This window comes from Arachis hypogaea, chromosome 14 (assembly GCF_003086295.3).
Source record: "Arachis hypogaea cultivar Tifrunner chromosome 14, arahy.Tifrunner.gnm2.J5K5, whole genome shotgun sequence".
Taxonomy (NCBI): domain Eukaryota; kingdom Viridiplantae; phylum Streptophyta; class Magnoliopsida; order Fabales; family Fabaceae; genus Arachis; species Arachis hypogaea.
Genome location: NC_092049.1, coordinates 109,504,609 through 109,576,697, shown reverse-complemented (window position 1 = coordinate 109,576,697; position 72,089 = coordinate 109,504,609). Strand labels below are relative to the sequence as shown.

Below are 72,089 nucleotides of genomic sequence, written 5' to 3'. Positions count from 1 at the left end.
GAAGATTGACTCCAAAGGCAAGCCGGTTCAACTAAGAAGACTGGACCTCAAGCCTGTGGCTAGAGGATGGTTAGAATTCATCCAACGCTCCATCATCCCCACTAGCAACCGATCTGAAGTTACTGTGGATCGGGCCATCATGATTCATAGCATCATGATTGGAGAGGAAGTAGAAGTTCATGAAGTCATCTCCCTTGAACTCTACAAAATAGCCGAAAAGTCCTCCCCCATAGCAAGGCTAACTTTCCCTCATCTTATTTGCCATCTATGTTACTCAGCTGGAGCTTTCATAGAAGGAGACATTCCCATTGAGGAAGAGAAGCCCATCACTAAGAAAAGGATGGAGCAAGCAAGAGAGCCCATTCATGGATCTCAAGAGACGCATGAAGCTCATCACCATGAAATCCCGGAGATGCCTCAAATGCATCTTCCTCCACAAAACTATTGGGAGCAAATCAACACCTCCCTAGGAGAATTAAGTTCCAACATGGGACAATTAAGGGTGGAACATCAAGAGCACTCCATCATCCTTCATGAAATTAGAGAAGATCAAAAAGCAATGAGGGAGGAGCAACAAAGACAAGGAAGAGACATAGAAGAGCTCAAGGACATCATTGGTTCCTCAAGAAGGAAACGCCACCATCACTAAGGTGGACTCATTCCTTGTTCTTAAATTCTCTGTTTTTCATTTTCTTTATGTTAAGTGCTTATCCATGTTTGTGTCTTATTACATGATCATTAGTATTTAGTAACTTTGTCTTAAAGTTATGAATGTCCTATGAATCCATCACCTCTCTTAAATGAAAAATGTTTTAATTCAAAAGAACAAGAAGTACATGAGTTTCGAATTTATCCTTGAACTTAGTTTAATTATATTGATGTGGTGACAATGCTTCTTGTTTTCTGAATGAATGCTTGAACAGTGCATATGTCTTTTGAAGTTGTTGTTTAAGAATGTTAAATATGTTGGCTCTTGAAAGAATGATGACAAGGAGACATGTTATTTGATAATCTGAAAAATCATTAAAGTGATTCTTGAAGCAAGAAAAAGCAGCAAAGAACAAAGCTTGTAGAAAAAAAAAGAAAAAAAAATAAATAGCGAAAAAATAGAAAAAGAAAAAAAAAGCAAGCAGAAAAAGCCAAAAGCTCTTAAAACCAAAAGGCAAGAGCAAAAAGCCAATAACCCTTAAAACCAAAAGGCAAGGGTAAATAAAAAGGATCCCAAGGCTTTGAGCATCAGTGGATAGGAGGGCCTAAAGGAATAAAATCCTGGCCTAAGCGGCTAAACCAAGCTGTCCCTAACCATGTGCTTGTGGCGTGAAGGTGTCAAGTGAAAACTTGAGACTGAGCGGTTAAAGTCAAGGTCCAAAGCAAAAAAAAAAGAGTGTGCTTAAGAACCCTGGACACCTCTAATTGGGGACTTTAGCAAAGCTGAGTCACAATCTGAAAAGGTTCACCCAGTTATGTGTCTGTGGCATTTATGTATCCGGTGGTAATACTGGAAAACAAAGTGCTTAGGGCCACGGCCAAGACTCATAAAGTAGCTGTGTTCAAGAATCAACATACTAAACTAGGAGAATCAATAACACTATCTGAACTCTGAGTTCCTATAGATGCCAATCATTCTGAACCTCAATGGATAAAGTGAGATGCCAAAACTATTCAAGAGGCAAAAAGCTACAAGTCCCGCTCATCTGATTGGAGCTATGTTTCATTGATAGTTTGAAATTTATAGTATATTCTCTTCTTTTTATCCTATTTGATTTTCAGTTGCTTGGGGACAAGCAACAATTTAAGTTTGGTGTTGTGATGAGCGGATAATTTATACGCTTTTTGGCATTGTTTTTAGTATATTTTTAGTAGGATCTAGTTACTTTTAGGGATGTTTTTATTAGTTTTTATGTTAAATTCACATTTCTGGACTTTACTATGAGTTTGTGTGTTTTTATGTGATTTCAGGTATTTTCTGGCTGAAATTGAGGGACTTGAGCAAAAATCAGATTCAGAGGTTGAAGAAGGACTGCTGATGTTGTTGGATTCTGACCTCCCTGCACTCAAAGTGGATTTTCTGGAGCTACAGAACTCAAAATGGCGTGCTTCCAATTGCGTTGGAAAGTAGATATCCAAGGCTTTCCAGAAATATATAACAGTCCATACTTTGGCCGAGTTTAGACGACGCAAAAGGGCGTTGAACGCCAGTTCTACGCTGCAGTCTGGAGTTAAACGCCAGAAACACGTCACGAACCAGAGTTGAACGCCAAAAACACGTTACAACTTGACGTTCAACTCCAGAAGACGCCTCTACACGTGCAACATTCAAGCTCAGCCCAAGCACACACCAAGTGGGCCCCGGAAGTGGATTTATGCATCAATTACTTACTTCTGTAAACCCTAGTAGCTAGTTTAGTATAAATAGGACTTTTTACTATTGTATTAGACATCTTGGGACGTCTGGTTCTTAGATCATGGGGGCTGGCCATTCGGCCATGCCTGAACCTTTCACTTATGTATTCTTCAACGGTAGAGTTTCTACACTCCATAGATTAAGGTGTGGAGCTCTGTTGTTCCTCATGAATTAATGCAAAGTACTACTGTTTTTCTATTCAATTCAATTTATTCCGCTTCTAAGATATTCATTCGCACTTCAACATGAATGTGATGAACGTGACAATCATCATCATTCCCCCACGAACGCGTGCCTGACAACCACTTCCGTTCCACCTTAGATTGGATGATTATCTCTTGGATCTCTTAATCAGAATCTTCGTGGTATAAGCTAGATTGATGGCGGCATTCATGAGAATCCGGAAAGTCTAAACCTTGTTTGTGGTATTCCGAGTAGGATTCTGGGATTGAATGACTGTGACGAACTTCAAACTTGCGAGTGCTGGGCGTAGTGACAGACGCAAAAGGAGGGTGAATCCTATTCCAGTATGATCGAGAACCTCAGATGATTAGCTGTGCTGTGACAGAGCATTTGGACCATTTTCACAAGAGGATGGGATGCAGCCATTGACCACGGTGATGCCTCCAGATGATTAGCCATGCAGTGACAGCGCATCGGACCATTTTCACAGAGAGGATGAAAAGTAGCCATTGACAATGGTGATGTCCTTACATAAAGTCAGCCATGGAAAGGAGTAGGACTGATTGGATGAAGACAGCGGAAAAGCAGAGAGTCAGAGGAACGAAAGCATCTCTATACGCTTATCTGAAATTCTCACCAATGAATTACATAAGTGTTTCTATCTTTATTTTCTATTTATTTATTATTTATTTTCGAAAACTCCATAACTATTATATATCCGCCTGACTGAGATTTACAAGGTGACCATAGCTTGCTTCATACCAACAATCTCCGTGGGATCGACCCTTACTCACGTAAGGTTTTATTACTTGGACGACCCAGTTGTGAATGAAAAACAATTTACTAAGACGTGCGTACAGAGTTTTTGGCGCCGTTGCCTGAGATCACAATTTCGTGCACCAAGGACCAACCCATTAAGTCTATCTCTATGCTTGAAGTAAGTATAATGTCAACCTCAAAGCATTAAGTACGTCAAATAGGCTTGATCAACATCAACCATAAGTCCCAACCTAGCTATTAATTAGCTTAATAGTAGGTTAGTGTCAATGGACATCAAATTGACTACATAGGATTCTCAAATCACCAATTCAATGAGACCTAATGACTCAAGGTCACTCAATTCCCTTAGCCTAGGCCAAGAGTCAAGAAAACTACTCAAAAACTAGAGAAAACATTTCAACAAACACCTAGAGTACAACAAAAGTAAACATCACAAAATGCAAGAATTAATAAAAGTTATAACTAACATGAGCAAGAAATTAACAATAACAATGAAGATAAACATAAAGAGACATAGAAACATAAAATTGTATTAAAAGGAAATTAAAACCAACAAGAGTGCATGAACATAAAAATGACAAAATAGGGAAATTAACAACAAGAACTAGAAGAACAAAGATGTAACAACAAGAAATTAAAAAGGAAAACTAAATCAAAACAATAATTAAAAGTGAATCTAAGAGAATTTAACCAAACTACCCTAAATTCTAGAGAGAAGGGAGAGCTTCTCTCTCTAGAATTCTACCTACAACATGATGGAAACTACACTATGGTTCCCCCTCCCCCCCCCCCAATCCCTTGCCATCCTTGGGTTCAAAAGCATCAGAAATGAGTTGGATTTGGGCCTCCTTGAGCTCAGAAATCGCCCCCAGCGTTTTGCCTTTAGTGAAGTCACGTGACCATCACGCGTGCGCGTGGATGACGCGTGCGCATTGCTTGATGATTCTCTGGTCACGCGTGTGTGTCGCTGGCGAATCCCCATCTCACGCGTACACATGGGTGTCGCGTGCGCGTGGCCTTCAGTTCAACAAATCCTCAATTCTTCATGAATTCTCCATTTTTGCATGCCTTTTCTTCATTCCTTCAACCCAATCTTTGCCTTCTAATCCTGAAATCACTTAGCAAACATATCAAGGCATCGAATGGAATTAAAGTGAATTAAAATTATCCATTTTAAGGACTAAAAAGTATATTTTTACTCTTAAGCACAAATTAGGAGAAATTCACAAAATCATGCTATTTCATTGAATAAATGTGAGAAAAGATGATAAAATCCCCTAAAATCAACACAAGATAAACCACAAAATTGGGGTTTATCAGATATACTAACCTCGACCAGTGGCAGTGGTGATTGATAGACTCACCGAACCTTCTTCTACAATAACTTTGTCTCATACAAAGCCTAGCGTTGACAATGTCAGCGGAGGTGGTCGGAGGACTAGCGGTTGACGTGGTGGTGGATTTCTTCGTAAAACCTAGGAGAAGAGAGGAAGTTCCGAGTAATTTTGTTTTGGTGGAGGGAAGTCGAAGAGATGCTCCGTATTAGAAACACTTTTCCTATCACGAAACGATGTCGTTCCCTACTCCTAAACGCAGCGTTTATATCTGATAAACTCTAATTTTGTGGTTTATTTTGTGTTGAATTTAGGGAATTTTATCAACTTATCTCACATTTATTCAATGAAATAGCATGCTTCTGTAATTCTTCCTAAGTTGTGCTTAAGAGTGAAAACATATTTTTTAGGCCTTTAAACTGCTAATTTTAATTCACTTTAATTCCATTCAGTGCCTTGATATGTTTGTTGAGTGATTTCAGGCTTATAAGGCAAGGATTGGATGGAAGAAGTGAAGAGAAAAGCATGCAAAGTGGAGAATTCAAGAAGAAACGAGCATTTGGAGAATTCAAGGCCACACGCACGCGTCATCCACGCGTACGCATAAGGAGGAAATCTGCCAGCGACGCGCACGCGTCATCCACGCATACGTGTGAGAAGGGAATTTGACAAGTGATGCGCACGCGTCATCCACGCGCACGCGTGATTCTGGTTGTGTGACCTCATTAAAGTGAATACGTTGGGGGCGATTTCTGAGCTTTCCAAGCCCAAATCTAACTCAATTCTGAAGCTATTTGATGCAGAATTCAAGAGAGAACAAGGGGGAGCAATTAGATTAGCTTAGGACCATGTTTTAGGTAGTTTTCTAGAGAGAGAAGTTCCCTCTTCTCTCTAGAATTACGGTAGATTTAGGTCAAACTCTCTTAGATTTAGGTTTTAATTCTTGTTTTCATCTAGTTTTCTTTTCAATTTCTTGTTCCTACATCTTTATTCTCTTAGTTTACATTGTTAATTTCTCTTTTGAGCTACTCTTTTATGTTGATGAACTCTTGTTAATTTCCATTTCATTTAATGCAATTTGATGTTTCTTTGTTTATTGTTGCTTGATTGAGTTGTTAGTTTTATTTTCTTGCATTGGGTAGTTGTACAATTTACTATTTCTTGCAATTCACTATGCTTTCCTTTTATGCCTTTCAAGTTTTTGACAAAATGCTTGGCTTAGGTTTAAAGTAGATTTTGTGCGTTCTTGGCTTGGAAAGAGAAATTAGGCAATCTTGAGTCATTAACACCCAATTTAGATTGGTGATCTACAGTTTTTAGTTAATATTATTTTCATTGACTCTAATCTCTTTCTAATTCAATTAGTAAATTGATTAGGACTTATGGATTGAGATTAACTAGTCTTATTTGACTTTCTCTCAATGTGAAGATAACATTGTACCTTCTTCCAATGTTGGGGATGACGAAATAGGATTAGCTCTTATTAATTATTGTATTATGATTAATGACTAGAATAGAAAGCCTGAATTCTCAATCCTTGCCATAAATGCCTCTTTTTAGTATTTGTTATCTTTAATTGTTTGTTTTATCTTCTTGTCATTTATTTTCTTGCCTTCTTATCTGCAAACCCCCTTGAACCTCATAACCAATAATTGAGCATTTGATTATAATTCCTAGGGAGAACAACCCGGGAGTAATACTCTTGGTTATTTTTATTGGTTTTGCATTCGTGACAACCAAAATTAAACTTTGATTGAGTATTATCCGTCAGTTTGAAACTATACTTGCAACAAGGTTATTTCTCTTTTACTGAGAAGAAATTCTTAACCGACGGTAATGCCACTTTCAGTATCCATCCGGCAAGGGGCCAATTTGTCTTAATGAAACACGTGAAACTTAACGGCTGACTCATCACCGTCACATGACACATCACCTCATTCTGTTAGTGGTTAATGTATTTGAGTTCAAAAAGACCAATTTGTCTGACGTCAGAAAACGTTGAGGACTAATTGAGTAATTAATTTTAGTTAAGGATTACAACGTCCATTTTAGAATTTTTTGGGACCAATCTGAATAAATACTCTATTATTATTTAATGAGTATTTTGTGAATAAAAAATTTATTTTACCAACCTAAAGTATCTTTTATTTCTTTTAAAAATAAAATCTTAAAATTATATTTTAAAAAAAAAAACTGAATAAACCGATCCAATTCAAAAAATACAATAGTTTGTTTTGCGTTGAAGTCGATTTAAAAATGAAATCAAACTTATCAAAACCCAAAAACACCTTTACAATTTGTCCCCTGCTAAATAAAATGGATATATAAGAAAGAAATCATTTGATTAAAAGTAAAATCCATTTCATTGATTTTGACTAAAAGAATCATCGACAAAAAGTAAAATCCATTTCGTTGATTTTTTTATTATTTTAAAAAAATAAATTTGACACCATTGTTATGCATTAATATGTTATACCTAGTCATCCTAAATTTTGATCCAATGTGAATGGTCTTCGTCATCTACACACAAAGCTTAAACATATGGCAATAGCATCACATAACTCTTGTTTACATTTGTTTTTGGTGTTGTTATGGGTTTCAATGCCACCTGTGATTCCTGAATTCTTGCTCTGATTTTCTGAAACCTCATTTATAAAGTATTTCAACTTCCATAAGGTCGGCTCACTCTGCTTCAGGAATGCAAAAACATTCGTTAAAATACTCATAGTATTTCTTCATTCCACCAGTCCCCGCTATGTTCATAATATTTCTTCATCTCGCAACCTAACATCCAATGCCATCTCTTCGCCACACTGCTATAGTTCCTCCCTCTCCTTGGACTCCCTTCTCTTCATTGTTCTTTGCGACGGTGGGACTGTTGCCGATTTTCCATGCAAAGTGTGAAGGGAGAAGGAAAAAGCCGATTCAAGAGGGTGAAGCACGGATCGGTTACAATACTTAAAGGTTGTTCAAGTGTGATGCTTTTTTTGTCTTACAGTATTTCTTGACCCGATAATTGAAGGACTAATGTGCCAGGGTCTCCAAATGTAAAATTAGGCCTCTCAAATTCCAAGCAAAATTGTCACCAAACTATAACTTACCTTGCTATAAATGACGCATAAATAGGTTCAACTAATCAACCACGTTTTATTGATGCAGATCATCAATAATCAAATCCAAAGTGACCGTTTCAAAATTGTCTTGCATCCAATGTAAGCACGTAAAACTTTTTTTTTTCACATAAGTCAAAGATGATTAATTATCCCACCATTTAGACATTCAAATTCCAATCAAGGGGTAAATAATTGCCCTTGCCCATGAGGCCATGACGAAGGGTTTCACATTCAAATCCGTTCACAAGAATAAAAGATCCACTAGACCACTCTCTCAAGGGTTCGTCAAATTCATTTTCGATGTCTATTTGCATTTGTTATGCATTTGGATCAAAACACTTTTGCTAACATAATAATTGAGCACATGAATCAAAATCCAAAGTATAAACCATGGCTTTATTAAAACTGACCCCAAGATTTCACATATTCCGTGATTTCATTTTTGGAGTTTAATATCAATCATTAAAACAATGACACTAATTGAATTGCTGCTCTTAAAACATACCAAATCTCTAGAAGTATATTCAGATTTGGTAGTGTAATCTTCTATGTCCTATCTTAAAGCCAAAAGCTCTAACAATTTATCCCCAAAGGATGTATTAATAGAATGAGATGAATTACTTCTTATACTGCTTTATCTCTTTGATTATTCCATCAGTAAGAGAGTCAATATCATTGTTCTTGCCAAAAAACTTCACAAATTCCATGTTAGGCCCCATCAAGTACCTACAAAATTACCAAGTTATCAGATATTCATTATTTAACAGGAATTATCTATCATAATAGCCATATAATCTTGCAGATGGAACTGCACATAAAATATAATTATGCACAAATAACAAGTAAACAAGAAGCAAAATCAGAAAGAGAACCAATGGTATACGTAGCATGAAAATGAAATTTCCAGATATGCATCCTAAACAAATGGCTAAAATGCTCTCTAAATTATGTCAAAACGCCATGCTATTAAATTTAAATAGAAACTCATTAATATTCAAAGTTTTATTTATTTCAATTTGGTGCACGCTATTGGCATTTGTCAGGTAGCATGCGTTTTCAAGTTCCAAAATATGATGTATAAAACGGTGTCTGTGTGTGCACAAGTGAGTGCATTTGTGCATAGTACTCATCATGCTGCGTATTAGAGACCTTAATTCCATAATCATCACTGTCCACCATTTAACAGAATTATGTCAAAGATTAGGCCATTCCCGAATTTCATTTCCATGGTAAAGATTCTGAATTCACAAACAAACAGGTAGCATATAAACACAGCATGAGTAATCCGAGACATGTAGGAGATGTGATATATAGGCAATAAGATATGTTTTCTGGTGATAAAAAGAAGTAAAAGAAATTACATACATAACTATGGAGTGGTCAACAAGATAATCTGAATCTTCCTCTGCTGTCTTCATATAATAAACACGATACGCACGGGCTACGCTTTTTATTTCTTCTGGGGTACCAGTTAACCCGATCAATGATGGATGGAATTCTGAAAAACAAATTCCCACAATGATATTACAACTAGAACTCAGCAATATTTATCTATGAAAAAAATAGAAAGTAAAAAAGAAGCAACAAAACTCGAGGTTAACTTGAGTTTGATGCAGGTACCTTTAACATATTCCCGCACTTGTTCAACAGTATCCCTCTCAGGATCAACAGAGATAAAAACTGGTACAATTTCAATTCCGGCTTTCGCCTCTGCAAGGCACCAAACAGATGTATATATATATCTATAAACTCATTGTTGACAAGATCAAAAATGAAGATTAAAAAATAATAACAAGCTTTCAGAAGCGGCCTTCTAATCTTGACAACTCATGCCACATAACTAGTCTTCAATCTCATAAGAAACAAGACACACTGTATCAAGTATCAACATAGTTGCTGTGGTGGTGGAAAAAAGTGGCTGTTGGTATGTCCCGACAAAGTCAAACTTTCATGTAAGCACTTCTAACTTGATTTGTTTGGCTATTTCCATTAAACTGTTGCAACTCCGGTAAACTTGAGATACTAATTGAATTCATATCTCATGAATCCGTTAAAACAAATTTAGGATTAAAGCATATTTTTCAAATTTTCTATTTCAGAATAACATGAAACACCAGTATTGCCATTAACCAGCCTGACCAACAAGAAACACTTACTTATTTTATCAACTGCAGCTGCTAACTTCACTAGTTCATCAGGGCAGATATCTGGGCAATGTGTGAAGCCAAAGTATAACAGCGTCCATTTGCCCACGAAATCCTTTTCAGTTACATATTTCCCATCATGGTTGATAAGGTGAAATGGCCCCCCAATTGCAGCTTTTCCTGCCGAAGGTCCCTGCTTAACTGCCTCAGAAGCAGTACGTATTTCTGCAGCAACAAAAGTTAAATCAATAAATGGAAAGAAAATTATTCACCGCACTCCAGAATCAGATTAAATGCAAACAGAAATGAAGCTAGTTGATCTGATCTTTTTTTACACTGCCTATAGTTAAAAAAAGAAAAGAAAAGGTCTGGGACAATATGTAATGCACCCAACTTCACCCTGCAGCTTGTTTTGAAAATACTATGGTGTAAGGCTTCATAAAAAGAATTTACAAAGAAACATGCCAAGCTTTCTTTCTTCTGAAGGAGCCCTTGAACAATCATATGATAACAAACAACAAACAAATGCCTTACCCCACTAGGTGGTGTTAGACTACATGGATCAAACGACGCTATTGAATCCTATCACGTATCATGTCTATAGTGAAATTGTTTATGCGTAAATCTCCTTTAACCACCTCACGTATGATAACATGCTCAAATAATGGCTCAACCCTGAATGCAAAGGAATATGCAATTAACAGAGACACAACTCGCAAATGGCATCCACATCAACATGCACAATCATAAAAATGCTCAACTCACCATAGTAATCTACCTTCAATATGTCGTTTCTTTTCCCGGTCGTAGTATACTACCAATCCAGCTCCAGTGACAACCAGCAAAAGAAAACTCAACCAAGAAACAGGCTGCAAGATCCAAATGTAATGTCAGCTCACAAGTTAAGATAGCAACATGAATCAAACAATGCAATAACCTTACATTACATCAACTGAATATACGTAAGAGGAAAAAACCAAAACGAGATCTGAATCACTGAAATCAACTTCAGATACACACCGATCCACGAACTGATTTCCCAGCATCACTTTTCTGATCTCGTTCGCTCCCAGACTCTCTTTCTTCACCAGAATTACCTTTTTCAGAGGCACCTTGTGCTGGCGTTTCTTCATTAGCATTACTAGCATTAGTTCCCGATAGAAGCCTCTGATACAACATCAAGTACCCATTACCATAACCTTGGTTCCCAACCTACAAACTCAAAAGAACAGCAACACAAATAAAAAATTGGGAACTGACCCATTTCAAATGGAATAAGAACAACAATACTTGGAAGCCAAATAAAACAAACTTTAGGAAAAAAATTGGAGCACAGAAGAATAAAAATCAATTTTTATTTTCTATAATCATAAACAAAAACAACGGAAAGGGAATTGAAGTGAACCAGGTGAGGGTGAGTTGAACGGTGATAAACATGATGGGAGAACGGTGGAGAGAGCGACGTGGGTCTGCCATGGTTTCGAAGAATGCGAGCAGCGTAACGAAAGTGGTTGGTCTTGGCAGAAAGCATGGACGCCATTGGATGAAAGAAATCTGTGTGCGTAGCACAAACCAAACCTTAAACCTCTTTAAAGAGTTGAACACATTACGGGACAAGAGTTTTAAGCAAGGATATGAATAATATGATAATCGAACCAAATATCAAACCAATGGTTTAGAAACGGTTCAAGAATTCAGAAATTAATCAAACCAATAAAACACAACAAACTTAAAATACAATTGAAGAAATAACTCAACAATGTAGCAAAGGATCACAGAACACAACACCTATCAGAATGAAGGTAATAGAACGGAAGTAAGTCAAACTAACCCGTAAGCTCGCTTGATTTAATTCGTTACCAATTCTATAAACTAAACTCATGAGCTTGTAAATTAATTTCGAGCCTGAATTTGAATTTATATTTAAATAAATCAAGTTTGAGTTTAAATAAATTAGCTCATGAGTTTATAAAATGGCTCAATAATATATATGCATATAAAATTATAATTATATATTATATATTTTATAATTTTAATTTATAATAATAATATATAATTTTATACACACAATTATAACATTGTTATTTATTAAATATATGAGTGCATTAATTTTTGTCATATTTAAATTGTAATATATTTGTTTATTTTATTGTAGACTAAATAGATAATAAGTCTAATTAAATTATTTATGGTAAGAGAGAACGCTACTTTTAATAAATAAAGAAAAAAACCTTGATTACAAGAAGGAAGAATTAAAAAAATGTTACAAAAATGTGATATTCGTAGTTTGTACCAAATAATGCCACAAAAGATATGCAGTGTTCTAGACTTTTAGTTATATAGATCACCCACCCTTAAGGTTTTGAAAATCGAATTATTTTAGTTACTGATTTATTAATTCAATAGGTTCAACTATAATGTAATTGGAATAACTATTTTATAACAAAATAATAAAAAAATATACAAATAAACACAATAAAATATAATTACAATTTAATATAAATCTTAAAATATAATCTAAATTGAAAGTACTATATTAACCAAAATGTAATCAATTCATCCAAGTACAAATTCAAGAAGTCAAATAACAAAATTATAACAAGTGCTTCATGATTGATACTATCATTTATAACTAAAAAATATATAAAAATATCAATCAGACACAAATTATACAAGATCGTCATGAATTGAACAAGGGCAAGAACAATTATAAGTTTATAAACAGCAACCCAACAAGTTAACAAATTATAAGCCAGAAACAATTAACAAGTTATAACAAATTATAATAAAACAAGAACATGAGCATGAACATGAACTAAAAATCACAATAACAGGAACGATTAAAACACAGCATCAACACACAACACCAATAGGAACAATTAAAACACATCAACAAAGTGAAAAATATGAGAATGGCCATTGCTGAAAACAATAACTTCATACGTGTATGCTCAAAGAATCAAAGGCTAAGCTTCCATACACATAGTGGTAACTACCATCACTGGGAAAGTGAAGACCCCAAACAAAGAAACCTTCAATCACAGCTTAAAACAAAATTCACAATCCCCTCAAGTTGAAGCAGCAAGCAACTTGAAAACGGAAGCACCAAAAACCAACTTCCAAGAAAAAGATTCAGATCACCAATCCCAACCAGAAATAAAACCAAAGCTCAAAAACAAAGAGATCTAACACAGTGATGATTGAAGGAAAAAAACCTAAAAATCACCTTCCACTAGGGCTGGAACTCGAACACAGAAGAGGGAGAGGGAGAATAGATGAGGCCCGGAACTCAAACAACGAGAGAGAGGGAGCACAGATGAGGAACTCAAACTAGAAGACACAGGCGCGGAACTGGAACAGAGAATAGTTGGAGCGCGGCGGAACAGAGGCGGCGCGGCGGAAGTGGAATAGAGGCGACGCGTCTGAGATGATTCGACGAGTTGCGACGGCGCTGGAGCAGTGGGGACGGCGGCGACAACACAGCTTGAAGAAGAGAGAAAAGATGGAGGATTAGGGCTTTCCGGGTCTGGGAGTCGGTGTCGCGCGAGGAGGGAGCGAGGGGATTTTTTTTTTTTGAGTAAATTATTAGGTTAAATGGTTAACAGTTAAATTAATTTTTAAAAAATAAGATATTTTTAAATTTATTTTAATTTTTTTATCTTTATTAATAGTTTTTTTTTTTAAGATTAATCTTATAAAATATTAATTAATAACATATATAATATTTGATATATTTAATTAGATATTGATTACATATGTTTATCAAATTTTATTTCGTTATTTTTTTTAATTACAATAATTTTATTCCCAATATAACTTAGTAACTAAACTGATATATTTTTTTAAACATATTTAGTTAACGTCCAATTGAATATGTTATGTGTCATATATACTATCAGTTAATATTTTATATCATCAATTTTTAACAAAAATTATGCGTGGAGTAACTGAATGACAGATATGATTAATTCGTAATTTTTAAAGGAGCAATTTGATTGAAAAAATCTTTAGTGACAAATTTAAAGAATGCCTTATCTTTTTCAGACTAATTTGACTATTAACCCTTATCAAAATAGCACCAAAAGTTTATAACTTTATATTGCTCATAAAAGTAAATCTTAAAAGATGTTAACTATGCATAAATCTTTGAAAAATTTAAAACATGACAAAAAATATTTTAAATATTAAATATATATTTAAAAAAATAATTTTAGAGATAAAATTTTTGATAAGGGAATAGAACAAGAAAACCAAGAAACCAAAGTACTTGCTTTTTTTGACAGTAAGATAAATTAACTTGTATCAATTATAACAGCTACTATATATATAAATATAACAGTCATATGTCCATTGTGGTTTCCATAAAACAATTACAATAAGCATTTACAATTCAATTTTAATTTCTCAATTCATCTCTATATTGATTCTTTCTGATATGAAGAGCTGAGGTTCGGATCTCATAGGATCTATTGTTCCAATTAATACTACTACACATTTTTCTATTCCTACCATGCCTTTTCTTGATAAATTAGATGAAAAATCATTCAAGATTTAGCAACATCTTGCTCTTCACATCATTAGTGACAACTAGTATTTTTATCCGTAATAACATTACAAGAATATAAACTTTTGAAAATTACGGATCACTTTGTTCTGATAATATAGATTATGCATGTCGCAAAAAATTTATAAAATCAAACTACTTTTACCAAAAAAAAAGTCATAGGTTGACAAAAGTCTCTGGCTAAGAAGACCAAAATCTCTATAGATAAAAAATCAAATAACAAAATTTTTAGTTATTATTTTAATATTAAAAAGTCTAATTTTTTATTTAAATTATATTATTTTGTTTAATTTTATTTTCTGTAAAACAAAGAGGTAGAAAAATTAGAGAATAAGAGAAAAGAGAGAGAAAGATAAAGATGAAGAATGAGAGTGAAAGTGAGAATGAGAGAGTTATGTTAATTTTGAAAGAAAATATTTTATTTTAATTGTAATAAAAATATATCAGATGACATATTTTGATTTGTCAAATTACTAATATAAAATATAAATTATATATAGAATGAAAATGGTAGAGAGAAATAGAAAATAGAGAGAGGTAGATGAGAGAATTTAAGAAGGGAGTTTATTAATTTTAGAGAAAAATATGTTCTCTCAATTTTAATAAGAGAGTGTCATGTGATACATTTGATTATTAAATTAGATAGTAATATATGATACATAATAATAATATAGGTATATTTCAATTTTAATTTTAATGCAATTAAAGAATGTCATGTTGTACATTCTGATTTTAAAATGAATAATTAGTAATTGATATTGATGATAATATATTAAATAGATAGAGTGGTTGAAGGAATAAGAGAGATAGAAAAATGAAGAAGGAGGTGGGGAGAACTCTCTAATTTTGAAGGGAAATATTTGATTTCAATTGCAATGAGGGAGCAAGGTTCTGAGAACCGAACCGGTTATCGACCGCTCTAATTACTGGTTCACTAGTTTATTGGTCCAACCAGTCTAACCGTGATTCAACCAAAAAAACCGTTTTAAAATAAAATAATAAATAAATTATAAATAAACATCCTAAAATATAACTCATCCCATTTTTGTCTCATGACAACACTATCATTCAGACAACATAATCATTGAATACAATGCAAAGCTACTTATTCATTGAGATCTCACATTATACAAACAACTTTCATGACTTAAGTTCACATTTTCAGCAAACAATTGTAACCAATGTTATTTTTTCTTTTACGATGATATGTACAAATCACGTATAGTACAAAACTACAAACTAACTGGAAATAGATATGAGCTTAGATGCATGATTATGTAGTCTAGTGAGGTGAATTTTTGTCTCTGTTGTTAACATGAGATTATACAGTGCTCCCCCTTGAATTTGTCTCCAAGAAACATTATAATATTCATGAATTCACAAAATGTTTACTCTAGGGAACCAGAGAGCATACATACTGGACTAGGCAAATAATGCTTAACTACATTGAATAAATTTGCATGGCCTTGACATGACTTTGACTAATAACACAGATACAAATATGCATTGAAATAACCCCAATCATAAACACCATTACCAAATTAAATAAAAAATCAACCAAAAATCACCTTGCAAATCAAAAACTCAATCTCTTGAACTCAATAATTACATCCGATATCCAACTAAATAATTGCATCACAGTTATCATAAACTGATTTCAAAGCCTAGAAGCAGAGTGAAATTAAAAACATGAAGCATATAATAAATCAAAAGATCACCAATAGCAAGTTTTTTAATAAGAACAGAAGTTAAGAACAATGAAAAATGAAAAAAGATTCAACAGTTTTCAACCCAATTTTAATAAAGCTCATCACAATGATTAACAACAACAAAAAGTACTGAAGGAACAGTGAATCAGTAACAGGCGGTGCAAATTTAAAATTTAAAAGTTATCAATTTAAAATTTTTCATCAAATACAATCAGTGAGCAAAGCCAATCAACCAAGCACTAACTAAGTATTCTGTTCTCATTCTGTGACTAGGAAGCAACAAATTCAGCCACAAATTCAAGTTACAGCAACAAATTTAACAAATCCAAGTAAAGTCCCAATTTACAGTAACATTTAGATTAGCAACAAGGCAAATTTAATTAGCAATTCAGCAACAATCAGTGAGCAAAGCCAATCAACAAAGCACTAACTAAGTATTCTGTTCTGATTCTGTGACTAGGAAGCAACAAATTCAGCCACAAATTCAAGTTACAGCAACAAATTTAACAAATCCAAGTAAAGTCCCAATTTACAGTAACATTTAGATTAGCAACAAGGCAAATTTGATTAGCAATTCAGCAACAATCAGTGAGCAAAGCCAATCAACAAAGCACTAACTAAGTATTCTGTTCTGATTCTGTGACTAGGAAGCAACAAATTCAGCCACAAATTCAAGTTACAGCAACAAATTTAACAAATCCAAGTAAAGTCCCAATTTACAGTAACATTTAGATTAGCAACAAGGCAAATTTAATTAGCAATTCAGCAACATGCAAAAATACAGGGAGAAGGGAAATCTGAAAAAGAGAAAACAGGGAAGGATGGTGCAGGGACTCACCAACGGTCGACGGCGAGTCGGCAACCACCCCACGGAAGGCGACGAAGCAAGAGACAACCCCACGAGTTGCTTCTGCCGCCGGCAACGAGACAGACGAACCACGAGATGCCAGTGACTGAGACAAGACTCGAGTGAGACTGGGAGGCAGAATCGAGCAGAGACAACCACGGACGACGAGCAGCAACCAACACGCACAGCTCGAGCACTCACTGGCGGAGGGAGGCGCGAGCAGCCGAGCACAGAGGAGAACGGCGAGATGCGAGCACCCAACGTGGAGGATCCGGCGAGAGGCCCGAGAGCACGAAGACAGAAGTTCTTGAATGCGATGGACGGCGGCAGCAGTCTCTCACTCCGACAGACGGCGACAACTATTGGTGGAGGCTAGGGTTTGCTTTCTTTGGTGGAGGCTAGGGCAATTTGCTCTTTGCTGAAGGAAGGAGTTGGAGAAGGGGGAATGGGGGATAACGCGTGCTTTGTGCCTTTCAAGGAAGGAAACGACGTCGTTTTCTGTAAATCGGCCGGATTCCAATCCGGTCCGACCCGCCGATAACCGGCGGGTTCATCGGTTCTTGAGCAGTTTTTTATTTTGTGGTTTTACACATTGGATCGGACTGTTTTTTTGTCGGTTTCCGGTTGAACTGATTCGACCGGTCAATTCAGTCTGGTTTTTAAAACATTGTGAGAGAGTGACATGTGGCACATCTTGGTTGTAAAATTAGTATGGAAGAAAGAAGAATTCTCCTTAATTTTGAAGGAAAAGATTTAATTTCAATTATAACGAGAGAATGACACATTTTGGTTGTAAAATTAGAAATATATAATAGATGAACTCGGTGATCACTTTTTCAAGGACCATGTTCCAGCAAGATTCAATTCTGATGCTGCAAGATTAGCAGGAACAGAATCAGCAACATACAAATTTTGGACTACAAAATACCACTTTCTTATATCATGGCTCCTTCAATCAATGGATATCTCATTCAGAAATAAGATGTTGGACTGCAAACTTGCATATCAATTATGGGATCGAATTCAAGATTATTTCCCTAAATCAACAAAAGCCACAATTAAACAACTTAAAGCAGAACTCAAAACTATCAAAAAGTAAGGAATGACTGTCTCTGACTATCTCAAACGCATTTGATCAATTGTTGATTCTTTGGCTGCATTGGATCATCCACTCTCTCTTGAAGATCATGTCGAAGCCATTACTGAAGGTCTTGATGTGGATTATGCAATGTACATTTCCTCAATCGCACCTACGCTTGAGTCTGTGTCTCTGATTGAGGTAGAAACCCTGCTTCTTAGGCATGAAACCATGCTTGCACGATTCTGAAAAACTCAATTATCCCTTCCCCAAGCCAATTTTACACAAGCCACTTCTCAATTTTCACGAGGCACTGCTAGAGGTTTTAATTGTGGCAGAGGAAGGGGCGGACGATTCTCTCGCGGGGCCGAGGTTCTTTTCAACAAAATCGTCCTCAATGCCAAGTGTGTGGCAAATTTAGCCACATTGCCATTTCTTGCTTCCACAGATATGATCCAAGTTATCAACAGTCACCTCTGGTTTCTAATGCCCCCAATTCTGCATCATCATCTATGCCAGCTCCACCACCTCCATCTTATCATAACCCTCGGGATTATCTTGCCACACCATCTACTCTCTCTGAGGCTTCATAGTTTTCAGATACTAGTGCCTCTCATCACGTCATACATGATCCATCCAGCTTTCTTGAAGCAGAAGCATACACTGGCCAAGAACAAATTATGTTAGGTAATGGGTCAGATACCTGTATTACTCATATTGGCAATGCAAATCTTTATTCTCTTGATAATCATAAACAATTTGTTTTGAATAATTTACTTCTTGCACCAGATATAGCTCATAATCTTGTAAGTGTGCAGAAATTCACTACTGACAATGCATGCTTTTTTGAGTTTTCATGTTGATTTTTGCTGTGTCAAATATCAGGCAACCAAACAGATTCTTCTTCCAGGTGCTCCTAAAGCTGGAATTTATGAATTTGAAAATGTAGCTCTTCATAATTCAAGATCAACCACTAGTACTGCACCAAAAGCTTTTCATACTAATATTGATAATTACTCGCTCTGGCACTCTAGACTAGGACACACAGCACCTAAAACTGTTGTTACTGTACTAAGAACTTGCAATATTCTATTTACTGTTCCATCTTCTAACTCTCTTTGTAAAGATTGTTGCTTAGCAAAAATGCATCATTTGTCTTTTACTCTTGATTCCTATCAGTTTCATGCTCCTTTGGACATGATTTATAGTGATGTTTGGGGACCAGCCCCTATTCTTTCATGGTTTTAGCTATTATGTTGTGTTTATTGATGCCTACACTCGCTATACATGTATCTATATGCTGCCTTCTAAGTTTTAGGTTTTTGCTGCATTTGTGCAATTTAAATGTCTAATGGAGAATTTTACAGGTTTAAAAATTAAAGCATTTCATAGTGATAATGGAAGGAAATATCTTTCTTCTGCATTCACTGATTACCTATCATCTAATGGCATTGCTCATAGATTTTCTTGCCCATATGCACCACAACAAAATGGTCGGGTTGAGCGCAAATATCGCCATATCACAGAAACTAGTTTGCAATGCTTGCTTCAGCATCACTACCTTTAAAGTTTTGGGATGATGCTTTTCTATCTGTCACTTATATCATTAATCGATTACCATCTTCCAATATCTCTAATAAGTTCCCTTCTGAACTGTTGCATCACAAATTGCTTGATTATTCTTTCTTAAAAGTTTTCGGTTGTGCTTGCTATTCTTCTTTTAAACCTTATACACATAATAAATTAGAATTAAAATCTCAACAATGTGTGTTCTTAGGTTATGCTACAAATCATAAGGGCTATAAGTGTATGGAGGTTATTGGTAAGATCTTTATTAGTAGACAAGTTTTGTTTGATGAGTTTATATTTCCTTATTCTTCTATATTTGGCCACAATACTGTCTCACCTACCAAAATTCAATATCCTCATACTATTTTGCCAATTCCCCCTCTTTTGTTACTGATACTCCTCACCATGCCACTTCCACTGATTCTTCTAATTCTTCCCTTTCAAGTTCTGCTTCACCAACCCCATCTCTTCCATTGCCATCCACTTCTTCCTTACATATACATGGGACCCCTTCTTTAGAGCCTTCTTCTCTTAATGCACAACCTATATCTCAACATTCTACACCTATACCAATTTCTGGTACTCCGGTTCAGCTTCCTCATCCCCCAAAACCAAATTCTCATCCTATGCAAACTCGGTCAAAGAGTGGTATCTCTAAGCCTAAATTAAATTCTACTATTGTTAATACTTCATCATTTATTGATTATTATGAAAATGTTCTTAAAATTGTTACTACTGCCTTAAAATTTGAACACTGGACGAATGCCATGAAAGAAGAATTGCATGCTCTTTCCAAAAATCAAACGTGGACTTTAGTTGTTCCACCCCCAACCAGTAAAATCATTGGTTGTAGATGGGTGTATGCCATTAAACGACATCCAGATGGTCGGAACTTGAAATATAAAGCAAGGCTTATTGCTAAAGGCAACCATCAAATCAAAGGAATCGATTTTAATCAGGGTTTACACCTGTCATTAAGCCTACGACTATAAGAGTAATTCTGACTTTGGCACTAACTCAGAAATGGATAATTCGACAGTTTGATTCTAACAATGCATTCTTAATGGCGATTTATCAGAGTTGGTTTATATGCAACAACCTCCGGGTTTTGAATCTTCCAACTCTGGTCAAGTCTGCAAATTAAATCAAGCTCTATATGGCTTGAGACAGGCCCCAAGGGCCTGGTTTTTGTAATTAGCAGCTACCCTATCCACATTTGGCTTCACCAACACCAGGTCTGACCCTTCTCTCTTCATTCACTACTTTGGCAAGCTTGTCATTTATCTCTTAGTTTATGTTGATTATATCTTGATTACGGGTAATGGTCCCACTGCTATTTCCCATTTGATTTCCCAACTTCATACTATTTTTTCGTTAAAAGACCTTGGTGAATTCTTTTACTTTCTTGGTATTGAAGCCCATAAATTGTCATCTGGTTCTTATCATCTCTCTCAATGTAAGTATATTAATGATCTTCTTGACAAAGCTAATATGAAGGGATGTAAATCAGTCCCTACTCCAATAATCACAACTCTAAAATTTACTGCATCTGCTGGTAAACCATTTGATAACCCATCTCTTTATAGATCAATTGTTGGTTCTCTTCAATATGCTACATTTACTAGACCAGACATTGCATTTTCTGTAAATAAGGTTAGTCAATACATGCATAATTCATCTATTATACATTGGCAGTGTGTCAAACGAATTCTCAGGTATCTTGTTAGAACAACTCATCATGGTTTGATATTTCATCCTAGCACTAATCTTCGACTCTATGCTTTCTCAAATTCGGATTGGGGCTTTGATCTTGATGATAGACGCAGCACTTGTGGCTAATGTGTATATTTTGGAGACAACCTTGTATCTTGGTCTAGTAGGAAGCAAGGAATTGTTAGTCGATCCAGTGCTGAGGCAGAATATCGAGGCTTAGCAGCAGTTGATTCAGAACTCATTTGGCTCGAAAACTTACTCATTGAGTTGCACATTCCAATTACCACTCTTCCAACACTTTTTTGTGATAACATCAGTGCTGTTTTACTTGCTTCCAATCCTATACTACATCACAAAACTAAACATTTTGAGTTAAACCTCCACTATGTCAGAGACCGGGTCAATAGCAACAGACTTCACATAGTGCACATTTCTGCTTTGGATCAGATTGCGGATCTGTTCACCAAACCGTTGTCCCTGGCTGGTTTTGATTGGTTTCGACTCAAACTCAAGGTTATTCCTCGAACATCCATGAGTTTGCAGGGGCTGATAAGGGAATAGAGCAAGAAAACCAAAAAACCAAGCTACTTGCTTTTTGACAGCAAGATAAATTAACTTGTATCAGTTATAACAGCTTTTATATATATAGCAGTTATATGTCCATTGTGGTTTACACAAAACAACTACAATAAGCATTTACAATTCAATTTCAATTTTTCAATTCATCTCTATCTTCAGTGGCGGAGCTTGAAACAAAATTTTGGGGGGACAAAAAATTTAATATAAAAATTTAAGGTCAAACTCATCTAATGCAACTCTTTGAATTTTTGAAGGTTGTATCTCACTTTCTTCGTGATTCATTAAAGTAGAAGAACTATTTATAGGTGTTGATATTGTAGAAATTATATGTTCTCCTTCTTTAATATTAGTCTTCCTCTTAAAAAATGCATCAATTCTTTGATTTTTCATCATTATTTTGTATAAAAATTTGAATATATATCCTGTAAAATAGGTAAAAAAAATTAGAAGGATAAATATTAAAATTTATAATATTTATTGATTTTTTTATCAATTTATACAAATACAATAATCAATACTTATTGAATATTCTAATATTTTTTTATCATATGAAAAATTAAATTAAATAAACAGTAATATATAAAATAATATTAAATTAAATAAATAAAAAATACCTAATTTTGAACCTGGGTACCCTAAATTATAATAAAGCATTTTAGCCAATCGAACTACTCTTTATTTTTTGAAGAATTACTACTAACTTTTTTATAAAAAAATTTGGGAGGTCATGGCCCCATTACCTTAGTTAAACTCTGTCACTGTCTATCTTGATTCTTTCAATTTTAATGTAAATGTTGGCAATCATTATTAAAAAATAAAAAAAATTATTGTGAATTATCACATTTATTTAAAAAATAAAAAGAAAAATCTAGAAATGAAATTTTGTTCTAAATTTTTGTGGCACATTCTAAATATTTATTCAAATGTTAGTACAAAAATCTAGATCTAATGGATAAGTCGTTTGCTAAGTATAAAAGTTTTTTTATTACTTACAAAAAAATAATATTTATTAATTTTTTTTATCGTATTTTCAAATCATTCAAAGATTATTTCGGCTGAATCTTTCAAGTATTGAATCGGTAATTAACCCCATTTTGTAATAGTGTATTACAGTGGAGAACAAATTATTAAAAAAAAATACAAATTATAATGTTATCTTTTTTTTTGCTATAAATACCTCTCCTTCATTTGAGACAGATACAAGCATTTCTTCAACTTACTTTCACCTTATTTTCACTTTTATTATTTCATGTGTAATTTTTTTTTTTACTTCAGATTTATGTTTTATCTTTTGTGTTTGTTTCGTAATTTTTTTTATATTTACATTTTAAGAAAAAAATTTAAACATAAATGTTGTAAGTATTATTGGCTTAATATATTTAATGAGACTGTTATAAATTATGATGATGAAAATATAATTTTTAAATGTAAAAGTTCAATCTTTTAAAATATTCTTAAAACCATTTCATTTGAAGGATTGAAAGTAATTCTTGTTCATCATATGGTTTCATGGTAGCGATAATGGTTGTGGTGTTGCTTTTCCACGGTGTTGCTATTGCTGTGATCAGGGACGTTGCCAAGAAGAAAAGTGTTAGGGCCTAGGGGAAATCAATGTGTTCTTTTAGTTGATTAACCAATTGTTTTCTTATCTCCTGTTTTATTTGGACTAATTGTAACCTCATTTATTTGGCCCCCTCTTCAGTCAAGTAACGAGAAAATTTCCTTATTGGGGCAACTAGACAGTGTAATGTTCCTTATAATGATAGTGGTGATTTATAACAGTGTAATGTTCAAGCATTCTATTCCCCATTGGGGCAAGTGTAAAGAAGGAACAACTATACACAAGTTCCAATATTATTTGTAATCAATCTTCTACAATTTGAAAGAAATAGCTGCCCAGTATGCTGCTCCAAAATATCATAAACTACGTAATATCCTAATCCTGCTGTTTTTCTGGTTCGCCATGTAAACTAGAAGCAGGCAATTACACAAGGCTTCAGATCATGAGGAAAAAAAGGGAAAAAAACCAACCAGGCAAAGGTCAATTACAAAAGAAATTTACATACACTCTATCTTAGTCTTCATAAAAAATCCTTGGCAAAGAGAAATCACCACCTTTATTTTCTTCAGCAATTTAGGAAGAATAACAAAATCAGCGGCTCTTGAATGACTGCAAACGAAAAAGAGAAAGTTAGATCATTAGCAAAGTGGTGCTAGTGCATAATTTAATATGTGATGGATTGCATACATCTTCCATATTTTTCGAGATGTCCTTGATCTGCTCCGCTAACTCTTGCCTTTTCTGAACAGCTGCAGAAAACATATAGTGTAAAATGAAGCTAATTTGTTCATGAGGGCGAATAATTATTATTTTATAATTACTTTGCTGTTACCTTGTTTCGAAATATTTTCAATTTGCTTTGATGTCCTTACCGCAAACCTCTGAAATGCAGGGCTGAAACGAACCACAATCAAAGATTCACATGAGAACATATAGAAAAGAGGCTAACAAGAACTACATACACAACAGAAGATTCCTAAAGCAATAAAACAAACTTCAAAACCACAAATATAAACGCTGGAAACATCACTTCAGCAGAATCATTTCAAGTGTACACAAATCATCTTCGGCATCAATATTGATACATTTACTTTAGCTGTCTACTGATAAGTATCTCCAGAGAATGTTTTTAACTTCACTAATCAGTCTAAAGTCTTAACCATTTTTTTTTGGGACCTGAAAAAACTAAGCAAATCTGAGAGGGTATGCACCAGCGATACATAGCTGGATGATCCCAAGGGTCAAGGGACATTTCCAGTTCAGGCACATAAAATAGTTGGTTGTCTACTAAATTTGGATTCCTTTTTTTTTCTTTTTCCGTATTCTTTTCCAATTCAATTCATCCAAAGCATAAGAGTTTTAAAAGATAAAACAATCCTAGAACAAATATGGCTTTCCTTCTCTGCTCAAATCACATCAATATGATTCATACACAACAATAAGAAGCATAGGTAAAACAACCCGTATCACCTATCACCTATAAACCTATTGTCACTGGTATATAGATGGTTAAATGGCTTTAAATTGCATGCAGTGGTAGCAATTAGCACTGCAATTCTCAGACAGGGTGATAATTATAACACAAGGATAGCTGCCACCATAACCATAAACATAATCTAATATCATATGTATTAAAATATCTCAAACTCTTTAAAATTTTCCAGTGGAATAAACATGCTCCCACAGAGACAACAAAAACTCAGGAATTTGAGGTTCAATCTTGCTTCAATGGAACGAGCCAATTAGGAACCAGATTTGTCCCACCGGCCAGAGAAAGAAGCTTACAACTTACAACCTCATAAATCAAAAACAAATTCCTTCAACAAAAAAAGGAATACTAAAAAATCATTTTTTTAAAAGAAGAAAAAAGTGGCTGTACTTCTTTGTACCTGTTGGCAAGACCATTGACAACAACCTCATTCACAACGTATGAAATAACTCTGTGCATAAAATTCCCACCGGCCATTTTTGTCGGTCAGTTTCAAACTGCAATCGATTGAAACAAAACAATAACCCCCAAAATTAAAGCAAAACCATTTTTAAGCATCATAAATTAAACTACATGTTATCGATTATCCCTAACAAAGTTAGGGTTTGAGAAGGGAAATCGGTATCTGAAAAGAGAAAACTAGGGTTTAGAAGGCACAAACCTTGATGCGAAGATGGATTGGTGCGGGAGACGGAGAAGGGAGAAAAGAAGAGTCTAGAAATAGATTATGCAACTGGCGCCTAATTAAACCGAGTTTTATATGGTAAGGTTTTGAAAACCGAACCAAACATCAAGCCGTTAAACCACCATCTAAGAAATTTAACGGTCAAGCCGATTTAATTGCGGTTTTGAGGAGGCGTGAGCTTCAAAGAGTAAGGTTGCAATAACCGAATCGGTTAATAAACCGATCAAGTGATGGATTTACGATTCAATTATCCAATTGGAATTGCATCATAGTTACAATTTAATTAAATATAAAATAAATTTATTAAAAATATAATATATAATTTTAAATATTTAAATTTAATAATTAAAGAGTGTTAGGAGTCGGTAGATTTTGTGATTTGTAAATATCAATTAGCGATCAATAGAATTTTTAATAGTATAAAATTTTATTTTAAGGTAGAGAATTATTCATTTTTTTTTTCTGGTTAAGTATTGGTCAAATTTTAATAAAAATATTGACTTCTTAAATTTTTTCTTAATAATTTATAAACTAATATAAAATTTAAAATTTCACAATTTTATCCAAAAATTTGTCTAAAATCTACTTCTACTTAATATATTAAAATTGGGTTTTTCCCCAATTGATGAAGATGAGGTGTCGATTTCTCGTGATTCCATTTTCCCTCTAAAATGAATGTATTTTTTCTATTCTAAACTAGCAAGATACCCGCGCATTGCGTAGGCAAGATAAACGAATAGTATAATAACATAAATATAAAATATATTTAGAATATTATTTGGTATAAAAAATAAAAAAGCATTGATATTGTTTGAAAAAGTATATGAAAATTTTTAAGCAAACAAAAAAGATAGCTATTAAAAAAATGCTATAAAATATTATGTTACGTTGTTATTTATAAGTGATTCTATTAAAATATAAATGATGTTTTAAATTTTCTGTTATTTAATCCAAATATTAAAAATTAAAATAGTACATAATTTATATTAAATTGTATTATATTATTTTTTTAAACACTAATAGTGCTCTTTTATTTTTCACACCAATTAACAATTTAAATATGACTTACATTCACTTCATAATTGTATTTTTCTTTTGTTTTACTCAAGGAGACACCCAGAGAAATTGCAAATATAGATAGAAAAAACTAACACATTCAAAAAAAAAGAATCAATAATAATAAAAATAATAAAAATGACCAATTCAAGAGTAATATGTTATGTCGGTTATTAAGAATTTTTACTTTAAAATAAAAAATATACAATACATTCTCTTTTATATTCGTATCATAAAGTATCGAATAATTAGTAACTTATATAAAATTTAAATAATTAAATAAGACTATAATAGACAGAATATTTAAAACAAAAAATAACCTTATTAAATTAAAAAAGAAAAGAAAAAGCCTTAATTACTTCATTGTCAAATTGACAATTATTATTGTTTTTGAAATAGAATTTGGCTAGAGTAAATCAAGTGTTTCTATAACCTCAAACAAATACATCATCTAGAGAATAAATTTAAATTAAATATAAAAAAAAATCATAGCTACTAATAAAAGAATATATCTATCCATTGACTTCTTAAATTTTTTCTTAATAATTTATAAACTAATATAAAATTTAAAATTTCACAATTTTATCCAAAAATTTGTCTAAAATCTACTTCTACTTAATATATTAAAATTGGGTTTTTTCCCAACTGATGAAGATGAGGTGTCGATTCCTCGTGATTCCATTTTCCCTCTAAAATGAATGTATTTTTTCTATTCTAAATTATTTTATAAAAAATATCTTTATTATAATTATATTATAATTAATATTTAATAAATAATACATAATTATACTAATTTAGAAACATATCTTCATCATAATTATATCAAATCAATATTTAATGCATTATTAAACTACTTATCAATTATATATCAATTGAAAATACTTTTAATAATAATAATAATAATAATAATAATAATGACATCGGTCATGGTAATCATGATAAGAATATTTGATTCTAATCATAAAATATCAAATCTTATGATATTAATAACGCATATTGATTTTAAATCTTTTTAGTCATTTTAATTATATTAATTTTAAAAATATTTATATAATTCTAATTATTATTCATTATTCAATAGTAATAATAATAATAACTTAAAAAATCCCCATATAAACTATTTCAATTAGCTGTGTATTATTTTTAATTCAATCAATTATTTCAACTAATTAATTCAATCAATTATTTCTTAATTTATTTTTTTGAATTCAATAAATCAAATAAAATCAATTATACTAATTGATTTGATTAATTCTTAAAAATATTTTTATTTTATTTATTTCAATACATGAGTTATAACTAATTAGTTATTTAATTTTATTAGGATAAATATCAAATTCTATTCCTAATATAAAAATACAAAATTTTATACATTCCATTTTTATTTTACCACTATAAAAGACCAAATATGCTAGAAGAAAATATCATTTGTTTATCCATTACTCTTTCATTGGGTAGCTTTTACAACAATTCTTTTTCTTCCTATGAGGCGTCGTCGTAAGAAGGCAGCTATCGTGGACACAAACCACAACACACTCTCCAACTCCCGTGCTCATCATTCAGAGCAATATATGATATGTTATCTACGAGGCATTTATAAACCATGGTGTTATCATGTATGCATAAATAAAAAAAAATTCGTATTTAAACTTAAGTCATTTATCTGTTTGTGTGGTATATTGTAGTGTAAAATTACTTTCAATTTGTGTTGTGCAATGATATTATGGTTTGATTTAAGATTTTACTTTAGAACTGTGTTATGATTTTATTTCATCATTTTCTCTTAGATATCGATCAAGTTGACGTATTTTTATTTATTATTATTGAAATGGATGTGATATAAAATTTATAAAAAAAAAATCTCACACTGAATTTATTTTATTATAGTCTTCTATCTCTTCTATTTCATTTTATTTTCTTCTTATTCATTTTTTTTTTGAATATCATATAATCTATTATAATTTATACCAATTAATTAATTATAATTCATTATATCAGTTAGTTTGATTTGTTAAATTATAATATGCATGATAAAATAGATCATTTGTTACCTATAACGTTAATTCTTCTAAAATCTAAGTCTGAATAATTATATTTTTACTTTTTGTTATGAAAAAAATATTATTAATAATTAACCACTCATACTTTTAATCAAAGTGTTTGGATGATTTTTATATTTATTAATATTAATCTACTTAATATACTAAAACTGGATTTTCCCCCAACTAATGAAGGTGAGGTGTTGATCTTTCGTGATTCCGTTTTTCCTCCAAAATGAAAGCACTTTTTTCTATTCTAAATTATTTTATAAAAAATATCTTTATTATAATTATATTATAATTAATATTTAATGAATAATACATAATTATACTAATTTAGAAATATATCTTCATTATAATTATATCAAATCAATATTTAATGTATTATTAAACTACTTATCAATTATATATCAACTGAAAATACTTTTAATAATAATAATAATAATAATAATAATATGATAATGGCACCGGTCGTGGTAATCATGATAAGAATATTTGATTCTAATCATAAAATGATCAAATCTTATGATATTAATAATGCACATTGATTTTAAATATTTTTAGTCATTTTAATTATATTAATTTCAAAAATATTGATATAATTCTAATTCTTATTCATTATCCAATAATAATAATAATAATAATAATAATAATAATAATAATAATAATAATAACTTGAAAAATCTGTATGTAAACTATTTCAATTACCCGTGTATTATTATTAATTCAATCAATTATTTCAACTAATTAATTCAATCAATAATTTCTTAATTTATTTTTTTAAATTTAATAAATCAAATAAAATCAATTATACTAATTATTTTTATCAACTAATTGATTTGATTAATTCTTAAAAATATTTTTATTTTATTTATTTAAATACATGAGTTATAACTAATTAGTTATTTAATTTTATTAGGATAAATATCAAATTCTATTCCTAATATAAAAATACAAAATTTTATTCCTTCCATTTTTATTTTACCACTATAAAAGACCATATATGCTAGAAGAAAATATCATTTGTTTACCAATTACTCTTTCATTGGGTAGCTTATACAACGATTCTTTTTCTTCTTATGAGGCATCGTCGCAAGAAGGCAACTATCGTGGATACAAATCACCACACACTCTTCAACTCCCGTGCTCATCATTCAGAGCAATATATGATATGTTATCCATGAGGCATTTATAAACCATGGTGTTATCATGTATGCATAAACCGATCAGATCGGATAAGTTTTTGACTCAAAACTGATCCAAACCGCACCACGAACTCCCCTAGCGTGGGGCGTTGTGATAGTCACGTGTCACATAACATCTGTCGCAGTAAGTGAGGTTGCATGCTGGTTGTCGGTTCGATTTTTCTTTGTTTTTCATAGGATTCTCCAAGGCGATAGATAAAAAATTAATTTATTGTAGATTATGTTATAAAATAACTAAATAAATAAATAAGGAAGAGGTAACAAATAAAATAAAGAAATATAAAGAGAGAGATATTAATAATGTAGAAAGAAAGAAGAGAATGTTTATTGTTGCTGTGTATTTTTATTCAGAGGCTTAAGCCTCTATTTATAGGTGCACATGATGACATTTTTCAAACTACAATAAATAGAGTCATCCTTGATAAACCAAGTTACATTGGAAATGGGCATCCACATAAGATCTTATCACAACACTCCCCCTTGAATAACCATTTAGGATTATTGCCTCGTTAAAATCTTACTAAAGAAAAACCCAGTGGAAAAAAATTTAGTGAAGGAAAAAGAGTACAATATCATTTAGTGATAGGGACTGCCTCATTAAAAACCTTGTCAAGAAAAACCAATGGAAAAAAACCTGACCAAGGAAAAAAGAGTACAATCTCCCCCTCTTGCCGACATTATTTTATATCTCGAAATCGGCGCATCCCAATCTGATGTACCAATCTTTCAAAAGAAGATTTTGGGAGTGACTTTGTGAATAAATCTGCCAGATTATCACTTGAGCGGATCTGTTGGACATCAATTGTCCCTTGATTTTGAAGATCATGAGTGAAGAAGAATTTGGGAGAAATATGTTTTGTTCTATCACCTTTGATATATCCGCCTTTAAGTTGAGCAATACATGCTGTATTATCTTCAAACAGGACAGTTGGAGCTATCTTCTGATCAATCAGTCCACATGATGACAGAATATATTGGATCACACTTCTCAGCCAAAAATACTCGCGACTAACTTCATGTATCGCTAGCATTTCAGCATAATTAGAGGATATTGCTGCAATCGTCTGTTTCGTGGACCTCCATGATATAGCTGTACCACCATATGTGAATATGTATCCTATTTGAGATCTCCCTTTATGTGGATCAGACAAATATCCAATATATGTATAGCCAACTAATTGTGACTTGGATCCATAGGGATAAAAAAATCCCATATCAACCGTTCCATGAAGATATCGAAAGATCTGTTTGATTCCACTCCAATGTCTTATGGTTGGAGAGGAACTATATCTTACTAGTAAATTCACAGCAAATGATATATCAAATCGTGTATTATTTGCAAGATACATTAGTGTGCCAATAGCACTAAGATATGGTACTTCAGGACCAAGGATATCTTCATTCTCTTCCTTAGGACGGAATTGATCATTTTCCACATCCAAAGATCTTACGATCATTGGGGTACTCAAGGGATGTGACTTATCCATATAAAATCTTTTCAAGATCTTATTTGTGTATGTTGTTTGATAAATAAAGATCCCATTTTTTATATGCTCGATCTGCAGGCCGCGACAAAATTTAGTTCTTCCAAGATCTTTCATCTCAAACTCTTCTTTTAGAGTTTTTATAATTGTTGGAATCTTTTCAGGAGTTTCAATGATATTTAAATCATTAATGTATACAATAATTATAATGAACTCAGATGCAGATTTCTTTATGAAAACACATGGACAGATATCATCATTCTTGAATCCGTTTTTGGCTAAATACTTAGTAAGACGATTATACCACATTCGTCCAGATTGCTTTAGACCGTATAAAGATCTTTGCAATTTGACTGAGTATAACCCTTGTGAATATTCATTGGATGGTTTAGATATCTTTAGTCCTTCAGGGACTTTCATATAGATATCCCGATCTAATGAGCCGTATAAGTAGGCTGTTACCACATCCATTAAATGCATATGCAGTTTATGATATGCAGATAAACTGACCAAATAACGCAATGTTATCGCATCCATTACAGGGAAATACGTTTCTTCATAATCTATACCGGGCCTTTGTGAAAAACCTTGTGCCACAAGTCGGGCTTTGTAGCGCACAACTTCATTTTTCTCATTTCGTTTTCTCACAAATACCCATAGGTATCCAACAGGTTTTACATCTTCTGGTGTACGGATTACAGGTCCAAAGACTTCACGTTTTGCAAGTGAGTCTAATTCAGCCTTCATGGCTTCTTTCCATTTTGACCAATCATTCCTTTGTCGACATTCTTCGACTGATCTTGGCTCAAGATCCTTACTTTCATGCATGATATTTAATGCCACATTATATGCAAATATTTCATTGACAATTGTCTTATTTCAGTCCCATTTCTCTCCTGTAAAGACATAATTTATCGAGATCTCGTCATTTTCACAATTTTCAGGTACCTGAATGTCTTCTGACGTTAAAATTATATCAGAATTTTGGACAACTGCAGGTGTCTCTACTATGTCTTTTTCAACAGGAATATTATTTACCTCTTTTCGCTTTCGAAGATTTTTATCTTTGGAACCGACAGGCCTGCCACGCTTCTGGCGTGAATTTGCTTCAGTGGCTACTTGTCCTACTGGGACATCGATTCGAATTGGGACATTTTTCGCTAGTATATAAGATTTGGTTATCCTCTTTGTATCGAAAAATGCATCAGGCAATTCATTTGCTATTCTTTACAAATGTAGAATCTTTTGAACTTCTAGTTCACATTGCCCTGATCGAGGATCTAAATGCATCAACGATGATGCATTCCAATTAAGTTCCTTTTCAGGAAACTTATTCTCTCCCCCTAATGTTGAAAACTTTGATTCATCAAAATGACAATCTGCAAATCGGGCTTTAAATATATCTCCAGTTTGTATCTCAAGATACCTCACTATAGAGGGAGAATCATATCCAATATATATCCCCAATTTTCTCTGGGGTCCCATTTTGGTGCGATTAGGTGGTGCAATGGGAACATATATCGCACATCCAAATATTCTTAAATGTGCTACTGCAAGAGCACATTCGAGGCATGGAAGGTCGAGAAAGTTTTCTCTGACATATTGGGTTTAAGGAGGTATCACCGTTTTTTGATGATTGTACATTTCTTCAAGGTCTTTCCATAGATCTGCAGGATCTTTTAATGTGGGATATTCATTTTTCAATCATACGTCAAGATGACGATGAAGGAAAATCATAACTTTGGCTTTATCCTTCTGGGATGTATTATTTTCAGCCTTAATGGTATCTCCAAGATCTATTGAATCAAGATGAATTTTAGCATCTAACATCCATGATAAATAATTGTTTCCAAATATATCAAAAGCATTATATTCAAGATGAGAGAGTTTCGACATAATGAAAATTTGTTATCTGAAGTCTTCCTAAAATTTCGTTAGAGTTTTGTGCTGATAACGTGTTATAAAATAACTAAATAAATAAATAAGGAAGAGGTAACAAATAAAATAAAGAAATATAAAGAGAGAGATATTAATAGTATAGAAAGAAAGAAGAGAATGTTTATTGTTGCTGTGTGTTTTTATTTTATTTATAAGTGCACATGATGACATTTTTTAAACTACAATAAATGAAGTCATCCTTAATAAATTAAGCTACATTGGAAATGGACATCCAAATAAGATCTTATCACAATATATTAGAATTTTATTGAAGAGTTTGTTGTTATCTAATAGGTTACTATATTCACAAAGTGGATTCTGATTAAAGTTTAATGAAGATAAGAAAGCTATTGGGCTTTTTGGTATTTGCAGAGAAGCACTTTTGGTGAGCTTAAGTGTTAATAGAATTTTTGAATTGGTGTTTGGAGGGCGTGCATTGGTTGTTATAATTTTTGTGGATTGGCAAATTTTGGTCGGATGGCTTTAGAAAAGAAAAATAAATCCAGGAATTAAAAAGAAAAGAAGAAAAAATAAATTAATGCTGTTAAGGTTCTAGACTAAAGAAAAATTAAGTTTATAAAAGATTACACAGAGAAATGGATAATTTAATACGGTTACCTCGTCACGTTCCTTCGCCAACAACAAAGACTAACCAAGGCCCCTTTCTTACCCTAAGCCCTTAGGCCTTAATATTGTATTGTTTCATGCTAATAATAAGAAATTTCTTTTTCTTGTTCTTGTTTGAAATTAAATCTTTTTTATGTTAAAAATAGATTAAATATTATTTTTTTCACATTTAATATTATGTCTTTTAGGGAATAAAAAAATAATGTATGATATTTTTCATGTATTATATTATATTATATTATATTTTATATATTAACAGTAAATTTAATATTATATTCATATATAATATTATAATTTCGTTTTAATAACATATAAGATGAAAGAATCTTTTCAGTCATATTAAAATTTAGTATTATAAATATTTTTTAAATTAATTTAAAAAATACAAACCCTGATATTTATTGATAAAAAATCTAAACTTATTATTATTATTATTATTATTATTATTATTATTATTAATGGATGAGTTAGTCGGAGTCGGGCTTTTTCACACTTTTGGAAAAATAATTGTTTATATTCACACAATGTGGACATATGACATTTATCAATGAACGTTGTTGTTGTTGTTGATCATATTTTGGATCGGCTATTTTTGTCGTTCTTGAGCTCAAATTCATTATTATGATAGTCCACAAAATTTTAAAGGCAAACCAAAAATCCGGTCCAATTATGCTTTACTAAAAAATTATCTCTGAAACACCAAAAACAGTCTAATTGATTAATGATCATATCAATCACTGCGTAAACTACTATTATCATCATACTTTCCACTATACTTTCTGCCACTACTGAGGAAGCTGTCTGAAAATCTTAGAGCATATAGAACATGTGTCCTCTCCCAATTACGCCAACACATTTCAGCAGATGAGAAAAAAATTTTCTTTCCTCAAAGTAGCATAACCCTTAAAAGTTCACAAACAAATTTAAACATAATAACAAACACATTAATTAACTCAGAAAACAGTAAACACACTAAATTAATCCATGAATCATGATGTGTATTGTTCTCAACCTTAAAAATAAGGCAGATCAAAACGAAATATAAAATTAACTTAGAGAAAGTTCGATTACATGAAGTCGAAACTCATAAAAGAAAAACAACACTTATATACGTATAGAAAAGACCGATCTACTTTGCTGACATTTTTTTAATTTAGCAAAAAAGAACATCGAAAGTTGTCAAAATGATAAAAAAAATTTCAATTAAACAATTGTACCAACTAAGATATTTTTCAAATAACACAGATCATTCGTACCAAAAAACCACCACTAAAATAGTGGAGAAAGGTTTTTAAATAAAATAAAAAAGTTGTTCAAATTATAACTACGACAAAATAAAAATGGTTCAAAATTAACTACTTCAAAAATTCAAGACCCACACATCGGGCCATTTAAAACTACAAAAGTTGAAAGAAGTTACAAAAAATTGAGTTTTTCTCTTGTGACAGCATCCTCGGCTAGGGGTGAAGGATTACCATGTGTTTATAACACGCAGTGGAAGAAAAAAAGGTAATCCTAAAAATCTATTTTGTGCTTAAATTTTATTCTAATAATGTAATATATGTATAGATCAGATCTAAATACCTTTAGACGCTTTAATAAAAATTTTATTTTTCGATTGTACGAAGACTCTATGCGTATCCACACCGAGACCAATCTTTGTTGTCAACTCCTTGACCAATGGACATCTGGTCTAAATTGAGAAACCTTTTGCAACTCTTTGCACGCCATAAAATTCTTCTCCAAGAATTAGGCTCACATACGTTTATGTGTGTAGAGGTAAAAAAATAAAACTCTTGTTATTCTCATCTGTCACTTTCCTCTACCCTTGGCATACATATATATAGTATGAAATTTGTTACTGATTTTAAATTTGATTCTCAATTCAAATTTAAATTATATCTTTAAATTCCAAATCTGAATCCTTTAAATTTTATAAATCATATCATAACAATTTAAAACATAATCGATTTGGATCTCATCCAAATTTATAATTCAAATTCAGAAATAGAATAACTAATTATTCTCAAATCTCATTTAATATTCTCAATTATCATATTATTATTATATTCTTGGTGCTAGCAAAGAATATAATAATATTCCATTTGAATTAATATAATTATTTATTTGATCAAATCAAAATAATAATTAAATAATTCTATAGCAAAGATTAGAACACTCGTTAGTGTGTGACCCCATAGGTTCAATACTAAGCGGGTAGTAAATTAGTCATACTAAATTTACTAATCAAGGTTGGCGTCTAGCAGCACTCCTCAACAACCCGATAGTATGAAGTAATATATTTTTACTAAGAACCTCAGAAGAACAAAGTATAATTCTTTCCATCTTTTCAGCTCTTGGTTAACCCTTAGAGTATGATTTAATTGTCAAACTCTAACTTGTTACCATTATTATAATGAACTGTGAATGACCTAAGAAACTCATTTCTTCATTCATTCAATCCCCTTGGCCAAGGTTTTATTCATCTCAATCATTATAATCTAGAGCTCAAACTCTTTACCGAGAGTTGACGGATTCCTTATTGACTAATCATTAATTCTACAAGTATTTAAATCATACCTAATATCCATTCAACTAGCACCCTAGGGTATTAGGTGTCCAAAATCAAAGTATAATAAATACATTGTTAATTTCTATGACAGTCGCAGGTCAAAGGAAACTCTATTATTATGTTCATCTTGAGAATATCCTATTGACAAATATACGGTAATTATAACCATTAAGAATTCTCAGAGTGAGTCAGTTCAATGGTCATATCTCTATATGCACCATATATATATATATATATATATATATATATATATATATATATATATATATAGATCTTTTCGGATTATTAATGTCCTTTTTAATAATCCTATGACCAAGAACAATTTAGATTAAATTATAAAAGATTTATCTCTCAATATTATGATCACTATCACAATAATAAATCTCTAAATTTAATCATAGACCTTATTATATTAACATTTTAATATAATAACAATAACAAATTATTTGACATATGATTGATTGGATTGTGGTCATACTCCTTATTCCCAACAAGAGGGAAAAAGGTCGGGGAATATTCAGATACTGGCACTGTGGGAATTGGACGAGTTGGAGAAGGAAGGGGCTCGCCAGTGGATTGAGGATCGGGAATTTGAGAAGTCTTTTCGAGCTGTTCCCCTGAGGTATTTGGATCGGGCGCATGGATGTCCTCCTCATCATCTGGAGCAGAGACGATTTTTCCGTCTACCACTATATTGTCTGGGCTGATGAGGGAAAGGTCCATCTCGGGAGTAATAACTCGAAACTGAGATTTCAGGTTTTCAACCAACTCGTCCATACCCTCAGCCACAGACTCCTCAAGCTCTGCATACCTGTCCCGAGCTTTAGTAACCTCATCAACCAAATCAAGTTTTTCCCCAAAATTTGGGTATAACTCTCTTCGACCTTCTTCTTTAAACCCTCTGACATGGCTAGAGCAGCCTCCACTTGTTTGACTTTAGCCATAGCTTTACCAAGGTTGAAGAGTAGTCTGTATCTCTCTTTTACCAACTTCTTCTTGGACTCCTTCAAGGAGGCCACTTCAGCCTGTGAGGCCACCAAGGAGCTTTGAGTGGCATTGAGGAGAGTTGTTTCCAACTCCCTAGCTAAGGTTGCATAAATGCCGGCGTCCAAACTCCACCTCGAGCCAAGAGCTAAAGGTAGTTTTTGATAGAAACATCATCCATGCTGATATAACTATGTGGAAGGATGTACTTTTCACTCTAAGCAAAGCCGTTAAAGCCCTGCTCATATATACTCCCCGACTTTGAGGTCTTGCGCCTTTTAGGATTCAGTTCGGTAGTAGAGGGGTGGAGGACGAATTGTTTGTTTGGCCGAGCCGGGAGGAAGAGTTGATTAAGAGGTTGGATCCGGGATAATTTTTAAAGAAGACGACGCACCCTAGTCCGACTTCGAGGGTGAGGATAGGTTGGCAGTTTCACCACCTTCCTTCAACTGTATGCTCCGTGCAACAACATTCTTCCTAGTAGCTCGGAGAATTTTCATGGCAGCCAACTTGGGAGCCATCCTTTCTGTAATACCCATATCAGGGTACATTAGTCATCAACACAATTTTACAAAGCAAAATCTATAAAAGGAAGAGAAAACTGCCTAGCTCATACTGAAGCTGGCTCGGGTTCCCTAAATACCTTTTTGTATAAAGGAGCACAGCCCCAAAACTCCTGAAATACCTCGACCATACTCTCTTCTACCTCGTCTAAGTCATCCAAACTTGACTATCACAGGATTTTCTTCCCAATACAAAGGAAAAATAGTCTCATCCCCATCATTCAAGAAAGAAGGTCGGACACCCTCTGCAACTCGGACCTTAAAGAAATAATTTTTAAAGTCGTAGAATGACTCATCAAAAATAGCGAAAATCTTCCTACCCTGAATAGCATGGGAAGAGAGCCAACCTTGTTTTTTAGAACTAAAGTGTTTGGTGAGCACGAAGAGGTAAAAGAAGACTTTAAGAGAAGGTTAGACATCTAGTTCCCGACAAAAAAGTTGGTATATTTTTAAGATGCCCCAAGAATTGGGATGCAATTGGGTAAGGAAAATATTGCAGAATTTAAGGACCTCGAACTCAAACTCAGAAAAAGAAAAAGTAACCCTTAACTTCGTGAAAAAACAGTCATAGACATATATGAAATGCCATTCCAACCTATCAAGTCGGGGGAAGCAGATCCTTTCCTCAGGGTCAGCAATAACAATCTCATAGCTCCTCTCATCCTATCGACTTAAACATAACCTAAGAGGTCGGGCACGACAAGGGTGGTTCAACCCTACTTATCTGAATAAGTAACTACCTCCTAAAATACACTGACAGAACCTCATGTATATTCAGAACCAAATCTACTAAAAATTTGCTTAAAATCCTTGCTAACTTAAGCATTGGAGTCTCTTGCAGGTATCACCCCCACCTCCTCACAAGGAACTCGGACGGCGGCACCTCGTCACCAACACAAGTCAGACGCTGCCTCAAAAGAAGTCTGGACCTTACGTTCAGGCTCAAATCATCGTTTCAGGTATCCCTTGGAACACACCCTTTGAAGTAGTTCACCTTTATTGGTGGATAAATGTTCCTCTTTTCTAGGGAATCCAATGATATCTCCTTTTTAGAAAGGTGGGAGATATCTTAGGAGTTAGTTATTTATTCAGAAGGAGGCTGAGCTGTCTTTGTTATGCCCGACCTCTATGAAGTTGGGTAGGGGTAGAGAAAGCCACCCTTTTGGGTGGACTTTCTTCTTTTTGGGCCCGACTTTATGTTTTTAGGCTAGGGTATGAACACGTATAATCCTTTGATGTTTGGAAAGTAAACATTCAAAAGTCATCCTGATTTTCATTGTGTTTGAAAATTCTGTTCATATAACTTGGCAACAACTTAAATCCATTGTCAAATTTTAAATTTTGAAAAAAATAAAAATAAATCTGAAAATATATGTAATATAAACAAAGACTTGGTGAAGCATCACTTCCCATGAATCATGGTGCGTATAATTCTAAGCCAGCCCTAAAAACTATTTCAAAGAAGGATTTAAATCCCTGTAAACTCAAAAAACACGCTAAACTCAGAAAAATTACTAACAATCCAACAATAATTAAATTAGAAGTCAGAACAAAATTAACATTAACTAAGAAGCAGTAGAGGCTTACCAATAGAGAGAGAGAGAGAGAAAGAGAGAGAAAGAGAGACAGAGAGAGAGAGAACCACCGCTACGCTGAGAAGAAGATTGTGATGGAGAAACGAAGAGTGCCAGATAGAAAACAAACGACGGGAGCGATATGAGAGATGGGAGAAAACAAAAGACCCGTGGGTTCCATGCACGTGAGCGACATCAACAAAAGAAGTGGGAGGCTTGGTTGAGGCTAGGCTGATGGTGACAACACCCTCCAGCTAACGGAGAGTAGCTCGACGATGAAGAAGGCATGGCATGGGGTTGAGTGGCTACTAGGGTTTAGGTCTCTCTTCTCTTATGTGGTGTGGGAGATGGGCGAGAGACTGAGAAGTGAGAATGGCTGAGAGATTGAGCAGTGTGAGACTGTGGGCTTTTAATTTTTTTTCATTAATTAAAATAACGTTTTAGCACATACTAGTGGGGTGGACAAATTCCAAAAAAAGGACCGATTCACACGAATTGTCAGCTAACTATCAGTTTAATCGATTTTTTTAATTAATTTTCTGCTAGACAAATATTCAAGTTAAGCGAATCGCTCGAATGATTGATTCTTAATTAATTTGATTGAACCGACTGATCCAATTCGATTTTTAAAGCTATGAATGAGAGTTTGTAAAGCAAAAATAAAATACACAAAATACGAACTAAGGAAAGTGGCAATTGTCTAAAGAAGAGAGATATCTCAAATGATAAAAGAATAGGTTATCGTTTAAATTGGACTGAGTGATTTTGGGGTTTTTTTTTTAGTCTAAACACTAGTTTTTACTACCAACAATTTTATTATCTCTCGAATTATGCTGGAAGTTTTCAATTTTTCCCGATCAACAAGACCGATCCCGACAATTATATAAATGAGAAATTACATAAACTTCCTTGAATTGTTTTTACTTTTCTTTTTTTTTTTAAATAAATTATATTTACCTTTTTTCATATTTTTTTATTTTAATAAAAATCTAAAATCTTATTTTTAAAAATTTTAGTAGTTAAACTAAATAGTACTACAGAAATAAACATACATTCCATCCATTGGTGGCGCATATAAGACAAGTAATTCTTTCCTTTTTTTTTTAATAATCGGAAGTTAAATCTTAAAACTTAAGTGACAATGACTTCTAAGCCCTCGGTTTATTTTTCTTTTCATTCTTATCTCTCTTGTTTTATATAAAACTATAAAAGTTTAATTTAATCTCTTCAATATAGATATACTTTTTTCTTCCTCCGTCATAATACACGTAGCATGTTCCTAAACCGAATCATATATAAAAAAGTATAAGGGTGTGTTTGGATTTGTGTTGGAGAAAAGAGAAGCTCGTTTGAGTTTCTTGAAAGCTTTATCTTTATGTTTGGCAATATTTTTATGCTGTAAACGCAGAAGTGATTTCTGCTTTCAACCCAGGTTTACCAAAAGCTAAAAATTCTAGCTTTTCCGTTCACCTTTTCACGTTGGATTGAACTTTAGGTTCTATGTACTAATTATGTCCTTCGTTATTCATATGTTTATTTTTTTTATAGTACTTTTTTCTAATACTCTCTTATGTATATTATTATTTTTTATAAAATTTCTGTTTTTTTATATGAGTTCTTTTACTGTTATTGTTATTTCTTTTTTGTATGGAATATTTTTTTTACTTTGTATTATAATTCTATTAATCCTATTAGAATACTAAAAAATATTGAGAGTACTAAAAAAAATATTAAAATTTATTTAAATATTTAAAATAAAATTATAAGAACATAAAATAATTATTTAAATTCATGTCCTTTTTTGTAATTTTTTATCTAAAAGTGATTTTGAATAATGTAATCCAAACAATATTTAGTTTATTATAATCCATTTTAAATAAGAATTACCAAACATAAATCACGTTAATACTAACTCACTTTTGATCAAAATCAATTCTACAAAATCAATTTTATACAAACCTCAGTTTGCAAACTGTAATCCAAACACACACTAAGTAGACAATAAAAATATTAAATAATATAAATAATTGATATATTAAATGTTCATTTTATTAGATATGTAGATAACTATTCTAATATTAAGATTTAGGTAGATAATTTAAAAATATAGTGTGTTTTGATTTAATTGATAGTTATTTATATTGTTCAAGAAAGTTATTGATTACCTAACATTACCCATCATATATATAAATTTATGTTATATATTCGCATTCAATACAATTTACACTTTTGCAAATATAATTCGATTTGTAAGATGATAAAATTCAATTTTATTTACATTTTAATTGTATTGGATCGTGGATATTACATCTATAACCACGGATTTAATTTGCATATTCGAACCAAATAATAAATAAGTAATATATATATATATATATATATATATATATATATATATATATATATATATGTTGTATTTATATTTTATTTCAATTAATAATTATTATTCATATATGTTGTATTATTTTATTTTTATTATTTAAAAAAAATTGATTTATTAATATTTTAAAAGTAAACATGTTTAAAAGAGTGAAAAAAGAAGAATTTATTAGAGTAAAAAATGAAATTTTGTTGACATTTTTTATAGAAATAAGTTTTTTTAATATATTTTTATTTTGCCGATATATCTGATATCTGATCCGATTCGATCCGTAAATCGGATCTGAGCATAAAAAAATGCAGATATTAGATTCAATTCGATCAAATTAGTTTAGTGCAAATCAGATCGAGATTTTGATCATATCCGATTCGATTCGATCCGCGAACACTCCTAAATAGACATTCTCGCCACTAAAATAGTGACAATTTTTTGGGGTAAAATCACAATTATTTTTCTATTAGAGCATTAGAAATTTTACAAAAGACTTATCTTGTATTCATGCAAATTATTTTAGTGGTTATTTTCATAAAAACATTTTTATATAAAGATCATATTACAAACTATTTTATTTTATTTTTTTACCAAAGATATGAGACTCGAACCCGCAACCTCTTAATTGAGTATATGGAGACTATGCCATTTGAGCTATATATTACAAACTATTTAAGAGTTCATAATATCATCTTTACATAAAGATATTTTCATAAAAATAACCACTAATTATTTCATGCAAAAGACTTGAACTTGAAAATATTGATTAAAAAAAAATCAATAATTCCAATTGATATTTTGATGCCTGACAATTTGGTGCTCTTTTAATCTGCTAATGGAATTTGCATTATGGTAGTCATGATTTACCCATTTTTATATCAATCAATTTGGCAACGGCAGAAGAATATACATACACAAAATACATGACATCTGCATGTCACCATAGAATAATAAAAAAAAAGGCCATGGCATGGAAGCTTTTTACTATACATTTGTTATAACATTGCCAATAATATTTGATTCCATGTGTCTGGTATTCCAGGCAAACACCAATGTATGCAATCTGCATTTTGGGGATTGGCCCTTTCTTCCTCAGTTAGCAATTTGCCTCCAGTTTCAGTGTAAACTGAAGAGTGGCCATCAATTCTGTATTCTGAGATCTGTGTTATGTTTATAACACTCACTGGAACCTTCATTTTCTTCATCACTCTGGACACTACATTCATTATGTCCTTGTTAGAACCAGTTCCCCAGTGATTCTTTTTCCTCACAGGCTTTGTCTCATTGAAACATTTCACACCTTCCATGTTGCCCCAATCTTCACTTCTATTAACAAAAATAATTTAAGTCTTTTAGTTCCAATTTTTAGCTCCAAAAATTGGTGCCTTTTTTTGTTTTTGTTAAATAGTAAGGTGGAAAATTGCATGCAATTATCTTCATGCAAAGTTGATAATTGACACATTAGATGACAATTTAATCAAATATATCAAATCATCTAATGATTCTCAATTATCAACTTTACATGAAGATAATTGCATTTAAGTCTTTGCCAAATACTAATAGGTCACATATCAATTGTCTATCAAATATTTTATGAAGACAAATTAACGATAGAAACTAAAACTTAAACCGAGTATTTTGATTTTTTGTCTGAACCAAAACGAATACATAATTACATATTTTACTGAAATCCCAAACTAAATTACACTTTAATTGTTAGGTTCTTTGGATATTTCATAACTCTTTTCACCGAATTTCTAGGTGCAACTCATAGGATTATTAGTTAAGGTACTTCGGTACTTGTAATTGTAAAAGATGAAATTGTAGTTTTGATAAGAACAAGAAATAGACCTTGAGTGTGTAGGAGACATTGTTGTGAAGAAGACCTTGGTTTTGTTTGGATTGATAGTTGAGTCAACCCAATTGGCCCAAGTCTTCAAAGCTAACTTGTAAGCAATTGAGTTGTCCAATTCTTCATACCCTTTTTCTCCATTTGCAAATGAACCCCACCTTAAAATTAACAAACTACATGTTAGAACCATTTTTTTTTACACTTCATATAATCTTTGAGAAGAGAAAATTTGATGATTATGTATCTTGGAAAGAAAGAAAATTTACAGTGATTTAATCTTAGCACTGCTCATCCACCAAACATAGGTATTGAAAACAAGAATGTCCACTGCTGTCCAATTTTTGGCTCTGTCCATGATAGCATCCACTTTTATTATCCTCTTCTTTGGATCTCCTATGATATCAACATCAGAGTTGGACTCTACTATGTATGGAGCCCAGTAGAATTCTATAGTAGCATTGTATTGCTGTCAAAAAAAAGGAAAAAAAAAAAAGAAGAAGAAAGAAAGGTAACAAATAAGTTACAACTTAATTATGAGAATAACTAATAATAATTAGTAATTATAACTAATGTGACATCTAACTACTTAACTAATTCATTGATATATCTAATACAAAGATTAATATGTTATATTTAAGGAAATCTCTAAGTAATTATAATTAATGTGACATCTCATATACATGGTTGATTGAGAACTAGAAGAAGAGCCTATGTTTAAAGGAACCGAAATGCTTGAGTTACATATTTCAATACCATAGCTTTGAAGACCGAGTGAATATTTCTTCTTTCCATAGATTTCTGGTCTTGAGGTATGATCCATTCCACCAAACAAACAAAAGATTCCCATTGGTTTCTTTGTAGTGAATCCCCAACAAACATCAGCCTTTTTCCTTGAAGCTTTCTCAGAGCTAGCTCAGGATTGAATCTACAACAAAAGTTAGCCATTTCTTGGTTACGTATATTAAGAAAAAGTTTCCCACAGAAAAGAATTTATAAGGGTAACAAAATTTATATATTAACAAAATAATTTAATTTAAATGTATTATTATTGTAAAACAATTTTACATATGTATTTAATTATATAATGTTACGTCAGCAAAAATTATATTTTTATACATTAGAGCAATACAAAATAAATATGTACATAAAATACAAGTGTTGGCATGTTTGGTAGTGAAATTATATAATATTTTAAAAAAATTATGGAATCCACATGTTTGACCATTCATTTTTGTTCTCACTCGATATATTCTGTATACAATTATTGCAATCTATCCGAGAGTGGTACCCTTTATATTAATTACATAAATAATCATCTAAAAGAACAGATGTAATTGAACGATTCTGTAAAACATTTTATACTAGATTAAAATTAAACTAATCTATTGTTATAAAAAGAAAAAGAGAGATACAGGAACAAAGATCATGAAATTTACCTTGGCAAGTTGCAATCTTCCGGCTGCCATTCCCAGTGCATGTAATCATTATCATTTCTTCCATTTTTGACACAAGAAAACTGCCTCTCTATATAGGGGCAGCTTATGTCAGAATATAGTGGCTTTATTGAATGGTTGAAAACCCATTTTCCATTTGCAACATTGCATTCTCCAGCATCAAAATCAAACCTGTCATCAACCCATGATGCATTCACAACCTCTTTTCCAACCTCCTCCTCCTTTACTCTTTTATCGTCTGCTAAAATAATCATGATATGATAAAAACATTTCATTAATTACTATCATATATTGTTAGAATCAGAACTAACTCTTGTTTTGTTCAATTCAGCTTATCACAGTAGCAGATCTTAAAAAATTGGATAACGGAGGCAAAAATTTTATGTAAATAGAATTAAAATTTTTGTATAATTTTTATTTTAGTGTGGGATCAAACATTAAAAAAGAAGAAAAACGCAAATTGAGAAAAATATATGTACATATATACTTCAAAACAAAATTTCAAATTGTAACAAGGGACTAAATGGTAGTATTATACATATGTATTTTTCTGTGACGGACTGACACTTGTTTCGCATAACAAAATTGCTATCTACAAATAAAAATCAGTTATCATATATTTATATATAAATACATATGTTATTTAATTTATTTTCAATGTGCATTTTGTATTCGCAGGTGATTTTTAGTGATCGAGTAATATAGTTGTTATACATATATAGAAAGAAAGGGACTAGCAATGATAAAGTTATCTCCCAACTTGAGTCGACTAAACTCATAAGAAGAATAATAGACTTACTAGATTTGGGTTCGGTGTTCTTTCTTGGACAAAAAGGCTTGAGCTTGAGAATTGAGATTGATGAAAAGGAACTGAATTTCTCAGCATACAACAGAGCCATGAAGACAAGAACACATAGAATGATGATAATGGTTGTCAGAGGAAGCTTTACTATTCCTACTCTAGGAGGCTTCATCATCATGATTACCCTGATGAAGAATGAAGAATTGAAGCTCAAAGATTGTAAGATGAAACTAAAAAAGAGGCTGAATTATTGTTGCAAGGCAAAAACAACAGAATGATGAGGACATTGTAGGGGTGAGAGGGTTTACAGGGTGAGAGAGGTTTTATGCAAATTTTGAGTAGGAGTGAAGTTAAAGCATAGTATTCTTGTTTTGCTTAGGACTAATTAAAATTTAGTAAAATATGGATGAGAAAGGGTAGTGGAGGTTAAAGAATGAATTGAAAGGCTAACATATTTGGCACTACTACCCTACCATCATGCATATTTATTTACACACGCATAATGCATTCTCTGTTTATATATTGTGATTTAGACTCTAATATTTTATCACATGGGAAATTATACTATGTTAAGTTTCATGTAGCCACTTGTATGTAGAATATGATGAATAATTCAACAGATGTGATCATATGGTAGTTGGTGCTGTGAAGAAATGATTAATTAATACAAACAAAGAATTGTGCTTTATTCACCGTTGAACACGATTTTGGATTTCTATAGGACTATTACGTTTTAAAAAATATTCTATAAACATAAAAAAAAAACACACATCGATCCGGGTTCTGACTCACACAAGACCTCACGGTTTTGTCTTTGACGATAGGGATGCTAGTCGAAACCCCCTACACTCACTCGTCAAAACACATCATGCTAGGAAGATGTATCCACACCCTTATAAGGCATGCTTCGTTCCCCTCCCCAACCGATGTGGGCCTTACATAGTATGGTTTTTTTATGGTTCTTCAAGAAGCGTGTTATTTGTAATATGATATTGAAATATCTATACATATTTACATTAATTAAATGATAAAAAAAATAAGAGTTATATTGAAATAAGCACTACACCAAAATCTAGGGAGGATGATGAGTATTGAAGTAAATGTCCATACGAATATACGATCTATGAGAAGTTGTTCCAAAATATATAAGGCTCACATACATGATAGATATATTGTGCTGGATCTAACTTATGCGCAAGTTTAAGACTAATAGTAAATAGGTGAAGTCTATATGCTGTAGAAAGGAAAAAAAAATCTCTACGCGCGCCTATAAATTTGTGTTGTCTTAACAAATAATTGACAAATATCTCTAAAAAGGGATAAAGTCTACAATTTTGCAGGTGAGGTGCAAAACCTCCTCTCTATTGCACGTAAGAATTTTTATATAGTTAGACTGATTATTATTATGTTTAAGATGTTTAATTATTTTAATATGATAGTAGACTTTTATGTACTGATTTCTTTTTTTGTCTTTGGATATTTTACAAAGACAAATACAAAATAAATCGAAGGTTTTGTGAAAATTAGTAAAGCTAATTTTAGAAAATAAATAAATAAATAATAACTAAATAAAATGAAAGATAATAAACAATTCTAGTTTATAATCTTAGAATTTTAATAGTTGAAAAAGAGAAAAATTATATACATTTAATTGACGGATGGTTTATATTAAAGAAACTCATTTATAAATTAAGTTTTTCTTTAATTCATTTCAATCAAGTCATCCAGATAGAATAACATAATATTTCTTTGAGTAGTTTTCTCCTATATATGTAGAGAGAAGTGTGTTCTTCTTTTGTCAAGAGAGAGTGTTATTGTAGTCTCCTTGTGATAGAGAGAAATTGTAATTCTCAAAGAAAGTTATTCAATTGTTTCCATATTTTATACAAATTTTTAATTTTTCATCTCTATATTTTGCTGTGTCATTTGTTTGGTACCTAACAGTGGTATAAGAGCCAAAGGTTGCTGATTAATATATTTTTTTCGCTGTGAGTTACCGTCTAAAAAAATGGCAGCAAAGTATGAAATTTTGAAATTCAGTGGGAGTAATTTTTCCATATGTAAATTGAAGATAAAAACCATTATGAGAAAATACAATTGCGTGACAATAATTGAAGGTAGACCTACTGGAATTACAGATGAAAAATAGAAGGAGATGGATAACAATGCTGTTGCAAACTTACACTTGGCACTAACTGATTCAGTTTTATCAAGTGTAGCAGAAAAAAAGACAGCAAAGGAAATTCGGGATGCTCTCACCAAATTATATGAAGTCAAGTCACTTCACAACAAGATATTTTTGAAGAGAAGACTTTATACTCTTTGAATGAGTGAGTCCACACCGGCAACGGATCACATCAACAATCTAAATACGCTATTTTCCCAACTCTCATCGTTGGAATATACCATAGAAGAAAACGAACGTGCAGAGCTCTTACTTCAAAGTCTACCAGATTCATATGATCAGCTTATCATTAACTTAACTAATAATATTTTGACTGATTATCTTTCTTTTGATGACATGGATGCTGCGGTTCTTGAAGAAGAATCTAGACGCAAGAATAAGGAAGATAGATTAGAGAACTCAAAACAAGCAGAGGCTTTGTTGATGACAAGAGGGAGATCAATGGAGCGTGGTTCCAGTGGGAGTCAAAGTAGACCAAAGTCACAAAGTAAGAAGCAGGTCAAATGCTACAATTGTGGTAAGAGAGGACACTTCAAGAAAGATTGTTGGAATAAGAAGAGTATAGAGAATGTTCCAGAAGGATCAAGTTCTCAAGGATGTGTTGCGAGCACCTGTGATGATGGAGAAATCCTGTATGGCGAAGCAACAATTGGTTCTAAAGGTAGCAAACTGCTCACTGATGTTTGGATTGTTGATTCAGGAGTAACCTGAAACATGACTCCTCATTGTGATTGGTTTTGTACATATGAACCTGTCTTAGAAGGATCAGTGTTTATGAGAAACAATCATGCTTTAGAAATTGTTGGAATGGGTACTGTCAAAATAAAAATGTTTGATGGTTCTATTCATTCACTTCAAGGGGTAAGACACGTGAAAGGATTGAAGAAGAATTTGTTGTCGATTGGGCAATTGGATGAACTTGGTTGCAAGACCCATATTGAAGATCTTGAAAGTTGTTAAAGGAGCTCTTGTGGTAATAAAAGCAGAAAAGATTACAACAAATCTATACATGCTTGTGGGAGATACTTTACAAGAGGTAGAGGCATCAGTTGCTTCAGCAAGCCAAGAAGAAATGACGATGACATGGCATCGCAAACTGGGCCACATGTCAGAACGAGGCTTGAAGATTCTCGTGGAACGTAATCTCATTCCCGGGATCAAATCGGCAAACTTACCATTTTGTAAGCACTGTGTTACAAGCAAGCAACATAGATTGACGTTTGATAGATCAACTGCTCGAAGCAAGCACATATTGGAGTTGATTCACTCTGATGTGTGGGAGTCACCAGAGATGTCCCTAGGAGGAGCAAAATATCTTGTATCATTTATTGATGATTACTCTAGGAGGCTGTGGGTGTACCCAATCAAGAAGAAGTCAGACGGGTTTACGATGTTCAAAGAGTTCAAAGCAAAGTTAGAACTTGAATCTGGAAAGAAGATCAAGTGTTTAAGAACAGATAATGGAGGAGAATATGTCAATGGTGATTTTCTAACATTTTACAAGCAAGCAGGTATTCAACGACAATTCACAGTTGCATATACGCCTAAGCAAAATGGTGTAGTGGTAGCACGAATCCCCACACTTTCGTACTATTGTACCAGCAAGTGCACTGGGTCGTCCAAGTAATACCTGACCGAGTCAGGATTGATCCCACAGAGATTGTGGTTTGAGGCAAGCTATGGTTATCTTGCAGGTCTTAGTCAGGCAGATCAGAAGGTTTATATGTTTTCATTCATAAAGAGAAACTATTTAATGGAGGAATAAAGAAAAAGAGGTAGAAAATACTGATAGGAATATAGTTAAGGATTGGAGTTGCTTTGTCTTTCTGAATTAACTCTGGTACTACTGTCTTCTTTGCTTGTGAATGATCTTCTTCTATGGCAGGCTGTATGTGATCAACGCCATGGGCCGTGGTCATCCAATCTAACGAAGGGTGAAGCGCTTAGTAGTCCATTCTCTTGGCGATCCTACTCAAAACGCCACAAACAAGGTCGAATCTTTCGGATCAGAGGATGCTGCTTCTTAGAATTCTAGCCTATACCACGGAGACCCTAATCTCCCCAGAAATTGGCTGAACTAGTGTCTCAAGTCCCCAACAAAGTCGTGGATTAGCCGTCTGAGAGATGCATAAACATAGCTGTTGGCTCATGCTTTCCAATCATGTATTCACACGAACCTAAGTAGACGCGGGTGTTTTTCAGGCACATTCATCTTAATGTGATGAACAAAGCTAATTGGTTAGATCATTCTATTCGCCACGATGAAGATTGGATTATACATCTTAGAGATAGATCAAACACGGATCGAAGAAGAAACAATAATACTTTTATTAATTAATAGGACAGCAGGGCTCCTCCCCTCAACCTAGGAGGTTTAGAAACTCATACTGAAGTAAAACACAATGTAAACATGTATGATAGGCGAAGATGGTGAAAAAATCTCTAATTACATAAATAAAATTCCTTAAATACTAAATAGATGACTAGTAAGGGTAAAACAATCTATTTAGTGCTAAAATCCACTTCTGGGGCCCACTTGATGAGTGTTTGGGTTGAGCTTTGATGAGATCCACGTGCTATGAGGTCTCTTGGGCATGGAACACCAGCTAGGGGGCCCTCTTTGGGCATTTGTACATTGGTCTCTGCTCTTTGGGCGCTGGACGCCTGGAAGGGGGTAGGAAGCTGGTGTTGGACGCCAGTTTTGGGCCTTCTAATCCGAAGCAAAGTATAAACTTATATATTTTAATGGAAAGCTCTGGAAGTCAGATTTCTAGGGATGTTGAGAGCGCTCCATTTGGATTTATGTAGCTCCAGAAAAGGTCTTCCGAGTGCAGGCAGGTCAGATTTGGACAGCATCTGCAGTGCTTTCTCTGTCTCTGAATCAGACTTCTGCTCCAGCTCCTCAATTTCAGCCAGAAAATACCTGAAATTGTACAAAAACACAAAAACTCATAGTAGAATCCAAAAAATGTGAATTTAACATTAAAACCTATAAAAACTAAATAAAATCTACTAAAAACTATATGAAAGTGATGCCAAAAAGCGTATAAAATATCCGTTCATCACAACACCAAATTTAAACCATTGCTTGTCCCCAAGCAACTAAAAACACAGTAGGATAAAAAGAAAATTAAGGTACAATAAATTTCTAAGTTTCAAATGAAGCTTAGTTACAATTAGATGAGCGGACTTAGTAGCTTTTTGCTTCTGAATTGTTTTGGCATCTCACTATCCAATGAAACTCAGAGATGTTGGCATCCTTAGGAACTTAGAATTTAGATGATATTATTGACTCTCTTAGTTCAGTTCTTTTTTATTCTTGAACACAGCTTTCAGAGTCTTGGCCGTGACCCTAAGCACCTTGTCTTCCAGTATTACCACCGGATACAATAATGCCACAGACACTTTAACTGGGTGAACCTTTTCAGATTCTGACTCAGCTTTGCTAGAGTCCCTAGATAGAGGTGTCTAGAGTTTTTAAGCACACTCTTTTTGCTTTGGACCACAACTTTAACTGCTCAGTCTCAAGTTTTTCACTTGACACCTTCACGCCACAAGCACATGGTTAGGACAGCTTAGTTTAACCGCTTAGGCCAGGATTTTATTCCTTTGGGCCCTCCTATCCACTGATTCTCAAAGCCTTGGGTCATTCTACCCTTGCCTTTTGGTTTAAAAGGTTATTGACTTTTTCAATCTGCCATCCTTTTCCTGCATTTTTGGGCAGTAATGGATTTTTCTGCTTTTTATTTATTTATTTTTCTATTTCTTTTTGCCATTTTTTTCGCATGCATATAATTTTTTTTTCTTTTGCAACATACTTTTTCTTTTTGTTGCTTTTTCTTGCTTGAAGAATCAATTTTTAGATTTTTTAGATTATCAATAATATTTTTTCTTTTTCCTTATTCTTTTAAGAGCCAACGTTCTAAAATTTCAACTTCAAACATGCACTATTTAATCATAAATTCAGAAAACAAAAGCAAAAGACACCACATCAACATAATTAAACTATTCTTATTTTAAACTTGAAATTTATTTTTCTCTCAATTCTTTTCGATTTAAATTCTCTTTTAAGCAAGGTGAGAGATATATGGAACATTTTACAACTTTAAGACAACAATGCAAATGATCATGCAACAAGAACAAGAGAACAGATAAATAAACAGATAGAAAACAAAAAAATAACAGGAAATGAGTGTAAAGAGAATGAATCCACCTTTAATAGTGGCGTCTAGTGCTCCTCCTTGAGGATCCAATGTGATGCTTGATCTCTTCTATATTTAATAAACCGTTATTTTACGATTTATTTTGTATTGAATTGAGTGGATTTTATCCATTATTCTCACACTTATTCATATAATTCACATATTTTACATTTTCCTTCCTAATTTTGTGCTATGATTGAAAACATACTTCTTTGGCCTTAAATTTGCTAATTTTAATAATCTCTTATTACCATTCGATGCCGTGATATGTGTGTTAAGTAATTTCAGGTTTTCCAGGGCAGGAATGACTTAGAGGATGGAAAGGAAGCATGCAAAAGTGGAAGGAATACAAGCAGTTGGGAATTTCAGAAGTTGGTAGCGACGCGCACGGATGGACGACGCGTACGCGTGACTGGTGCAGCAGACAAATGACGCAAATGCGTGGATGATGCGTACACATGACTAAGAATTCTTTCATCGACGCATACGCGTGGCTGACGCGTACGCATGACAGAGCGTCACGTGCTGCATTACACAAAAAACGCTGGAGGCAATTTCTGGGCTGCTTTGGACCCAGTTTCAGACCCAAAATTACTGATTAGAGGCTGTAGAATGGAGCTGGAAGGAGATCAATCAATCATTCACACTTTCATTCACACATTAGTGGAGCTGGAAGGAGATCTATGTTTTAGAGTTTTTAGGTTTATTTCTTCTCCAATTCAGCTTTCCATCTTACTTTAGTTTAGTTTTCTTCTACTCTTATTTGTTCTAGTACTTTAGTTATTTACTTCTCTCATTGATTCCTTTATTTTGCTAATTTAGTTTATGAGTTCATGTGTTACTCTCAATTTTCATTAATGCAATTTATGTTTCACGTTTCTTATTGTTCAATTGCTTTGTTATTGTTATTTCTTTGCTTTGGCTAGTTTTAGATTTTGCTATGTCTTGTTAATTTTCTATGTTTTTATTTTACGCCTTCCAATTGTTTGATAAAATGCTTGGTTGGATTTTAAATTATATTTTTGTTTTCTTAGCTTGGATTGAGTATTTAGAGACTCTTGAGTTATCAAAAGTCTTTTGTTGAATGGTAATTGAGACTTGCTGGTTGGCTTAGGCTTCACTAAATCTAGTCTTTGATTAGGACTTGTGAACTTAAGTTGATTTTGCTCCCTTGACTTTCCTTCATTGTTAGAGGTTAACTAAGTGAAAGCAAAAGAAAATTACCATCACAATTGATCATGATAATGAGGATAGAAATTCTAATTCTCAATCCTTGCTAGGACTTTTCTTAGTTGTTATTTTATTTCCTTCTTATTTATGTTACTTGTCTCTTATCACAAAAATCCCAATAATACTTTTCCATAACCAATAATAAATACACTTCCCTACAATTCCTTGAGAGACGACCCGAGGTTTGAATACTTCGGTTGATTTTATTTGGTTTGTATTTGTGACAAACAATCTAAACATTGACTGAGGTTGAATTGTTAGTTTAGAACTATACTTGCAATGCGACATTTTTGTAAAAATCTTTACCGACATTTTTCCTCCGTCAATATCATCCCTTTGCCTTTGTTGCTCATCCCTCATAGCCCTTTAGTCTTCCCTTTTGGCTCTTTGATCTTCTCTTATTTCATTGAGGGTGGTGGCATGTCCTTGATGCTCCATCCTCAATTGCTCCATGTTAGTGCTCAATTCTCCAAGAAAAGTTTGCCATTGATTCCAATAGCTTTGGGGAGGAAAGTACATCCCTTAAGACATTTCAGGGATCTCATACTGAGGCGGCTGCACAGGCTCTTGTGCATGCTCTCTGGTTTGCTCCATCCGCTTCTTTGTGATGGGCTTATCCTCCCCAATAGAGACATTTCTATTTATGACAATTCCAGCTGAATTGCATAGATGAAAGATGAGGTGTGGGAATGCCAACCTAGCATTGGTGTGAGGCTTCTCAGCTACCTTGTACAATTCTTGAGGAATCACCTCATGTACTTCCACCTCAGTTCCAATCATGATGCAATGAATCATGATGGCTTTGTCAATGGTCACTTCTGACCGATTGCTATTAGGGATGATGGATCTTTGGATGAATTCCAACCATCCTCTAGCTATGGGCTTAAGCACCATGAGAATCCCAACATCCTGGATTGGATTGGTTAGGACTTTCCAACCTCTTCTCCGGATCTCTCTTCGGATTTCCGAATACTCATTCTTCTTGAGATTGAAAGGGACCTCAGGGATCACTTTCTTCTCAGCCGCTACTTCATAGAAGTGGTCTTGGTGGGATTGGCTACTGCCTTTCCTTTCCTCTTTCTAGAGGAGTCTCCAACTTTGGGTGCCATGAATGGTAATGAAAAGAAAAAATCTATGCTTTTCCCACACCAAACTTAAAACTTTGCTCGTCCTCAAGCAAAATTAAAGAAAGGAGAAGAATGGAGTAGAAGAAGAAGAAAATAGAAGGATAAATAAGGAGAGAGAGGGCTCGACCTTGTGGGTGTATGAGCGTATGAGAGGTGTGTGTATGAAGGGTAATGGAGAGGGATATTTATAGGAGTGGGGAGTAGGTAGGTTCAGCCATAGGGTGGGTTTTGGGTGGGAAATTTGATTTTGAAGTGGGTAGGGGTAGGTGGGAGTTATGATGGTCATGAGAAAGTGGTATGGATGTGATTGGGCTAGGGTTTATAGGGAAGTGTGTATGGAAAAATGTGAAAGTAAGTGGGGTAGGTAGGGTAGGTGAAAGATGCTGTGGGACCCACAGGTCCTGAGAGGCTAGAAAATCCAGTTTCCCTGCTCTCTGCACTGGCGTTTGAACGCCCAGGGGCTGCTCCCTGGTTGGCGTTCAACGCCAGTAATGCTGCCCATCATGATGGGCGTTGAACGCCCAGTGAGGGTGGTGCGCAGAAATTGTGATTACACTTTAATTATGTAAAATTCATTGCTCTTTCTTTCCCTGGCAATGGCGCCAAAAACATGATGCCAATACCATGGTTCACAACTTCGCACAACTAACCAGCAAGTGCACTGGGTCGTCCAAGTAATACCTTACGTGAGTAAGGGTCGAATCCCACGGAGATTGTTGGTATGAAGCAAGCTATGGTCACCTTGTAAATCTCAGTCAGGCAGATATAAAATAGTAATGGGGTTTTCGAAAATAATACTAAAATAAGGATAGAGATACTTATGTAATTCATTGGTTAGAATTTCAGATAAGCGTGTAGAGATACTTTCGTTCCTCTGAACCTCTGCTTTCCTGCTATCTTCATCCAATCAATCTTACTCCTTTCTATGGCTAGCTTTATGTAAGGATGTCACCGGTGCTAATGGCTACTTTCGATCTCTCTCGGGAAAATGATCCAAATGCTCTGTCACAGCACGGCTAATCGTCTGGAGGCATCACCTTTGTTGTTGGTTGCATCCTATTCCTCCCTGTGAAAATGGTCCGATGCGCTGTCACTGCATGGCTAATCATCTGGAGGTTCTCGATCATACTGGAATAGGATTTACTATCCTTTTGCGTCTGTCACTACGCCCAGCACTCGCGAGTTTGAAGCTCGTCACAGTCATTCAATCCCAGAATCCTACTCGGAATACCACGGACAAGGTTTAGACTTTCCGTATTCTCATGAATGCCGCCATCAATCTAGCTTATACCACGAAGATCCCAATATATCGGACTCGGTCCCCTGTATTAGTAATCTAAGAGATATTCGTTCAATCGAAGGTAGAACGGGAGTGGTTGTCAGGCACGCGTTCATAGGGAATGATGATGATTGTCACATTCATCACATTCAGGTTGAAGTGCGAATGAATATCTTAGAAGTGGAATAAGTTGAATTGAATAGAAAACAGTAGTACTTTGCATTAATCTTTGAGGAACAGCAGAGCTCCACACCTTAATCTATGGAGTGTAGAAACTCTACCGTTGAAGAATACATAAGTGAATAGAGGGTAAGCATGGCCGAATGGCCAGCCTCCCATGGAGGTCTAGAGATCTAAAAATGATCAAAAGATGTCTAATACAATAGTAAAAGGTACTATTTATAATAAACTAGCTACTAGGGTTTACAGAAGTAAGTAATTGATGCATAAATCCACTTCCGGGGCCCACTTGGTGTGTGCTTGGACTGAGCTTGAATGTTACACGTGCAGAGGTCATTCTTGGAGTTGAACGCCAGCTTTTGTGCCAGTTTGGGCGTTGAACTCCACTTTGCAACTTGTTTCTGGCGCTGGACGCCAGAATTGGGCAAAGAACTGACGTTGAACACCAGTTTGCGTCCTCTAAACATGGGCAAAGTATGGACTATTATATATTTCTGGAAAGCCCTGGATGTCTAATTTCTAACGCAATTGGAAGCGCGCCATTTTGAGTTCTGTAGCTCCAGAAAATCCATTTTGAGTACAGGGAGGTCAGAATCCAACAGCATCAGCAGTCCTTCTTCAACCTCTGAATCTGATTTTTGCTCAAGTCCCTCAATTTCAGCCAGAAAATACCTGAAATCACAGAAAAACACAAAAACTCATAGTAAAGTCCAGAAATGTGAATTTAACATAAAAACTAATGAAAACATCCCTAAAAGTAACTAGATTCTACTAAAAACATACTAAAAACAATGCCAAAAAGCGTATAAATTATCCGCTCATCACAACACCAAACTTAAATTGTTGCTTGTCCCCAAGAAACTGAAAATCAAATAGGATAAAAAGAAGAGAATATACTATAAATTCTAAACTATCAATGAAACATAGCTTCAATCATATGAGCGGGACTTATAGCTTTTTGCCTCTTGAATAGTTTTGGCATCTCACTTTATCCATTGAGGTTCAGAATGATTGGCATCTATAGGAACTCAGAGTTCGGATAGTGTTATTGATTCTCCTAGTTCAGTATGATGATTCTTGAATACAGCTATTTTATGAGTCTTGGCCGTGGCCCTAAGCACTTTGTTTTCCAGTATTACCACCGGATACATAAATGCCACAAACACATAATTGGGTGAACCTTTTCAGATTGTGACTCAGCTTTGCTAAAGTCCCCAATTAGAGGTGTCCAGGGTTCTTAAGCACACTCTTTTTTTGCTTTGGACCTTGACTTTAACCGCTCAGTCTCAAGTTTTCACTTGACACCTACACGCCACAAGCACATGGTTAGGGACAGCTTGGTTTAGCCGCTTAGGCCAGGATTTTATTCCTTTAGGCCCTCCTATCCACTGATACTCAAAGCCTTGGGATCCTTTTTATTTACCCTTGCCTTTTGGTTTTAAGGGTTACTGGCTTTTTGCTCTTGCCTCTTGGTTTTAAGAGCTTTGGCTTTTTCTGCTTGCTTTCTCTTTTTCTTTCTATATTTTTTTTTCGCCTATTTTTTTTCTGCAAGCTTTGTTCTTTGCTACTTTTTCTTGCTTCAAGAATCATTTTTATGATTTTTCAGATTATTAAATAACATGTCTCCTAGTCATCATTCTTTCAAGAGCCAACATATTTAACATTCTTAAACAACAACTTCAAAAGACATATGCACTGTTCAAGCATACATTCAGAAAACAAGAAGCATTGTCACCACATCAATATAATTAAACTAAGTTCAAGGATAAATTCGAAACTCATGTACTTCTTGTTCTTTTGAATTAAAACACTTTTCATTTAAGAGAGGTGATGGATTCATAGGACATTCATAACTTTAAGACATAGTTACTAACTACTAATGATCATGTAATGAAGACACAAACATAGATAAGCACATAACATAGAGAAAACGAAAAACAGAAGAAATAAGAACAAGGAATGAATCCACCTTAGTGATGGTGGCGTTTCCTTCTTGAGGAACCAATGATGTCCTTGAGCTCTTCTATGTCTCTTCCTTGTCTTTGTTGCTCCTCCCTCATTGCTTTTTGATCTTCTCTTATTTCATGAAGGATGATAGAGTGCTCTTGATGTTCCACCCTTAGTTGTCCCATGTTGGAACTTAATTCTCTTAGGGAGGTGTTGATTTGCTCCCAAAAATTCTGTGGAGGAAAGTGCATCCCTTGAGGTATTTCAGGATTTCATGATGATGAGCTTCTTCATGTGCCTGTTGAGATCCATGAATGTGCTCTCTTGTTTGCTCCATCCTTTTCTTAGTGATGGACTTGTGAGATGAATCTTTCCATCTCCCATGGCTCAGAGGTGGAAGCAATTGTCTTCCCTTTCCTCTTTCTTGAGGTTTCTCTGGCCTTAGGTGCCATTAATGGTTATGGAAAAACAAAAAGCTTATGCTTTTACCACACCAAACTTAGCACGTTGCTCGTCCTCGAGCAAAAGAAGAAAGAATAGAAGAAGAAGAAGAAGATATAGAGGAGATGGAGGGATGTGTGTATGGATGTGAGTGGTGAAGAGGTGATGGGGAAAAGAGATTGAGGTGATTGGTGAAGGGTTTTGGGGAAGAGTGTTTATGGGATTGTGTGAAAGAGGGGTGAGAAGAAGTGAGTGGAGGTAGGTGGGGATCCTATGGGATCCTATGGGATCCACAGATCCTGAGGTGATCCTGTGGGGTCTACAGATCCTGAGGTGTTCAAGGATTTACAACCTTGCACCAAATTAGGCATGTAAAATGCCCTTGCACACAACTCTGGGCGTTCAGCGCCAGGTTGGTGTCCATTTTGGGCGTTCAACGCCCATTTGTTGCCCATTTCTGGCGTTGAACGCCAGAACCATGCTTGTTCTGGGCGTTCAGCGCCAGCTCCTCTCCAGGGTGCAATTCTGGCATTCAGCGCCCAGATGATGCCCATTTTGGGCGTTCAGCGCCCAGATACTGCCCATTTTGGGCGTTCAGCGCCAGAACCATGCTCTATTCTGGCGTTGAACGCCAGGCAGATGCTTCCTCTAGGGTGTGATTTTTCTTCTGCTGTTTTTGATTCCGTTTTCAATTTTTATATTTATTTTGTGACTCCACATGATCATGAACCTATAAAGACATATAACTAAGAAAAATATAGTTAGATAAAAATTGGGTTGCCTCCCAACAATTGCTTCTTTAATGTCAATAGCTTGACAGTGCGCTCTCATGGAGCCTCACAGATGTCCAGAGCATTGTTGAGACTCTCCAACACCAAACTTAGAGTTTGGTTGTGGCCTCCCAACACCAAACTTAGAGTTTGACTGTGGGGGCTTTGTTTGACTCTGCTTTGAGAGAAGCTTTTTCTGCTTCCTCTCCATGGATGCAGAGAGAGATCCTTGAGTTGTAAACACAAGGTTATCCTTATTTAATTGAAGGATCAATTCTCCTCTGTCCACATCAATTACAGCTCTTGCTGTGGCTAGGAAAGGTCTTCCTAGGATGATGGATTCATCCTCTTCCTTTCCAGTATCCAGGACTATGAAATCAGCAGGGATGTAAAGGCCTTCAACTTTTACTAACACGTCCTCTACTTGTCCATAAGCCTGTTTTCTTGAATTGTCTGCCATCTCTAATGAGATTTTAGCAGCTTGCACCCCATAGATTCTCAGTTTCTCTATTACAGAGAGGGGCATGAGGTTTATTCCTGAACCAAGGTCACACAGAGCCTTAAAGATCATGGTGCCTATGGTACAAGGTATTATGAACTTTCCAGGATCCTGTCTCTTCTGAGGCAATGTCAGTTGATCCAGATCACTTAGTTCATTGGTGAACAAGGGAGATTCATCTTCCCAAGTCTCAATACCAAATAATTTGGTATTTAGCTTCATGATTGCACCAAGAAACTTGGCAGCTTGCTCTTCAGTAACATCCTCATTCTCTTCAGAAGAGGAATACTCATCAGAGCTCATGAATGGCATAAGGAGGTTCAATGGAATCTCTATGGTCTCTAGATGAGTCTCAGATTCCTTTGGTTCCTCAGAGGGAAACTCCTTATTGATCACTGGACGTCCCAGGAGGTCTCCCCCCTTGGGATTCACGTCCTCTCCTTCCTTCATAGGTTCGGCCATGGTGATTAGTTCAATGGCCTTGCACTCTCCTTTTGGATTTTCTTCTATATTGCTTGGGAGAGTACTAGGAGGGATTTCAGTGATCCTTTTACTCAGCTGGCCCACTTGTACTTCCAAATTTCTAATGGAAGACCTTGTTTCATTCATGAAATTTACAGTGGCCTTAGATAGATCAGAGACTAGATTTGCTAAGCTAGATGGATTCTGCTCAGAATTCTCTGTCTGTTGCTGAGTGGATGATGGAAAAGGCTTGCTATTGCTAAACCTGTTTCTTCCACCATTATTAAAGCCTTGTTGAGGCTTTTGATCCTTCCATGAGAAATTTGGATGATTTCTCCATGATGGATTATAGGTGTTTCCATAAGGTTCACCCATGTAATTTACCTCTGCTATTGCAGGGTTCTCAGGATCATAAGCTTCTTCTTCAGGAGAAGCCTCTTGAGTACTGTTGGATGCAGCTTGCATTCCATTCAGACTCTGAAAAATCATATTGACTTGCTGAGTCAATATTTTATTCTGAGCCAATATGGCATTCAAAGTATCAATTTCAAGAACTCCCTTCTTCATAGGCGTCCCATTATTCACAGGATTCCTCTCAGAAGTGTACATGAACTGGTTATTAGCAACCATGTCAATGAGTTCTTGAGCTTCTGCAGGCGTTTTCTTTAGGTGAATGGATCCACCTGCAGAAGTATCCAATGACATCTTTGATAGCTCAGATAAACCATCATAGAATATATCCAGGATGGTCCATTCTGAAAGCATGTCAGAAGGACACTTTTTGGTCAGCTGCTTGTATCTTTCCCAGGCTTCATAGAGGGATTCACCTTCTTTCTGTCTGAAGGTTTGAACGTCAGCTCTAAGCTTGCTCAGCTTTTGAGGAGAAAAGAACTTGGCTAAGAAAGTCGTGACCAGCTTATCCCAAGAGTTCAGGCTGTCTTTGGGTTGAGAGTCCAACCACACTCTAGCTCTGTCTCTTACCGCAAAAGGGAAAAGCATGAGCCTGTAGACTTCAGAATTTACTCCATTAGTCTTAACAGTATCACAGATCTGCAAGAATTCAGTTAAGAACTGAAAAAGGATCTTCAGATGGAAGTCCATAAAACTTGCAGTTCTGCTGCATCAGAGAAACTAGCTGAGGTTTCAGCTCAAAATTGTTTGCTCCAATGGTGGGAATGGAGATGCTTCTTCCATGTAAATTAGAATTAGGTGCAGTAAAGTCACCAAGCATTCTCCTTGCATTATTGTTGTTGGGTTCGGCTGCCATCTCCTTTACTTGTTCGAAATTTTCAATAAGGTTGTCTCTGGATTGTTGTAATTTGGCTTCTCTTAGTTTCCTCTTCAGAGTCCTTTCAGGTTCTGGATCAGCTTCAACAAGAATGCCTTTTTCTTTGTCTCTGCTCATAAGAAAGAGAAGAGAAAAAGAAAAGAAGAGGAATCCTCTATGTCACAGTAGAGAGGTTCCTTATTGTTAGTAGAAGAAGAGAAGAAGAAAAAATTCGAACACAGATAGAAGAGGGGGTTCGAATTTGGTGAGTGATGTGAGGAAGAAATGTTAGTAGATGAATAAATAAATAGAATAAGATGAGAGAGGGAGAATTTTGAAAATAATTTTTGAAAAAGAGTTAGTGATTTTTGAAAATAGTTTTTGAAAAAGGTTAGTAATTTTCGAAAATAAAAAATCAAAAATTAAAATAATTAGTTAATTAAAAAGAATTTTTGAAGAAGAGGGAAGATATTTTCAAAAATGAGAGAGAGAGAGTTAGTTAGGTAGTTTTGAAAAAGATAAGAAACGAGCAAAAAGTTAGTTAGTTAGTTGAAACAAATTTTGAAAAGGTAAGAAGTTAGGAAGTTAGAAAAGATATTTTGAAGTCAAATTTTTGAAAAAGATAAGATAAGAAGATATTTTTGAAAAGATATGATAGAAATTAGTTTTTGAAAAAGATTTGAATTTTAAAATCACAATTAATGACTTGATTCACAAGAAATCATAAGATATGATTCTAGAACTTAAAGTTTGAATCTTTCTTAACACTATGAAGATCATGATGAACATCAAGAACACATTTTTGAAAACTTTTTAATGCAAAGAAAACATGCAAGACACCAAACTTAGAATTCTTTAATGCTTAGACATAAAGAATTCAGGAATGCATATGAAAAACAAGAAAAGACACAAACCATGCAAATGCAAAGATCAAACAAGAAGACTTACCAAGAACAACTTGAAGATCATGAAGAACACTATGAATGCATGAGAATTTTCGAAAAAAAATGCAAGATGAGTATGCAATTTACCACACCAAACTTATAACATGACTCAAGACTCAAACAAGAAACACAAAAATATTTTTGATTTTTTATGATTTTATGATTTTTTTTATTTTCTTTTAATTTTTTTCGAAAATCATTTTGAAAAAGAAAAATAAGGATTCCAAAATTTTTAATATGAATTCCAGGAATCTTATGCTCTTTAGTCTAAAGCTCCAATCAAAGGGTCAGGCATGGCTTAATAGCCAGCCAAGCTTTAGTATGTACTCAGACATGACACGTTTAACATGCCCTACAGTCGTGGCTTTACAGCCAACCAGGCTTCAACATGCTTTATGAAACACTAGAATTCATTCTTAAAAATTCTGAAGAAAAATATATTTTTGAAAACATTTATATATATATATATATATATATATATATATTTTTTTTTTTGCTTTCGAAAACAAAGGAGAAAATTTTTTTGGAAGAATTTTGAAAATTTTTTTTTTGAAAACAAAATAAGAAGAAAATTACCTAATCTGAGCAACAGGATGAACCGTCAGTTGTCCAAACTCGAACAATCCCCGGCAACGGCACCAAAAACTTGGTGCGCAGAAATTGTGATTACACTTTAATTATGTAAAATTCATTGCTCTTTCTTTCCCTGGCAATGGTGCCAAAAACATGATGCCAATACCATGGTTCACAACTTCGCACAACTAACCAGCAAGTGTACTGGGTCGTCCAAGTAATACCTTACGTGAGTAAGGGTCGAATCCCACGGAGATTGTTGGTATGAAGCAAGCTATGGTCACCTTGTAAATCTCAGTCAGGCAGATATAAAATAGTAATGGGGTTTTCGAAAATAATACTAAAATAAGGATAGAGATACTTATGTAATTCATTGGTTAGAATTTCAGATAAGCGTGTAGAGAGATGCTTTCGTTCCTCTGAACCTCTGCTTTCCTGCTATCTTCATCCAATCAATCTTACTCCTTTCTATGGCTAGCTTTATGTAAGGATGTCACCGGTGCCAATGGCTACTTTCGATCTCTCTCGGGAAAATGATCCAAATGCTCTGTCACAGCACGGCTAATCGTCTGGAGGTATCACCTTTGTCGTTGGTTGCATCCTATTCCTCCCTGTGAAAATGGTCCGATGCGCTGTCACTGCATGGCTAATCATCTGGAGGTTCTCGATCATACTGGAATAGGATTTACTATCCTTTTGCGTCTGTCACTACGCCCAGCACTCGCGAGTTTGAAGCTCGTCACAGTCATTCAATCCCAGAATCCTACTCGGAATACCACGAACAAGGTTTAGACTTTCTGGATTCTCATGAATGCCGCCATCAATCTAGCTTATACCACGAAGATCCCAATATCTCGAACTCGGTCCCCTGTATTAGTAATCTAAGAGATATTCGTTCAATCGAAGGTAGAACGGGAGTGGTTGTCAGGCACGTGTTCATAGGGAATGATGATGATTGTCACGTTCATCACATTCAGGTTGAAGTGCGAATGAATATCTTAGAAGTGGAATAAGTTGAATTGAATAGAAAACAGTAGTACTTTGCATTAATCTTTGAGGAACAGCAGAGCTCCACACCTTAATCTATGGAGTGTAGAAACTCTACCATTGAAGAATACATAAGTGAATAGAGGGTAAGCATGGCCGAATGGCCAGCCTCCCATGGAGGTCTAGAGATCTAAAAATGATCAAAAGATGTCTAATACAATAGTAAAAGATCCTATTTATAATAAACTAGCTACTAGGGTTTACAGAAGTAAGTAATTGATGCATAAATCCACTTTCGGGGCCCACTTGGTGTGTGCTTGGGCTGAGCTTGAATGTTACACGTGCAGAGGTCATTCTTGGAGTTGAACGCCAGCTTTTGTGCCAGTTTGGGCGTTGAACTCCACTTTGCAACTTGTTTCTGGCGCTGGACGCCAGAATTGGGCAGAGAACTGGCGTTAAACGCCAGTTTGCGTCATCTAAACTTGGGCAAAGTATGGACTATTATATATTGCTGGAAAGCCCTAGATGTTTACTTTCCAACGCAATTAGAAGCGCGCCATTTTGAGTTCTGTAGCTCCAGAAAATCCATTTTGAGTGCAGGGAGGTCAGAATCCAACAACATCAGCAGTCCTTCTTCAACCTCTGAATCTGATTTTTGCTCAAGTCCCTCAATTTCAGCCAGAAAATACCTGAAATCACAGAAAAACACACAAACTCATAGTAAAGTCTAGAAATGTGAATTTAACATAAAAACTAATGAAAACATCCCTAAAGGTAACTAGATTCTACTAAAAACATACTAAAAACAATGCCAAAAAGCGTATAAATTATCCGCTCATCAGAGGGCTTCCTCACTGGCGTTCAACTTTGACACTCCATCCAGAATGCTCTATTTTCACTACTGTGAAATTTTGTCTCTTGACTGATTCACATGATCATGACTCTGACAAATAAAAGAAAAACAAAATGAAAGAACATAAATATGGTTGAGTAAGGTTGGGTTGCCTCCCAACAAGCGCTTCTTTAACGTCACTAGCTTGACCTTTAGCTCCTTACGGAGGTGAGTATGGGCTCAGATTTTTGCCCCTTATAGTGAATTTTCTTCCTGTCCTCTCATGAATGAGCTCTACATGCTCTAGAGATAGGACACGACTCACTGTATGTGGTAAGGCTGGCTTCTTAGTGAAGACAACTCTCATGCCAGGTGAGAGGCCTTCAGTTGGGACTTTCTTGTCTGTCCAGCCTTTAGGTACTTTCTTTTTAGTACCTTTGTGCTTAGAGCTTGTTGATGGCTGCCTAACACCAAACTTAGAGTTGATGTCTGGGGACTCTGTAAAGCTCTGCACAGAAAGAGAGGGTTGGAACACAAGGTGTTGCACAGTTATCTCTCTTTTAGAGGGAGAATTGGGATGAGGCATCTTGAATAAGATATAGTCCTCTCCTAAGTGGAAAACCATTTCTCCCTTAGCTACATTAATAAAGGCTTTTGCAGTAGCTAAGAAGGGTCTTCCAAGGATGACACAGTCATCCTCATCCTCTCCTATGTCCAAGACAAAGAAGTTTGCAAGGATGTAGTGGTTTTCAACCTTAACCAAGACATCCTCTACTAAGCTATATAGCTTCTTCATTGTCTTGTCTGCCATCTCTAATGAGATGTTTGAAGATTTCACCTCAATGATGCCCAGCTTCTCCATTACAGAGAGTGGCATGGGGTTAATGCTTGACCCTAGGTTACACAGAGCCTTTTCAAAGGTCATGGTGCCTATGGTGCACAGAATCAGAAAGCGTCCAGGATCTGGAAGCTTCTGAGGTAGCTCTTGCAGAACCAAAGCATGGAGTTCTTTGGTAAGTAGTGGGGGTTCTTCCTCCAGAGGCTTTGTACCAAATATCTTGGCATTCAGCTTCATAAGAGCTCCTAGGTACCGAGCAACTTGCTCTTCCCTAGTGTCTTCATCCTCATCTGAGGATGGGTAGTCATCAGAACTCATGCACTGCAGAAGTGCATGCAAAGGAACCTCAATTATCTTTATGGATTCCTTTGGTTCTGGGCTAGAGGGTTCTTGAGTGGGATTTAGGCACTCAAAGGGTGTGCTTTGACTGGCGTTCAATGCCAGCTCTGTTAGCTTATTGGGCGTTGAACGCCCTTGCTGTCTGTCCACACTGACTGGCGTTAAATGCCAGTCCCTCTAGCATTCTGGGCATTGAATGCTTAACAGGGATGTCCTTGCTGGCGTTCAACGCCAGCTTCCCTGGAGTGGTGGGCATTGAACGTCCAGTGAGGGGTTCATCATTGGCGTTTAGCGCCAAACAGCCTACCTGATTGGGCGTTGAACGCCAGGAAGCCTGGGTGTTTGGGTATTGAATGCCCAGCCAGTACTTCCTGGCTGGCGTTCAATGCCAGCTCTTCTACCAGGTTGGGCATTAAACGCCCAGTGAGGGGTTCCTCACTAGCGTTTAATGCCAGGATTGCTGCCATTGTGGGCGTTGAACGCCTAGTAAAGGCTTCTTCACTGGCGTTCAACACCTTCCCATTCTCCTCTGATTCGGCCATGTCTTCCATGGTTATGGCCTTGCACTCTTCTCAAGGATAAACTTTAGTATTACTGGGAAGAGTTTCAGGAGGAATCTCAGGGATCCTCTTGCTCAGTTGACCAACATGTACCTCCAAATTTCTAATAGATGACCTTGTTTCATTAATGAAACTGTGAGTGGTCTTTGTGAGGCTGGAGACCAGAATGGCTAAGTCAGAAAGGCTCTGCTTAGAGGTCTCCATGTTCCCTTGAGAAGATGGGAATGATGGTCTATTGTTGAACCTATTATGGTTTTTTCTACCTTGATTGTTATTGAAACCTTGCTGAGGTTTCTGTTGATCATTCCATGAGAGGTTAGGATGATTCTTCTATGAAGGATTGTAGGTGTTTCTATAGGGTTCTCCCATGTAATTCACCTTTTCTATGGTAGGTTGATCTGGATCATAAGCTTCTTCTTTAAGAGAAGCTTCCTGAGTACTACCAGTTGCAGTTTGCATCCCAGTCAGATGTTGAGAGATCATGTTGACCTGTTGGATCAAGATCTTATTTTGAGCCAAGATGGTATTCAGAGTCTCAACTTCATGAACTCCTTTCTTCTGAGGGATTCCATGGTTTATAGGGTTTCTCTCAGAAGTGTACATGAACTGGTTGTTAGCAATAATTTCAATGAGTTCTCTTGCTTCTGCAGGTGTTTTCTTCAAGTGGAGTGATCCATCTGCAGAGCTATCCAATGAAATCTTGGATATCTCAGACAAGCCATCATAGAACACGCCTATGATGGACCATTCTGAGAGCATGTCAGGAGGACATCTCCTGATCAGTTGCTTGTATCTTTCCCAAGCTTCATAGAGGGATTCACCTTCTCTTTGTCTGAAGGTTTGAACTTCCACTCTAATCTTGCTCATCCTTTGAGGAGGAAAGAATTTAGCCAGAAAAGCATTAACCAACTTTTTCAAGAGTCAAAACTCTCTCTAGGTTGGGCATCCAACCATAGCTTAGCTCTGTCTCTTAAAGCAAAGGGAAAGAGCATTAGCTTGTAAACTTCAGGATTAACTCCATTAGTCTTTACAGTATCACAGACTTGTAAGAACTTAGCTAAAAACTGATGTGGATCTTCCATTGGAAGTCCATAAAACTTGTAATTCTGCTGTAAAAGAGAGACTAACTGAGGCTTAAGCTCAAAATTGTTAGCTCCAATAGCAGGTATAGCAATGCTTTTGCCATAAAAGTCAGAGGTAGGCATGGTAAAGTCACCAAGGACCTTTCTGGGCTCCTCTTATGGTTCGGCCATAGCTCCTTTTTCTTGTTCAAAGCTTTCTGAAAGGTCTCTTCCGGAGTGTTGTGCTTTAGCTTGTTGTAAACGCCTCCTTAGAGTCTTCTCAGGTTCAGGATCATGAGTCAAGAGGGGTTCTTTATCCATGTTCCTGGTCATAAACAAGAAAGAAAAAGAAAGAAAAGAAGAAAGCTTTTTGTACCACTTGGAAAAAAGAGCTTCCAGTGAGATGTGAAGAAAGAAGACAGAAATAAAAGAAGTAGAAGAAGAATACTTTGAAAATAGGGGATAGAAGTAATTAAGAGATAGAAGATGAGAAGGAAGAATACAGAGGGGGAAGAAGAAGAATGATATGAGTAGAGATGAAAAGAGAGGAAGAATAAATAGAAAAAGTAAATAAGAATTAAAATATTTTTGTTTTTATTTTATTTATTTATTAATTAGTTTTCAAAAATTATGGTTAATAATTTAAAAGGATTTTAGAATTGGTTAGTGAGTTTTCGAAAATAGAAGAGAGAGAAGAGAGAGAAGTTTTCAAAAATTAAGAAGAGATGAGAGTTAGTTAGGTAGTTTTAAAATAGAAGAGAGAGAAAATAAGATATTAATTAAGAAAAGATTTGAATTTTAAAATAAGCTAGAAGATAAGACAAGAAAAGATTTGAAATTAAAATTGAAATTAGAAAAAGATAAGATAAGAAATTAAAAAGAATTGAAATTGATTTTAAAAAGATATGATTTTTAAAATTTGAAATTTGATAAGATTTTTTAAATTTTGAAAAAGATAAGAAAAAGATTTGATTTTTGAAAACTTGACAACTAAGATATGATAAGATAAAAACTTAAAATTGAAATCTGAATTTTTAATGAAGATTTCGAAAATTATGTTAAAATTAAGTTAGAAAAGATATTTTTTTATTTTTGAATTTTATGATGAAAGAGAAAAACAAGTAAAAGACACAAGACTTAAAATTTTTAGATTTAGCACCCTTGATTTTCCAAAATTTTTGGAGGGAAACACAAAGGGACACCAAACCTAAAAATTTTAAGATCAAAACACATAAAAGACTCAAGAACACTTTGAAGACTAACAAGAACACAAAGAACAAAATTCAAAGACTCAAAGAACACAAGAACATAAAAAGAACACCAAACTTAAAATTTTTAGAAAACTAAACAAAGATTTTCAAAAATTTGAAGAAAACTAACAAGAAAACACCAAACTTAAAGACTTGACACAAGATTTAAACAAAAAAAAATAGTTTTGAAAATTTTTTTAAAAGAAAGACTCAAAGAACACGAAAATTTACCAAGAACATAAACAAAAAGACTCAAACTAAGAACAAAGATTAAACAAAGAAAATAAACAAAATAATTTTGAAAAGGATTTTGAAATTTTTGAAAAATAGAGAAAAATAAAATAAAAATAAAAGAATCAAATAAAAAAAAGTTATACTCTTACAAAAATCAAAGACTCAACAAGAACATAAATTGAATAAAGAAAAGAAAAATATTTTTGAGAAAGTTTTAATTTTTTTCGAAAAAAATAAGAAGAAGAAAACAAAAATTAAAAGATTCAAATAAAATAAAAATTACCTGATCTAGGGAGCAAAAGACAATCCGTCAGTTTGTCCAAACTCGAACAATTCCCGGCAATGGCGCCAAAAACTTGGTAGCACGAATCCCCACACTTTTGTACTGTGGTACCAGCAAGTGCACTAGGTCGTCCAAGTAATACCTGAGCGAGTCAGGGTCGATCCCACGGAGATTGTGGTTTGAAGCAAGCTATGGTTATCTTGCAGGTTTTAGTCAGGCAGATCAGAAGGTTTATATGTTTTCATTCATAAAGAGAAACTATTTAATGGAGGAATAAAGAAAAAGAGGTAGAAAATGCTGATAGGAATAAACTATTTGTCTTTCTAAATTAACTCTAGTACTACTGTCTTCTTTGCTTGTGAATGATCTTCTTTTATGGCAGGCTGTATGTGATCAATGCCATGGGCCGTGGTCATTGATCTCCTCTGCTACAGATTGAATGCCATTGGCCGTGGTCATCCAATCTGACGAAGGGTGAAGCGCTTAGCAGTCCATTCTCTTGGCGATCCTACTCAAAACGCCACAAATAAGGTCGAATCTTCCGAATCAGAGGATGCTGCTTCTTAGGATTCTAGCCTATACCACGGAGACCCTAATCTCCCCAGAAATCAGCTGAACTTGTGTCTCGAGCAGTCCCCAACGAAGTCATGGATTAGACGTCTGAGAGATGCATAAACATAGCTGTTGGCTCGTGCTTTCCAGTCACGTATTCACATGAACCCAAGTAGACGCGGGTGTTTGTCAGGCACGTTCATCTTAGTGTGATGAACAGAGCTAATTGGTTAGATCATCCTATTCACCATGATGAAGATCGGATTATACATCTTAGAGATAGATCAAACACGGATCGAAGAAGTAACAGTAATAGTTTTATTAATTCATAGGACTCAGCAGGGCTCCTTCCCTCAACCTAGGAGGTTTAGAAACTCATACTGAAGTAAAACACAATGTAAACATGTATGATAGAAGAAGATGGTGAAAAACTCTCTAATTACATAAATAAAATCCCTTAAATACTAAACAGATGACTAGTAAGGGTAAAACAATCTATTTAGTACTAAAATTCACTTCTAAGGCCTACTTGGTGAGTTTTTGGGCTGAACTTTGATGAGATCCACGTGCTATGAGGTCTCTTAGGAATGGAACTCCAGCTAGGGGGTCCTCTTTGGGCATTTGTACATTGGTCTCTGCTCTTTGGGCGTTGGATGCCTGGAAGGGGGCAGGAAGCTGGTGTTGGACGCCAGATTTGGGCCTTCTAATCCGACGAAAAGTATAAACTATTATATTTTAATGGAAATTTCTGGAAGTCAGCTTTCCATGGATGTTGAGAGCGCTCCATTTGGACTTCTGTAGCTCCAGAAAAGCTCTTCCTAGTGCAGGCAGGTCAGATCTGGACAGCATCTGCAGTGCTTTCTCTGTCTCTAAATGAGACTTCTGCTCCAGCTCCTCAATTTCAGCTAGAAAATACCTGAAATTGTACAAAAATACAAAACCTCATAGTAGCATCCAAAAAATGTGAATTTAACACTAAAACCTATAAAAACTTAATAAAAACTAAATAAAATCTACTAAAAACTATATGAAAGTGATGCCAAAAAGCATGTAAAATATCCGTTCATCACAACACCAAACTTAAACCGTTACTTGTCCCCAAGCAACTAAAAAAATAGTAGGATAAAAAAAAATTAAGATAGAATAAATTTCTAAGTTTCAAATGAAGCTTAGTTACAATTAGATGAGCGGGACTTAGTAGCTTTTTGCTTTTGAATAGTTTTGGCATCTCACTATCTATTAAAACTCAGAGATGTTGGCATCCTTAGGAACTTAGAATCCAGATGATATTATTGACTCTCTTAGTTCAGTTCTTTTTTATTCTTGAACACAGCTTTTAGAGTCTTGGCCGTGACACTAAGCACCTTGTCTTCCAATATTACCACCGGATACAATAATGTCACAGACACTTTAACTGGGTGAACCTTTTCAGATTGTGACTTAGCTTTGCTAGAGTCCCCAGATAGAGGTGTCCATAGTTTTTAAGCTCACTCTTTTTGCTTTGGACCACGACTTTAACCGCTCAGTCTCAAGCTTTTCACTTGACACCTTCACGCCACAAGCATGTGGTTAGGGACAGCTTGGTTTAGCCGCATAGGCTAGGATTTCATTCCTTTGGGCCCTCCTATCCATTGATGCTCAAAGCCTTGGGTCCTTCTATCCTTGCCTTTTGGTTTAAAGGGTTACTGGCTTTTTCAATATGCCCTCATTTTCCTGCATTTTTGGGCAGTAATGGATTTTTCTGCTTTTTATTTATTTTTTTTCTATTTCTTTT

The 72,089-nt window shown here is 34.4% G+C and overlaps 3 protein-coding genes, 1 long non-coding RNA gene and 1 other non-coding gene across 6 annotated transcripts; 3 read left to right on the top strand and 2 right to left on the bottom strand.

Annotated features, from left to right (window-relative positions):
* Nucleotides 1–8,183: 8,183 nt before the first annotated feature.
* On the bottom strand, nucleotides 8,184–13,536 carry LOC112743671 (protein SCO1 homolog 1, mitochondrial). Its single transcript, XM_025792970.3, has 8 exons — nucleotides 13,185–13,536; nucleotides 11,364–11,512; nucleotides 10,979–11,170; nucleotides 10,737–10,827; nucleotides 9,971–10,183; nucleotides 9,435–9,524; nucleotides 9,180–9,312; nucleotides 8,184–8,540 (listed from the first exon to the last, which is right to left on the bottom strand). Exons 2-8 carry the CDS (start codon nucleotides 11,496–11,498, stop codon nucleotides 8,432–8,434), a joined length of 963 nt encoding a protein of 320 aa, XP_025648755.1. The 5' UTR covers nucleotides 11,499–11,512; nucleotides 13,185–13,536; the 3' UTR covers nucleotides 8,184–8,431.
* Nucleotides 13,537–17,925: 4,389 nt separating this feature from the next.
* Nucleotides 17,926–19,318, top strand: LOC112743670 (uncharacterized). Its single transcript, XR_003172166.3, has 2 exons — nucleotides 17,926–18,843; nucleotides 19,042–19,318. It is a non-coding gene; the product is annotated as an uncharacterized lncRNA (long non-coding RNA).
* Nucleotides 19,319–21,216: 1,898 nt separating this feature from the next.
* Nucleotides 21,217–21,564, top strand: LOC112742898 (uncharacterized mitochondrial protein AtMg00810-like). Its single transcript, XM_025792142.1, has 2 exons — nucleotides 21,217–21,378; nucleotides 21,421–21,564. Exons 1-2 carry the CDS (start codon nucleotides 21,217–21,219, stop codon nucleotides 21,562–21,564), a joined length of 306 nt encoding a protein of 101 aa, XP_025647927.1.
* A 21,413-nt stretch (nucleotides 21,565–42,977) lies between these two features.
* On the bottom strand, nucleotides 42,978–46,632 carry LOC112743668 (protein trichome birefringence-like 3). Of its 2 annotated transcripts, none has more exons than XM_025792968.3 (6): nucleotides 46,271–46,632; nucleotides 45,454–45,709; nucleotides 44,771–44,942; nucleotides 44,284–44,483; nucleotides 44,017–44,175; nucleotides 42,978–43,491 (listed from the first exon to the last, which is right to left on the bottom strand). In XM_025792968.3, exons 1-6 carry the CDS (start codon nucleotides 46,449–46,451, stop codon nucleotides 43,161–43,163), a joined length of 1,299 nt encoding a protein of 432 aa, XP_025648753.1. In that variant the 5' UTR covers nucleotides 46,452–46,632; the 3' UTR covers nucleotides 42,978–43,160. The 2 variants fall into 2 exon arrangements, with proteins under 2 accessions (XP_025648753.1, XP_025648752.1); XM_025792967.3 differs by having other exon boundaries at nucleotides 45,454–45,712; nucleotides 46,271–46,602.
* Nucleotides 46,633–61,354: 14,722 nt separating this feature from the next.
* LOC112746110 (small nucleolar RNA R71) lies at nucleotides 61,355–61,462 on the top strand. The gene has a single exon (XR_003174008.1). It is a non-coding gene; the product is annotated as a small nucleolar RNA R71 (small nucleolar RNA).
* The last annotated feature ends 10,627 nt before the right edge of the window (nucleotides 61,463–72,089 follow it).

Excerpts from the sequence above, each read along its gene's own strand:
- LOC112742898 (XM_025792142.1), top strand. The coding sequence starts at position 21,217 with ATGAAGGGATGTAAATCAGTCCCTACTCCAATAATCACAACTCTAAAA. Across the intron at positions 21,379-21,420 it reads TTGCATTTTCTGTAAATAAG|TGTGTCAAACGAATTCTCAG; the intron begins GTTAGTCAATAC and ends ATACATTGGCAG.
- LOC112743668 (XM_025792967.3), bottom strand. The coding sequence starts at position 46,451 with ATGATGATGAAGCCTCCTAGAGTAGGAATAGTAAAGCTTCCTCTGACA. Across the intron at positions 44,943-45,453 it reads GAAGATTGCAACTTGCCAAG|ATTCAATCCTGAGCTAGCTC; the intron begins GTAAATTTCATG and ends CTTTTGTTGTAG. Across the intron at positions 44,176-44,283 it reads AGTGCTAAGATTAAATCACT|GTGGGGTTCATTTGCAAATG; the intron begins GTAAATTTTCTT and ends GTTAATTTTAAG.
- LOC112743671 (XM_025792970.3), bottom strand. The coding sequence starts at position 11,498 with ATGGCGTCCATGCTTTCTGCCAAGACCAACCACTTTCGTTACGCTGCT. Across the intron at positions 10,828-10,978 it reads GGAAATCAGTTCGTGGATCG|CCTGTTTCTTGGTTGAGTTT; the intron begins GTGTGTATCTGA and ends TGGATCTTGCAG. Across the intron at positions 8,541-9,179 it reads GTTGACCACTCCATAGTTAT|GTACTTGATGGGGCCTAACA; the intron begins GTATGTAATTTC and ends GTAATTTTGTAG.